Source organism: Pipistrellus hanaki (genome assembly GCF_964339955.1).
Source record: "Pipistrellus hanaki genome assembly, chromosome: 8".
Taxonomy (NCBI): domain Eukaryota; kingdom Metazoa; phylum Chordata; class Mammalia; order Chiroptera; family Vespertilionidae; genus Pipistrellus; species Pipistrellus hanaki.
In genome coordinates, this window is record NC_140510.1 from 67,587,587 (window position 1) to 67,657,842 (window position 70,256).

A 70,256-nucleotide genomic window follows, 5' to 3' on the forward strand; every position below is an offset into this window, starting at 1 on the left:
AGTGCTTATTTTAAAACAGGGCTACAGGTAGCATACTGATAGAGAAAACCCAGAAGACTGAGTGCCCTCCAGTCTCATTAGCCTCTTTGCTCCTTATTCTTCTCCTCCCAGGATCAAGACACCTTCGGGGGAAAGACAGAGATAGTAAAAGCCAGACAAAGGTAATGCATATGCTTCAGTAAGTCTCACTGGGAGCTTTCTAGTATATGCCAAGGATGGCCATGGAGGGCAGCACTCCTCTTCCAGGTGCCTTTGCTGAACAATGATTCTCTGCGCTCCCAGGGAAAGCCCTGGATCTCATTCAGGCTTATTCCTCATGCAGCCACCTCACATCTGTTGCCAGAGCTGGGAACCAGGCACTCTTCATTCCCCATGATGGCCACGGGGAGTCTACTCCATTGGCCTCCCATTTTCATGTCCCTCCTGTCTCTCCTCTGGTTTCTTCCCAGCTCCAGACTGGCAGGAACAACCGGCTTAGCCAGGAACTCTCTTTTCCCTTAGAAGTCTTTTCTTGTCGTGACCCCTAGGACTTTGTGCTTCATCGATATGTAGATGTTGATTACTTTTTGTAGCCCCAAGCCTCATCACAAGGACGAGGAACAGCAGGGATTATATCATGGCCTCCACATCATACCTGAGTACCAGCACAATGGCCATTCCTACAGTCACTGGCAGCAGTATTGCCACGAGTGCCTGCAGCAGCAGTAGCAATATCAGTGCCTATGCAAGCCCACATCCAGGGCAGGTGAGGCAGGGTACAACAGGGTGAGGGCTGATGGAAGGGTAGCAGGGGAGGGGTGGGTAGGAATCTGAAAGGACCTGACTCTCCTGTCTAAACCCAGATCTAGACCCTGTACAGATGCAACACCAAGTTTGCTGGCATGGTGGTAGCAGTGAGTGACTGTAGTGGGAGGGCTCTAGGGTGATGTGAGTTGGAGGCTGATAGAGTAGCCAGGAGCTCTCTTTTCCTTCAAAAGGCTCTTCTTGCCATGACCCCTAGAACTTTGTTTTTGACCAATACATATATGTTGATTACTTTTTGCAGCTTGTAGGGTTCTCTCTATGTGACAGAGCATGAGTGGGGAGTGGTGGTCTAACAGTGGGAGTACAGGGTATGGCTTTGTCTTTGAGGCAGCATGTGCCTGTGTTTGTGACTCCTTAGATATGGTGGTGGTTGCACTTGCCTCTCTGTGGTCAGGGTCATTTCACCCCTCCATCTGTGCCATTCCAGGCCTATTTGCCTGAAGATTCACTTACTACCCTTTCCTGTTCTACTCTGAGCTGGCAGGAGATTGGAAGGTGAGAGGAGGGGAGAAGCCAGAGTATTTCTCTTCTGCCCTCTCCACCCTCTCCATCTCCAATAGCAGTTGCATCTCCCTGTGACTCCAATGTATTCCAGTCGGGCCTGTGGTCTCAGAGAATCCCACCACCTCATCTAACCTAGGAGTAGTTGCAGCTTCTTTATATATATATACTAGAGGCCCTGTACATGAAAATTCAGGGGCAGGAGGTGACTCAGTGATCAGGGGAAAGTGCTGCCCCAATCATACCTCTGCTGCTGCCACTGTCGGCAGTGCAAGCCTCAGCTGGCCCTGGTTAACTGAGCTTCGGCAACCCTGGACAGCTGGGCAGCTGAGACTTGCCTGCACATTGGGCTGGCCCTGGGCAGCTGGGGGCTGAGGAGACTGGGGACTCTGAAGGCAGGCACATGGAGTGGTGGGGCCTGCCAGCCAGGCCTGGCCTTGCTGCATGCCTGACACCCCAGAGGAGCTGAGGGGACTGGGCGTGTCATCATGTGGCTATAGGCACCGCCATCTTTGAGGGGGTGACAGTAGATTAGCATATTCTCTCCTTATTGGCTGTGGGTGCCTCCATCTTTGAGGGTGGGGCAGTCAATTAGCATATTCCCTCTTTATTAGACAGGATATACTAGAGGCCCGGCACATAAAATTCATGTGTGGTTATGCCCTAGGCCTGGCCTGTGATCAGGGCCATCTTCCCCAGCTACCACAGCTGACCCTGACTCCCACAACTACCCACTCTTGGTTCCCCATTTGCCATCTGGTGATTGGTGCCTGACGGCCAGGGGAAGGGACCAAGAGGTGGTCAGTGTGCCTCAGAGTGACTGGTCCAGTGGTTATTCTGGAGACTCTGCTGTTAGGATTAATTTGCATATTACCTTTTTATTATATAGAATTTTTTTTTATTGATTTCAGAGAGGAAGAGATAGGGAGAGAGATAGAAACATCAATTTCCTGCATGCCCCTCTACTGTGGGATCGAGCCCACAACTCAGGCATGTGCACTTGATTGGAATCAAACCAGGGATCCTTTAGTCCCCAGGCTGATGCTCTACCCACTGAGCCAAACCAGCTAGGTCTGGTTGCAGTTTCTTGATGTTTCTAACTTTGGATTACTTTATTACCTTCTGGTTGTACATTTAATTTTTTATTTTAAATATCCAGAGTGGCTTTTGTTTTCCTGGTTGATTGATATACCAACTGATATTTATAATATATTACCCTCACTCACCCATGCCACCTTTTCTCCATGGAAAAATTGGGAAAGAAAATATGATGTTGGCCAGCTGACACTCTCTGCAAATATTGACATTGAGAGTATAACATCCAAGAGAGGAGGGTTTTGCCAGTTGTGTTCACTATTACTGTCCTGGCTCCTAGCTCAGTGTCTGGCTCATAATAGGTAGTCAACAAATATTTGTTGAACAGATGAATATTCCATATGCTATATAATAAAAGTGTAGTATGCAAATTGTACCCTTGACCAGGAATTGAATGGGAGTTTGACCAGAAGGCAGGGCTGGCCAGGGGAAGGAAGGGAATCCCTCGGCCAGTGGCAGCAGCAGTAGAAGGCATCTGGGGGAAGGGAGGGAGTTCCCGGCCAGCAGCTGGCAGCTGCTAAGGATCCTACCAGTGCACAAATTTCATACACTTGGCCTCTAGTAACAATATAAAAGTGATCCTTGGTCAAAGATAAAATGGCAATGAGCTGAACCTTCATAGCAATGACTGTGGCAGGAAGAGGCATCTGGTTCATCCTCCTTCCACTTGCCCCCCAGGGGCTTGCTCATCCCCCTCACTCCTCAAATATATAGGGATTAGAGACGGGAAGCATTGGCACATGGCACCTCTAGTGTCGTCAGGAGTAGTGCTTGGAGTGGCCCCAAAGTCAGGGCGTGGGGTGGTGGCTGGTTGCAGGGAAATTGGCTCCTTCCTCTATTCCACCAGCCAGTTGAGGGAGGAGAGGGAATGGTGGAGTATCACTGTGGTCTGGAAAGTGCCTGGGATATACCACTCCAGCTGGCAGAGGCTTCTGGGAGGAAGGAGAAGGAGGCAGCAACTGAGAGGAGTGGTATCTAAGGGTGCATTGAGGCACACAAAAGGCTAGCTAAGACCGCTAGGAGTGCCGATGGAAGGGCCAGATAAGAAGGGCCCAGGGGAGGCTTTAGGGGCAGGAATCTAGTTGGAAAACCATTCTGGTGATCTTGGTAGAGATATCTGTTTCCAGGGTCTGCCTGCCCCCTCGGGGCTGGGGTGTGATTTATTACTTTCTGGAGGTGGACAGATCTTTGCCTGTTCTCAGGATCTTTGAATCCTGCTCCAATAATTCGTCCTTTTGTCTCTGGCAACTGAACAGTCAACCAGGGACACTGAGGTGTGCTTCCTAAAGAGGCAGGACAAAATAAAGAAGAAGGTCGTCTGGGGCATTGAGGTGGCTGAGGAGCTGCTGTGGAAAGGCTGGGACCTAGGGAAGGAGATCACCAAGAAGCTGGCTCTGAAAAATCTATCCTTGAAAATCCAGAAGATGAAGTTCAGGTATGGGTATGAGTGGTCAGGGACCCAGCCCCTGATCTCTCAAGCCCCCAAAGCAGGCACTCTTTAAAAAACACACAAAAAACCCCACAAACTTTTACCAGTAAAATGTTAGGTGAATTAAGAAGAGTATAAAACACATGCAGTTTGAAGAATTATCGAAAGTAGAACCCCTGGGGCCAGATTAAATAATGGAATAACAGTGTCCAAAGCTCCCTCTATTACATCCCTCTCCATCAGAACACTAGCCCTACCTATAAAGGTCTGTAAGAAGAATATAAAACAAGGGAGGCAGGTCCTCCTGTGAGAGAGCCATGGGTTTTCCCCTTTATAGTCTCAAGGATTCAAGCTCTCTCAGCTTTCCACGGTCTTTCCTTATCAGGGTCTTGCCCGACCCTGAAGTGCTTCTCTTCTGGTTCTCTCCTCAGGTCCCCCAAGACCAAGTTCTTCTTCACGGCCATCCCTCAGACCATCTTCCTGAGCCCGGGCATAACCTTCACACTCCCCATCATCTTCCGGCCTCTGGAGGAGGTAAGGCTCACCGTGGTGAGCAGAGGGCAATGACGGAAGGAGCCCCTCCCCCGCACCATGCACACCCCTGCCAACTGCAGCAAAACTCCAGCTGGGAAGCCTTGGACAGGCTTAGACCCTAAACTCATTAGAGCCTAAACTCATTCCAGTTGGATGCAGGCTGCACTACTATACTGGTCATCAGAAAGCCCCAGGTTCCTTGGCCTCTTCCTGCTCTCAGGATGGTCCCCCAAACTACATTGTTCCCCACAAAAGAAGCCCCATATCTCTGAGATCAAGACAGTGGTAGAGCACAGACAACCAAATCTCTCCTCAGAGACTGAGATGGAGAGCCATAGCCTAGCCCACCCCTCAGTGGTTTGGGGGAATGACCATGGGTTGGGGAGGAATGTAAGGTCCCTGAGTATCACCCAGGTACGACTGATCAAGGACTGCCTCTGCCCCCCTCCCCCACACTGCAGAAGGAGTATGTGGACCAGCTGTGGTTTGAGAAAGAAGAGGGGGAATTCTTTGTGAACCTGAGAGCCACCCTGCCTTGCCACAATCTGATCTGCCCACCGTCCCTGCAGTTGCCCATGTGTGCCATGGGGGACACGACTGAGGCCTGGTTCTGCCTGGACAATGTAGGGTGAGGGGAGTGGCTGAGGCTCAGAAGTGGGGAGAGCAAGAGGGTACCTGGGAGAAGAGCGACTGGCCCATCTGGTGGGGAAAAGGGTAGGGGGAGTAAAGAGTGCTGCACAGCACCTCTGCCTTTCTAAAGCAGGGGCAGTGAGCATAAGGAGCCCAGTGGCTCTGACTTGCCCCACCCTCCAGGGACCTGCCTACCATCTTCACCTGGGAGTTCTCAAGCCCATTCCAGATGCTGCCCAGCACAGGCCTGCTGCAGCCAGGTCAGGGTTGCCAGATCAAGGTGACCTTTCAGCCTCTTATGGCTATCATCTATGAAGTCCAGGCCACGTGCTGGTATGGGGAGGGCAGCAAGCAGAAGACCAGCATCCAGCTGCAGGCTGCAGGTGAGGCTCAGCTCTCACCTGTCTCCATAGCCCCCCTGCTGCACTGCCCTGGGTCTTAAAGCCTCCATGTGCCCCCCCTTAGCCCACCTTCTGCGCTGGCCTGGCCCCCACGGGACCTCCACCAGCTTCCTGCCCACCCCCAGCCTTGCAGGCTTTGCCTTTTCTTTGCCTTCCTTGATGTCATAGACCAGTGTTTCTCTGGGTTCACCTACCTTCTTCAGGGGGATGTTCAGCTGGGGCCACAAAGACCCTGGTCAGTTTTTCCCCAAGAGCTCCCCTCCCCCCACTCTGCCTCAGGCAAATGTGCCCAGCTGCTTGTGAGCATAAAGGGACCAGAGGAGAAGGACGTCAAGGGCTTCCAGAAAGTGCTGCACTTCGGCTCTGTGGCTGTGGGCTGCACCGCCGAGAGGCAAATCAAGCTGTATAACCCATCAGTGGTATACATCCTGTGCAGGGGGGTGGGAATGGGGGCAGGACTCAGGACCACAGGGCTGGGTGCTCCTGACACCAGCCCCTATACAGAATCTCCCCCTTTCCACACCTTTGGCTCCAAGCCTCATGTCACCCATGTCTATTGATACACATATGTGTCAACCTATGTCCTCCTCTCCTCTCAGCTGGGGGACTGGGCTTTGGTATTCCCTGAGCCTCCAGATCAATCCCCAGATCAACCCCAGAACCACAGCTAGCCTTTATGGTACCTTTGGCCGGAGGAGGCACCCCTCTGATCAGTCCTAGTACAGAGCAACAGGGAGCCTCCCCCACCTTACTGAAGGGCCCCTTCCTTATTCCTGGTGAAGGTAGGGTCATCATGCCCAAAGTTGACAAGTGAGGCATAGGCTGGGTGCCAGCTGCCCTGACCCCCTTGGCTAGGCACCTTGGTAATGACAGACTGCCCCACCCCGTGACCTGACTCCTCTTGCTCTAACCTGGCCCACAGGTGTGTGCCCCCTTCAGAATTGAATTGGCCCAAGACATACTGCCCAAAGACCAGGCCTTCTCATGTCCCACGTCCTATGGCATCGTGCACCCAGGAAAGAAGAAATACGTGTCATTGTTTTACCACCCCAAGACCTTGGACGTCAGAACTATAGACTACGTGACTGTTATGCCCTCTGGTTGTGCCTCCCAAACCCTGCTCAAAGTCGTTGGTTTCTGTAGAGGTACTGGCAATCCCTGTATGCTGCAATTCTCTGGGGACAGGATCAGCCCATGCTTAGGATTGGGAAATGCTCCTTGCTTGCTAAGAGCCGGCTACCTCCTTGCCCATCAGCCTCTGTGTCTGCTGCCCCCTGGTGGACTCAATGAGGAATCAATTGAGGACACCTGAAGATCATGTGCCTGCCCTCACTCCTGGGGATCTGGAGGTTTGCTCAGGCTGCTGGGCTCCCAGCCTTACCAGCCTGGCCTTCTGTCTCCAGGCACCACCACCTCCCATCAATGGGACCCTATCTGAGACACCCTTGGGGAGGCTGATAGTCCAGCCCCACCCAGGCGGCAGTGCCCACTCACAGGGACCCCATCTCCTATGCTCAGGTCCCGATGTGTCCCTGCAGCACTACTGCATTGATTTCAGCTGGCTCCACCTCGGAGAGCGCTCAGAGCAGCCCCTGTGGATTGAGAACAAATCGGACTGCACGGCCCACTTCCAGTTTGCCATTGACTGCCAAGAAAGTGTCTTCAGCATCAGGCCCACCTTCGGGACCCTGGTGGGCAAGACACGCATGCCCCTGCTCTGTGCCTTCCAGCCCACTCACCCCATCATCTACTTTCGGCGGGTGGCCTGTCTCATCCACCACCAGGTGAGTGAGGAGGGAGGGCTCAAGGAGGGGCTTCCCTGGGAGCTGGAGGGACCAATCTGAGGCCCCATTATAAAGACAACGCTTGGTGCTCACCTCTGCTGTCTTGAACTTCTGAGGCTGTCTGCCTGGATCATCTCCTCCAGAGCCACAGCATGGCCAGAGGCACCCGAAGTTTACTAAGTCATGTGGGTGTGCCCACTTTGTTCTGACTGCTCCAGGCCAGGGTCTTTTCTGATGCTGTTGCTAGGGAGAGGGGGGTTGGACCTTACCCCACATTGCACGTGCAGGGCCAATAACCTTGAAGTGAGCATCCCAACCCACACCTCTGGGCAAGCTCATTCAAACTGTGCCCTGACCAGCGGGTGGTAAGTGGGGGGCTGAAATCCAGCTTCACATGGACAAATGCCACAGGACCCCCTGTTCCTGGACCTGATCGGGACCTGCCACTCAGACAGCACCAAGCCGGCCATCCTGAAGCCTCAGCACCTCATTTGGTACCGCACACACCTGGCTCGGGGCCTGACGTGCTACCCCCCTGACATCCTGGGCCAGATGCTGAGTGAGAAGAAGCTGGAACAGGATAAGAATGGGGCCCTCATGATTCCCATGGAGGTTCGATGCACTTTACTGGGCCCTGGGGGCAGGCTACCGCCCAGATTCATGCCCCCTTCTCTAGCAATTCTTGGGCAGCCCTGTGCCCCATAGCGTGGTGGAGGTGACCTGTGCAGAGTTCTGGCAGCTTTTTCCAGAAAGAACCATACAGGTGAGGGGCATACAAGAGGAATGTATTGGGCCTCCACCTGCTTGTCTCTCCCACCAGGACCTGGAGGACGTGCCACCACTGCAGTATCCCATCATCCCACCCATGACTGAGTACTTCTTCGATGGCACCAAGGACTTGACCATCTTCCCTCCACCCGTGACCCTGGAGCCGGTCGAGGTGGATTTTGGTGCCTGCACCGGACCTGAGGATCCCAACCCCGTCCCACTGTGCCTGGTGAACCACACCAGGGGCAAGGTCACTGTGGTCTGGACACACAGGCCTAACTGCCCCTTCTGGGTGACCCCAGAAACCTGCGATGTGCCCCCGCTCAAGTCCACAGCCATGCGCCTACACTTCCACCCGCCTCACCCAAACTCTCTCTGTGTCGCGGAGCTCGAAGCCTTCACCATCTATAAGGTGTGTGCAGGCACACAGGATGGGGAAGGCGGGTTCTCTGGCCCAGAGTGAGTGGCAGGGAGGGGTCTGAGGGGGTAACAGAGGGGTCCTATGGGATTTATCCTCTTGTCTCCTTGCCAGGCTCTTCTCCTTGGCTTCTTGGCTGGAAAGTAGCCTTACTGGGTTGTTTTCTCCTAGGCTCAGGGCCTGCCTTGGCTGAGGGCCTTCTTGTCTTGTGTGATTATGTCTCAGTCATGTGTGGCCTCCCACCCCCTCCAGAGGGAGAGCTCAACTGGGTCCAGCCCAGGGGACATTCTAGTGTAGGAGGAGTTGCTCCTGGCTTCTCTTCTAGTCCTTGAAGTAGGAAGAAGTCCCTCTAACGGAGCTGGGGACAGGAACCAGGGCCTGGGGACAGGGTGCCAGGTAATTAGGTGTGTGTAGGGGGGGAGGGGCTGCTAGTACAGCACAGCTTCCCTTGGCCAGGAAACTCCGTGCATAAGCTGACCTCAGCCCAGCCTCAGTCCCAGGCACACATGACTCCCTCCTCATCTCCAGTCAGTCCTGCCCTTTCTCTCCCTTCCCCTCTCAGCTCTGCCCACCGCACTGTCTTTCCCAGTGGCCTGGGTGGTGGGGCCCAGAGAAGACTTGAGCAGTGCAGTCAATGTTAGAGTCCTTTACCAGCCATGTGACCCTGGGCAAGTCCCTTGATGTCTCTGAGCCCTGGTCTTTCCATCTATAAACGAGGTCATATCCAAACTTCCGAGAAGTCTTTCTAAAATTGAGTCTTTAATTATCTCCATTCTAATAACTTGGCAGTGGAATGTGGAAGTCTATAGGAATGAGGCTGTAGAATGTGGACACCTGCCTTGGCCAAGGCTGAGCCTGTCAGATTTTTTTTTCCTTTATTGATTTTTAGAGAGAGAGGAAGGGAGAGAGATAGAAACAGCAATGATGAAAGGAAATCATTGATTGGTTGCCTTCTGCATGCCCCCTACTGGGGATTGAACCTGCAAGCCAGGCATGTGCCCTGACTGAGAATCAAACCAGTAACCTCTTGGTTCCTGGGTTGATGCTCAACTGCTGAGCCACACCAGCCGGACAGCACATCAGATTTTAAGTTGCATGCCTAGCCCTGTGCTGCCCGATACGGCAGCCAGCAGCCACAGGGGGCCACCAAGCACTTGAAATGTGGCCAGCCCAAGTTGAAGTGTGTTTTAAGGATAGAAGACACTCTGGATGTCAAAGACTTAGCATGAAAAGAATGTAAAATACTTCGCAAATCACATATACTGATTATATGTTGAAATAAGATTTTATTGGGTTAAATAAAACATCACAGAAATTAATTTCATGTGTTTTACTTTATTAATGTGGGTGAGGACAGAAGGGCGGCTGCTGAGTACTCTGGGTAGGGAGCCAGGTGTGCAGCAGGAGGGGCCCGATGAGGATCCTGCAGTGCAGGGGGGCAGGCTGAGGTGCCACACAGGGTTGGACACAGGACTCTGAGCTTGTCCGTGGATCTGGCCCCCCTGCAGGTGCTGCAGAGCTTCAATAATATCGAGGAGGACTGCACTGTGTGCCCCTCCTGGTGCCTGACACTCCGGGCGCAAGGCCACAGCTACTCTGCTTCCTTGGAGCACCACATCCCCCAGTATTCCTTGGACGCCCCCGTGGTGAGCATGGCCCAGCAGTAGTGGGCAGTGGACAGGGAGTCTGGCTTCTGCCATGGCTTTCAGATCCCTCCCCCCTCTCTGATGGTCTGAGAAACGCATCCCAACACCCTCCCTAGCTGTCCCAACCTCCTCACCACCAGCCCCAGGGGACTTTCTTCCGGACCACGGGCCATGGCCCTGGAACTGAGGAGAGCCTGGGGCTTAGATAGCTGGTCCCTGCCTGCTCCATCTGAAACACACCCCTGTCCTCTCACTCAGGTTTAAAATGCTCCAGCTCCTTCCTTCATTTGTCTGTGCCCCGTTTACTGAACACCTGTCAGGGGTAGGACACCACAGAATGGGCCCCTGCTGGGATTGCTGGGGCTTTCACTTTCTTAAAGTGGAGTTCCCCTCAGCCACCTGCAGGAGAATCATCTAGAAGAAGCTGTTCATCCCAGAGCTCCTGAACCAGGACCTCTGAAAACAGGTTCTTCGAAAAGATGGTTTGAGGGTGCCCTAACATGAAAGAACGCCTCCTTAACCTGAGGTGGGGTCTTGGAGGCCTGTTTCCTGGGGCCAGTTCCTATGGTCACTCCATCTCCCTGTAGGACTGAAGCATTTTTATTTTTATTTAAAAAAAATTTTTTTTGGTGCCAAGCTGTGGCCTCCCTCCATTCCCTGAGTGTGTGTGTTAGGGGTGGGAAGGCCTGTAGATCTGAGCATGGGTCCCTCTTCTCTCGCACCCCAGCTGTTTCCTGCAGTGTCTCCTGGTGAGGCCTCCTACCGCAGTCTGCTCCTCACCAACAAAGGCTTCCTGCTGCTGACCTTCAACCTGGCCCTCAAGAGCAGCCAAGACATCTCCCTGCGGCCTAGCTCGGGCCTCCTGGCCCCTGGGGCACACCAGATCTTCCTCATCTGTACCTACCCCAAGGGCAATACCTGGAAGCAGCATGTTTTTTACTTCCAGTTCAATTTTTGCCCTCAATATCTCAAGGTAGGAGGCAGGGGTAGGGGCCTGGGTCCTTGGGAGTGAGCCATAGTCTGGGGTTGCTCCTTTTTCAAAGCCACGTGCTGGAGTTGGCCTCTAAAGTTCACTTACAGTAGCCAAGGGACTGCTGCTCCTTCAGGAAGTACATGGCAGGGAGGTGAGAAGCTCTCTCACCACTCCAGGCCCCTTATGGGGTCTGGATCAAGAAAAGGGGTTTATAGGTACAACAGGAAGCAGCAAGGCAACATAAGACGTATATCTGAGGTGGTACAAAGGGCCAGGCCAGAGAAAGGGTCTGAGTTGGTAGAACCATCAGTCCCTGAGCTCTTTCCAAGAATCATCTGGGTCAGTCCCTATCCACTCTGCCTTCAACAGAAGCTACCCAGGCCCTGATTGGCAGAGGGCCTTTGCAGCCCTTTGGAGCTACCAACCCATGGTTTCCTGGACATTCACAGGATCCAGGGCTGTGGGGTGAAGTCAGGGTACTGACCTCCTCCCTTGGCCCCAGGAGGTGAGCATGCAGAGCCGGGAGGAGCCATTGCAGCTGAAGCTGGACACCTCCAAAAGCATCTTCTTTAAGCCCACCCGGGTGGGCTGCTCCTCCACCAGCCTCTTCACCTTCCGCAACCCCTCGCGTCTGCCCGTGGAGTTTGAGTGGAGGGTCTCCCAGCAGTACCGAAAGCTGCTGACCGCCCAGCCCGCCAGGGGGCTTATCCAACCAAATGAGACCCTCGTGAGTTCCCTGCCCCACTGCCCAAGGCCAGAGGAAAGGGTACCCGCCACCCTCACCTCAACCATCATCTCTTACTCATGCCTATCAGAGGCCAGGCTTACGATGTGCACTCCCCACTTGATCCATAGTCACCTCCTATTGAATCCATAGTCACCTCCCCCAGCCTTACAAGTATCAATAGATGTGGTTGTTACCATTATCATTACTTCCCATTTTATAAAGAAGAATTAGGACTCAAAGAAGAAAATCCATTTTAAATTAGGAGGTTCAGAGCAGGGACTTAAGCCAGGGTTTCTGACGCCACTGCCCAGGTATGAGTCCACCCTCCACCCATGTTCACCCCAAACTGTGAGATCACCGGGAAGTGGTTTGGAGCAGCTGGATTTGGGCCAGGAGCGAGGAAAGGGACTGTCTGGAGGGGAGCACAGGCTGGGACCCAAGCTAGCATCCTGATCTAGGGCCTTGTAGACTAGTTGGGAGGCCAAAACAGGCAATAAACCACTAACAAATGGTAGGGGTAGTAACAGGCAAGGCAAGAGACAGACTCCGGAGTCAGCCTTGAGCGTTCACACCCAGCTCCCATCAAGTGGCTTCACCACTGTGTGACCTTGGGCAAGCTACCCCAATTCTCTGAATCTCCAGCTTCTCATCAGAAAACAAGGCACTAAAATAATACCACTCCCTTGATGGGGACAGAGGATTGAGGGGCTTTGGGAAATAACATATAGTGTGTGTGTAAGGTAAACACTCAGGAAGAGTTATCATCACTTGATGTCCTGCAATGGGACTTCAGACAGCCTGGGCAGAGGGGGAGGGGGTGTTCCCCGAAGTTCCCACACAGGGAGAATCTCTGTGACATAGGAGCTGATATGGACCTTCAGCCCTCTGGAGGAGACCAAGTACCTGTTCCGAGTGGGAGTGTGGATCTGGGAAGCTGGCCTGCCCTCAAACACTAAGCCCCACACCACCACCCACTACATTATCCGGCTGGTGGGCATGGGCATCACCAGTACCATTTCTGTGAGTGAGAGAATCCCAGTGGGTTGGGGGGGAGTGCTGGGGTCAGTGTATCCCAGGGGACCCAACTCTGAGAGGGCAGATGATGGGAGCCCTCTGGCCCCTGGCCCGTACCCCTGGAACTGCCCTTCCTTGGGGACTCAGGAGTGGGAAAGCCAGGGCTGGGGGCCTGGGGGTGCTGGCTAACTCTGGCTCTCAGGCAAAGGAGAAGGAGCTGGACTTTGGGAACGTGCTGGTGGACAACCAGCAGTCCAGGTTGCTGGTGCTCCACAACGAAGGCAACTGCGCCCTCAATTATCGCCTGTTTCTGGAGCAGCACAGCCCTGAGAGTATTGGCGACGACCCCCTTGGTACTGGCCTGGGCTGGGGCTGAGGCTGGGGCTGGGGCTGGGGCTGGGGCTGGGGCTGGGGCCAGGGAGGTTAAGACTGGGTAATCAGACCATGGTTGTGGGCAGGCAAAGTAGAGCTTAAAACTTGGTGCTTCTACTTTCTAGATGTATGGCACTGGGCTGGCCCTCTCTGAGCCTCAGCTTCCTCATCTGTAAAGCGGGGCTAATGGCAGCACCTACCCCACAGGCTGTTAGGTGGACCAAAGTGCTTAGCAGGGTGCCAATGACACAAAGACAGACGCCCTCTGTCTTGGTCTGGGAGGAGGGACTCTGCTCCCCATTTTATGGCTCAGAGCCTGTTCTGCAGCCAGTGCTCTGCCAGCCCCGGGAGGATATCTGGAAAGGAGCAGGCGAGGCAGGGCCTCTCTGACCTGCACTGAAGGCCTTCTGCCCTTGACTCCCCGTTCCCCCCCCTCCCCCCGCGGTCATCCCTGAGCAGCTCTTCAGCTGGACCGCACAGAGGGGAGCATGCCACCCTGGTCCGAGGACACCATCTGCCTGACTGCCTGTCCCAAACACCGATCCCAGTTCCTCTGGACCATCAGTTACTCTCTCCTCTCGAGTGGAGGTACCTGGGCCACCTGACACGGATTCAGGGCTTGGAGGAAAGGGGGAGGGCTCTGTGAGCAGGACTTGGGTGGGGAGATGCGGAGGGTCCAGGCAGAGCTAGCTGACTAAGTATGAGTGTCCTAGGGCAGTAGTCAGCAAACTGTGGCCCGCGAGCTGCTTGCCGCTCTGTTTACTACTGAGTTTGCCAACCACTGGTAGGGGCTTAATCACAAGGAACAACAGCCTGTAATTAATTATTGGAATCGAGAGTCTAGAACAGTGGTCGGCAAACTCATTAGTCAACAGAGTGGCAAACCGTGGCTCACGAGCCACAGTTTGCCGACCACTGTCCTAGGGCACACTTTTGGGTGTCTGATGTGTGTATCTCATACCAACTACCTCTGTCTGAGTATGCCACGCCTGTGTAGGCTCAGTGAAGAGTTTAGAGTTGTCTGATTTACTGAGGCATCTCAGGCAAACACTCAGCTGCCCTGGGCCTCAGCTTCCTCCTCAGTGAAAGGGAGCTGTTCCCAGCCTGTCCGGGGGCACGGGACAGCATCCAGGGCAGCAAGAAGAGTGGCTCAGAGTGTGGACTTGAGCCAGACTGCCTGGGACTGGATCTGGCCCCTGCACTTATTAGCTATGTAATCTTAGCAGGTTGTTTAACCTGCCTGTGCCTCATTTTCCACATCTGTAAAATGGGGATGATAACAGTGCATAGGCAAGAAACAGGAAAGCAGAACTGATACAGGTTACCACACGGAAGAACCTTGAAAACATGTCGAGTGAAAGAATCCACTCACAAAAAGCCACATGGTATATGGTTCCATGTATGTGAAACATCCGGAATGGGCAAATCTATAGAAACAGAGTAGATAGGGCCATCAGAGGTGGAGGGAGGGGAGAATGGGAATGACAGCTACTGGGTTTCTTTTTGGGGTGATGGAAGTGTTCTAAAATTAGGCAGTGGGGATGGTTGCACGGGTCTGAATGTACGAGAGAACACTGAATTGTATGCGGTAAAGGGTTAACTTTATGGCATACAAATTATGTCCAATAAAACTGATAGTAAGAATTAGTTCGAACACAGGTAAGGTGCACCTTAAACACCGTGGTGTGTGTGGGAAGCACTTAGGACCCTGCCTGGTACATGCACGCATCAGACAAGGGATGGCTGTCGCTGGAAACGTCCCACAGCCTGGGAGGCATCTGCTGCTCCTCACCAGGGTCCCAGGGGTCCCGCAGGCCCCACCCCAGGGGAGCCGGGAGGTGAGCCCACTCCTCTCATCCACATCCCTCTTCCCCAGAGAACAACGTTGGGGAGAAGCGGGAGCTGTGCCGCGTCTTCCTGACAGCCGTGTACCCCGTACTCTCCGTCCTGGACATCTGCTCCTTGGGCAGCGCTGAGGGCATCACCCGCAGGCACCTGTGGTATCTCTTCTCCCTGGACTTGCTCAACAGTTACCTGGAGCGTGACCCCACCCCCGGGGAACTCATGTACAAGGTGCCCACCCGGCACAGGTGAGCCGAGCCTGGGAGGGGGTCAGCGCCTGTTGGGGATATTCTTGGAGCTCTCTGTCCACACCCTCAGCACCAGGCCTGTCCAAGAAGTGGCTCCCTAATTCCCCCCAAATCCTTGCTCATCCCTAGAGGGGCCTTGACAAGGCAGGGATCGGCTTGGCATCCTATGTGCTGCCTAAGTCCCAGAGTCCCTGATTCCACCTGTAGGGCGATGAGTGCCAAGCCCCTGGGAGGCCCCCCTCTTCTTGTTCCTGTCTCTGAGCCCATTTCTCTGCTCCACACAGCACAAGTCCGACCCCCCCCATCTACACCCCTCTGAAGCTCGACTTCAATTTTGGGGTAGCGCCCATAGAGGCCCCACCCTCTGTGGTGCTCCTGTCCCTGAAGAACAGCGGATTGGTGCCCCTGGACTGGTAGGGCTGGCATGGGGGGGTGGCTAGGTGCCTGGGGGGGGGCAGGTGCTAGAGGCCCTCCCTTGCTGCTGGTAGATGTGGCTGCCTGGCATCTGTGAAAGTGGGCACCCCATCGATGGGCTGTGGCAGCCAGGGTGGGACTGTGGCTGCCCAGCAGGATGCAGGGCCTGTCACTGGCTGAGACATGACCACAGGCTGGGAAGAGGTGGCATCACCTGCTGGAGATGGCACTGTCATCTCGGTATTTAATGAATGAGAAGCGTCCACTGAGCATCTGTTTCATGCCAGGCTCTGCTTCACAAGCCTTCTTCCTCCAAGCATCACACCAACCATGTGGGAAGTCTTCCTTTGCTGGCTGGTTCACAGACAGGAGGCTAAGCACTCAGCACAGCCAGGTTTAACCCCAGATTTGTCCAACTCCAAGGCCCCTGCCCACACCACTTAGCCAGCAAGGCTTAGAGCTGCTCTTGTGTGCCAGGCACTGTGCTGGGCACTGGGGCACCCATGACAGGGCCCCAGTCCAGTGAGGACAGGGCCTGCATGGGGGTGAGTTGAGGGTCTCAGGAGGGGTGGGGGGATGGGGGAGAAAGACAGGGATCTGCTGCTACCATAGGGTCAGGAGGAAGGTCTGATGGAGCGAAGCCCCGTGGGGCTGTGGGAGGTGGAGGCTGGCCCGGGGCAGGCTGCACTTCTCCAGTCACCTGGGGCCCAGGCCGGAGACCCAAGCCGCACGCTTGGCCCTTCCTGTGCTTGGCTTTCCTCCCACGGGGCCCAAGCTTGTGCCCAGTAAACATCCTGTTTCCACGCCAGGGCTTTTTCTTGCTCTTCCTCCCTGTCTCTGCCACGCGCCTTGATTTCCTAGTAAACTTCCTTTTGATGACTTCCAACTTTCCTTGGCTAAATGGAGGTGAGAGAGAAGCGTCCCATCTGGGTCAGGCTGGGGAAAGAGCCAGGAGTCCAGCCTGGGCGTGACAGTGGGTGGATGAGGTGGAAAATACTGAGGCAGAGGCATCTGGGACCTCAGGAACCTTCCTGCCTGAGCAGAGTCTTGGGGGTGTAATGCCCCTTACTCTGGGTTACCCTGGCCCTCCCTGTGGAGGTTGCTGGGGACACTGGCTCCCCATGCGGCTCTTGCTGAGGAGGGCTGGGCTCTGAGTAACTGAGGGCTCTGGCCCTGAATGACTAAGGAAGCTTGGCAGGCAGGGCTGCCGGCCAATGGGGAAGGCCTAGGGCCCAGTTGGAGCTCTGGACCCACCATTCACTGGCTCTTTAGTGGCCAGGAGCCAGAGGGGGGTGTGCAGGAAAAGCGGCGCTGGCCTGTGTCCTGGCATGGAGCAGGGTATTTTGGTGGATTGTGTGTGCATGTGTGTTTGTGAAGGAGCAAGCCAGCACCCACTCTCTGTGGAGAGGATCCAGGTGGCTGGAAACCGAGGCGAGAGGAAGCCCAGGCAGAGTGCCCATGCACGGGGCCCGTCCGTCGGGAGATCACTGGAGGTTCAGGAAGCAGTCTGTGCTTCTTCCAGGAGCCCAGGCACAGAGAACCTTCCTTGGATGGCTGGACTCTTCCAGGCTTCTTGTGTGTTGTGTTTCCCTTACCTTCCTTAGAAGGCTATTTTTGAAAATTCTAGCTGGTCTCGGCTGAGTTTATAAAGAACAAACTGAAGGTTTTATCCTTGCCAAGACCAGCAAGAAACGGGGCGTGTGGACTTGGCCTGGAGGCAGCAGCCGGCAGGGCAGATGGCGTAAGAATCCCAAGGATGAGGAGAGCGTGGGGGGAACAGGGAGCCACACCGCTGCCCACTCCCCTCGATGCCTCCCCTGACACCTCTCCTCTGACGCCTCTGCCCTGGGTGCAGAGAATACCAGGGGCCTAGTATTTAAGGGGAGATTCCATACAGGGGCTGGCTAACCTCATTTGTTTCTTGGTGCACTCAGAGGGCCATTGGCTAAATTTTCCCTGGGGCTTCCTAGGCACAGGGTCCAGGCTGGCTCTCAGATAGAAATGCAGGCGAACCGAAGCCCTGCAGCATGGCTCTCTGGGCAGACCGGCCTGTGGGGCAGGGTGATGTGTGCTGTGAAAGGGGTGTGCACCACAGGAAGCCGCCTCACTCTGTGTTGGACGTGAGAAAGGCTTCCTGGAGGAAGCTACAACTAAGCTGGGCCTGCAGCATCCGCAGAAGTGCAGGGAGAGGCACAGAACCTTCCAACAGAGCCCCTGGCTTGTACATGGGTAAGAGGAAAGGGCCCAGCATGACTGGAGCATTGATGGGGAGGCAGGGTAGGACCTCAGATGTGGCCCGGGGGATCTAGGAGTGGCCAAGTTTGGACTTCTTCCCAAGAGCATCGATGGGATGAAAACTGGGATGAAGAGCAAAGACATCATCTACTTACCAGGCCTGTCACTCTGGTCTGGGCTGAGGAGAGAGATGCGGATTAGCAGTTTGAGGCAGGGGGGCAGATGGGGAGGCTGCTGCAGTCCCCAGATGGGGAAGCCCACCCCAAAGGATCAGCAGGGAAAAGGGGTTCAGGGTTTTTGGAGGGAGACTGGGTGAAGGCAGTGAGAGAAATGGAAGTGTTGAAATTATTTAGACAACCCCCAAAACAACAAGATCTCCACTGGTCAATATCCCCCAGATAAAAATGACAAAAGCCGTTTATTCACCTGTAACAAGTCAACCGATACAAGGGGATGGGAGAAAAGTAAGAACTTCCCCTGTCCCCTTCAAAGTCCACCCTACTGAAGTGAGAGCTTCCTCCACAGCATACAGGCCCAGTGAAAGCTCTCTCTCTCTCTCTCTATTTCTCTCTCTCTCTCTCACAGTAATAGCACATTTTACATATTACTTTCTGCTTAGCATTATGTCAATAATGTTCCCTTTAGATAAATACAGATCAATATATAGATCTAGCTCATTCTTTTTAGTAGTTGCATAATATCCCATTACATGGCCATAAATTATTAAACCACTCCTTTATTGGATGACATTAGTTGTCCCCCGCGCTTTTTATTTTGCCACTACAAAGGAGGTTGTAATAAACATTTTTTTGTGTGTGCATTTATTTCTGCAGGTTACTTTCCCAAAATATAATTTCTGTTCAGAGGGCATATACATTCTTTATTCCGAATTCCTACCAAAAAATGTGGCAGCAGATTCTTCTCTCCTTACCTACTTTTGAGGGTATCTCTTCTTCCTAGACATAAAAGCACTGGATGCAACTCTTCACATTTCTGATGTGAAAATATTTCAGATCAACTGGAGGGAGTTTTGATTTGCTTTTTCCAACTCCCATTAAGCCTTTTCACATTTGTTGACCATTTTCTCTTTCCCTCTGACTTCTCCCTGTTCACAGCCTCTGCCAGTTTGGGGCCATCTCTGTGCCAGATCTCAGGTTGTGATCTTGGGCCCCCTTTGTCACTTGTTTTGTCAGCAGGTGCAGTGTCTACTTTACTACAGCACCAGGCTTTTCTGGGGCATTAATCCAGGCCCACCTTTCTTCAGATTCCAGAACAGAAGTCCTGCTGGGACCTCTGTTCTATGCCCTGTGCCCAAGCTGGACACGGTCCCTCTTGGGGGCCCGGATTGGTACTGCTGGCATTCTTAGGAGCCTCAAATGGACCTTCCTAGGAGTTTTGTCACAGAAAACCTTCCAGGATTAATGGGCAGTTCTAAGTGACCCACATATATATGCGACCCCCTTGAACCCCTGAACCCACAATAGGAGCCTGCCCGGCCTTCAATTCCTATTTAGTTATTGTGCAATGAATTCTACAGCAGCCACATTTGCCCAGCCGTGCATGGGACAGCTTGCCAGATGGGGTGAAGCAGGGAGGCATGGAGGAGGCTGCCCCTCCTGGGGTTCAGAACCCCCTCCTCTCTATTCTGACTAAGAGGCTTCACCCCTCCTGCTTTGTACCCCCTCCCAGGGCCTTTCTCTTTCCAAGTGACCAGCAGATCGACCTGGAGCTGTGGGCAGAGGAAACAGAGTTTGACAGCACCGAGCTGCACCACATGCGCGTGGAGGACAATTGCATATTCTCTATCAGCCCCAAGACTGGGAGCCTGAATCCTGGGCAGGAGCAGGTGGTGGAACTCAAATACAGGTGCTCCCCCCACTCCCCCACCCTCCTGTACTTCCAGTCCTGGAGATCCCTCCTTTCCCCTGGCTTCTAGAGAATCCAGGCCTTGGACTGTGTGATTCCAGGGTACCCTGAGCAGCTACCCCCATGGGAGGACCCTGCCTTACCACCTACAGGGGAGGTTTAATTCCCTTCTTGTCCCTTCCCAACTCAGGGGTTTCCACATGCTCCCAGGAGCAAGCCAGGTCAAAGCCACTGGTGTGCTGTGATCATGTGTTTCCCCACTAGTATCAGGGCTCCCTAACTCATCTTGGACTTGTGTCCTCCCTTCCAGCCACCTGTTCATCAGCACTGATCGCCTGCCAGTGCTCTTCAAGGTGTCCCATGGCCGAGAGATCCTGGTGAGGCCCCAGCCCTGACTATCATTGGACAGTCAAGAGAGGAGCAGGGACTTATACCCCCGAGGAGCTGGGCTCTTGATATCCCTGCTGGGGGATTCACTTCCTCCCTGGGAGGGATGCTACACATGAGCTGTCTTTCTCCAGATAAATTTTGTAGGTGTGACAGTGAACCTGGAGCAGAAGTACGTGCACTTCACCTCCACCACCCACCAGTTCATCCCTGTCCGGCTCGGTGACACACTGCCCCCGCGCCAGGTCAGTGGTCTACATTGTCCTGCTCACCAAGAGGCCTACTTGTTGATCTATGTGTATCTGCAAAAGTTCAAGGGTGACCAAGACACTGCCTTCCAGAAGCCCTCACTCTAAGAGGTGGGCCTGCAGGTTGGACCCCAAGAAACCCAAGGCAAGCGGCTTCAGCTTCCTGGTGCCTGGTGCCCAGCCCTCTGCCAGGCCCTGTTCCCATGCAGAAGAAAGGTTATTATATTTGCTCCTTTAGCGCAGGGTTCTTCAAACCACACTGATAACCCAGTACTTATGTAACACATCCCAATCACAAATCAGTACATACATGTGAAGTACTCTGATGGTTTGTTTTATTATATTCTGTTCCTTTTTTAAAAAAGTGCTGGACATACCCACTAAATTGGTTTCATAACCTGTTCATTAATAGATCTCAGCCACAATTTAAAAGTCACTGCTTTGAAAGGGACATTTTTTTTTGCATTGTGAATTCTCCCAAAGCTATAAGATTTTCTTTATTAGTTGGAGGGAATTGGGTTCCTTTGCTGTGAAATCATACATTGGAAATCTTCAAGAGGGGGGCATAGTATTTTCCTAAATATTTTATAGCTCTGAAATTTCCAACTGTTTAGAAGCCCTTGTGTTTCTGGGCAGGGGCCTCTGGCCATTTAGCCCAAAGGTAGAGAAATGACAACCTGAGATGGAGTCACCAGCCCCACCCTCTGTTCACTTCCCTACATCACCCTCTACCCGACTGGCTTCCCAGAAGCCCCACCCTAGGCTTCTTGGTGTGCCCAAGCTGGCAGAGATCCAGACTCTCAAAAAGGAAGTCAAAGGCTCATGTGCCTCAGAAGAGCTTTCCAGAGCAACCAGACCACTCTCCTGTGGCCCTGAATGCAGACAATGGAAAATGCCCTCAGACATGGAGCCAACAGACCCAGCTGTGCCTCCAACCAAGCTCCACAACTGTGGCCAAGCTTTCTCTTTTGTTCATGATGACAGATGATGGCCTGAACCTGCGAGGGGAAAGTGGAAAGAGAGAGAAATGAACAGATTTAAGTTACATTTTGGAGGTAGAATCATTGGGACTTGCTGGGGATTGGATCTGGGAAGTAAGAAAGGGAGGGAGCCTGGCTGGTGTGGCTCAGTGGTTAAGTGTCAGACCTATGAACCAGGAGGTCACAGTTCAATTCCCAGTTAGGGACCAGGCCCAGGTTGTGGGCTCAATCCCCAGTGTGGGGTGGAGAGGAGGAGCAGATTAATAATTCTCTCTCATCATTGATGTTTCTATCCCTTCCCCCCTCTCTCCCTCTCTGAAGTCAGTTTAAAAAAATTTTTTTTTTTTTTTTAAGAGAGAGAAAGGGAGGGATGGAGGGTGTATTGCTCTCCTAGTTTGAGTTACTGGGAGTATGTAGTGCCATACTTACTGAAAGGACATACACTGCAGGGAGGAACGGGTTTTAGAGTGAAGAGGCCGGTTTTGGCCAAATTTGAGATGCCTGTGAGACAACCAAGAGGGGTTGTCCGGTAGAAGATGGTACAGGTCTGACGCTCAGAGGATGGTCCAGGCTAGAGAAATAAAGTCAGCATATTCAGTAGTGGGTACTAAACAAGATGAGAGGACTGGGCCTTAGTCCAGATGAACACTTTATTCTTTCTGGCTTCCATTTGCTCATCTCTAAAATGAATGATTGAACCAAAATATCTCTGGTTTCTTCCAGGACATTCTGTGATTCCCAAACTTTGAAGTTATTCCTGGGGTGGGGGTGGGGGGGGGAGGCATGCCTTCTTTCTACTCTCCTTTGTCTGCCTTTAAGCAGAAATGCCTCTGATGGCTGATATGGAAAGTGGCAGTCACATAGGTGACTAGAACCAGAGCCTAGAAAATGATGAAGAATCAGGATGGTGCTTTCTTGGACAATTTCCCTAAATTCCAATACTAAGGACACAAGCTAAGTGTCCCCTTAAACCTTGACAAAGGTAAGATGAGAACAAATAAACTGAAGATTACAGATTATCTTAAAATGTCACAGGCTGAAAATACAGTATAGACTTCTTGGATGATGAAGCCAGAAGGGAAATCAGAGGTACTTAGGGGAGCTCTGAGACTGTAAGTGTGACTTATGGAGATCCACCTGCCCTCCCGCAGTGGACACAGAATCCCAGGCTCTCTGCATTGCAGCCCTGAGCCCATATGGAGGTTTCCTCATCTCCACCCCATGCAGATATATGAGCTGTATAATGGTGGCTCAGTGCCTGTGACATATGAGATCCAGACCGACGTCCTGTCGCATGTTCAGACAAAAAATTTTGACCACCCCATCTTCTGCTGCCTCAACCCTGAAGGGGAGATCCAGCCAGGCACCACTGCTCAGATCTTATGGATTTTCTCACCTATTGAGGCTAAGACCTACACAGTGAGTAGCAGCCTGGGCTAACATGGGACGGGGCTTGGAACTGGCCTCCTCAGTAGGACTTGCTCTGACCAGTCCCTTCCCGCACCCTCCTAACTTTCCAGGTGGAGGTGTCCATCCACATCCTGGGTTGGCATTCGGCCAAAATCCAATTCCAGGGAGTGGGCTATGACCCCCATGCCTTGGGGGATACAGCCCCTTTCCACAAAATCTCCTCCTGGGACAACAGCTTCACACATTCAAGGCTGATGGTTCCCGGACAGGTAGGAGTAAGGGAGTTGGGAAGGTCTGAGACCTAGGAGGAGCTTGAGGGGCCAGGATGGCCAGTATATAGGGATGGGGAGGCTGAGAAGAAAACTGCATGATGTTGAGAATAGAGAGATACAGAGGTGAAGCCTGGAACCAGACTTCCTCCAGATTTAGGAGACAGCGCCAGCTCCATGAGAGGCTTACCCTGCCACCTAGTGACCACAGGTATTCCTGCTCAAGCCACTCCACCCTCTTCTCAGCATTAGGGTGAAGTTACTAGAAGGCGTAGAAAGAAGGGCTCTAAGGTATTATTTTCAAACAGAACAGCCCATCCCTGGACCTAGATGGATTTGCTGAAAGATATTTAGAGTCATTAACACTACCTTTAGTTCACATACTCCTCACTGTTGGGAGGTCTGACCCATCTATCCATCTCCTCCCTGACCTGTATGCCAGTTTCCACCTGTATCCACCCATCCATGCAGTTCTCCACCCATCCTTCCATGCACCATCTAGTTACTACCCGCTCCTACACCTGCCTGTCTGCCCTTCCACCACTGCCCTTTTGGACTTTTACTGCAGGATGTGGAGGCCCTGAGGACACAGAGAAGAGTCCGACAAAGTCCCAGCCCTGGAGGCACTCAGTTTGGACAGAGAGAAAGTGCTCCTTTCATGTGGCCTCAGTCTTCCCAGACACCCCTAAAACACAGCTACTGTTCTGTGCCCAGTGACAATAACAACAGCTGGTCACCCGTTAATTAATAACCATCCTTCAAGGCCTCAAACTATACTGGCTTTAGTTCTGTCTTCTCTAAGCGAATTCTAACTTCTCAGCCTTTCCAAGCCCATTTTAATGGTCAAAACCATAGGATTCAGAGTAAAACTGGGTTTACCCAAGCTTCACCTGTGAAACACCTTTGGAGAAAATATTCATGCTGTCTGAACCCTAGCAGCATATCTGTAAAATGGGAATAACAGTAGAACCTGTATCCTTAGGGCTATTGGAAGGATCAAATGCATGTAAATTGCCTACCATGGTACCTGGACTGTTGAAAGCACTCTGTAATTGGCAGAAGTCGCTCTGATTATTATTTTTCCACCTTCCAAAGTTGTGTTTTCTCCACCAACAGAATGTCTTCCTGTCCCAGCCTCACATCTCCCTGGGAAACATTCCTGTGCAGGGCAAGTGCAGCCGCCTGCTGTTCCTCAACAACAGCTCCAAAAATGAGACAATTGTCTTTGCCTGGCAGCTGAAGCCTCTAGACTTCGGGGAGGTGAGAGTCTTTTGTTTCTACAGATTCTGAACCTCCGGAAGAGCTCAAGACCTACCCTCCTCTCACCTTGTCCCATCTCATCTCACCCCATCCTATATTCCCTTCATTCATATATCCCATCCCACTTCATCCCATACCATATCATACCACTCCATCCCATACCACCTTATCTTGTCCCATTCCATCTCTATGAAGCTCCAGAGACTTCTTAACCCAAATCAACAGGTGTCCGTGAGCCCCATGAAAGGGAAGGTGGCTCCGGAAGAGACGATCCCAATTGTGGTGACTCTGAAGGCCTCAGTGCATGCCAGTTTCTATAGCATGGACCTGGTATGCAAGGTAGGATCATCCCTAGAAAGAATCTGAATTAGAGCACAATTCCCAGCCCTATTAGATCCCCAGGTCCCCAAGGTAAACCAGCTCCTGGAAGGACAGGGGGTCTAAAGCAAGCTGCCAGACCTTGGTCTTCTTTTTCCTTGTCCTGGGCCACAGGTGTACCGGCAGGAACTCCTGAAGGAGTTCCATAAGGAACTGCAGGAGTGGAAGGACGAGAAGGCACGGCAGGAAGTGGAGTTCACTATCACAGATAGGAAAGTGAAGGTAAGGAGGGCAGAGTGGACCCTAAACACCAGAAATGACAGATGTAGTGATCTAAGGGGGTCTTACATACAAAACTGGCCAGCCTGCCTTAAAAGGGTAGATTTCTTTCATTAAACTAATCATAACATCTCCCCAAGAGACTCTTTGGATACATAAGGCTGGCTGACCATCCTGTTTTATGTAGCTAGTACTTAACACATACCATTGAAGTGCTGGGTACTAGGGACCAGAGGATTGGCTTCAAAATAATTCAGAAGTGGAGCGGAGATGAGATAAGATTGGCTGTGAGTTGCTAGTTGTTGAAGGTGGATGGTGGGTAATGGAAGATTCTTTGTATATAATTTTATATGTGTTTGAAATTTCCCAAGATTAAAATGAGAAGTTTTAAAAATATTTTAAGGTGAGTAAAATATTATCTGCTTTTAGCACTCTTGGGGGGGATCAAAGGAGTTAATACATGTAAAGTGCCTGTCCCCCAGTAAGCATTTGTTAAACATGCTATGAGCATTTGTCGGGGGAGACCAATGATAAACATAAGACAAAACATATCTTGGGCCGAAACCTGTTTGGCTCAGTGGATAGAGCTTCGGTCTGCAGAGTGAAGGGTCCCAGGTTTGATTCCGGTCAAGGGCATGTACATTGGTTGCGGGCACATCCCCAGTTGGGGGGGGGGGGGGATGTGCAGGAGGCAGCTGGTCGATGTTTCTCTCTCATCAGTGTTTCTAGCTCTCTATCTCTCTTCCTTCCTCTCTGGAAAAAATCAATAAAATATATCTTTAAAAACAAAACAAAACAAAACAAAACATATCTTGGTTCCTCCTCCAATCTCATAGATTTCCCATGGATTCATGTTCCTTGATAACCTTTGTGTCCACCACACAACTTCAAAGGAGGGACTGCTCCCCTCTAAAGATCTGGCCCAACTGTGGATGCAAATAATATCTTAAGGCCACAGAAGAAGGGATTTCTGAATTAAACCTTTTTTTTCCTGCATTAAATCTTAATAAGAGAGGCTATTTCCTTATCAAACCAAACCACAAAGCTCCAGGGCACAAGGACAAGTTATTTTGGGGCAGCCTACACACATTTGGCAGCACCTCCTCTTTCCTTCAGTTGAATAGCTAGATTTTCCTTGTCTTTAGGTTGCACTTCCCTAGGGAAGGTTCTGGAAGATGGTGTTTCTTGGGCAATTCCAAGAGGGCAGCAGGTCCAGGCATTGGCTTCAGGCCTCTAGGCCTCCTGTATCCTAAACAGGAGTCTCTTTGTTTCCACAGGAAAGGACATATTACACAACCTATGGACCTGTGAGGAGGTACAAGGTAATGCAATGAGCCCAAGGGCCATCCCCTTGGATAACTTGAGAGAGAGAGTCCTTGCTTGCTCTCAAAGATAACGCCAACCCCTGGTCCAGCCTCCTAGAAGGGTAGAGTCAAACCCCTGCATGGCCCAAAAGACCTGGTTGGTGGGCTGGGGACCCATTGGTGATGGAAGTACAGTCCTGAAACCCTGCCATCATGCCTCCCCCTTCCCAAAGACGCTGCCACCCATCAAGAAACAGCAGTCTTTCGACCCACCCACCAGCTGGAATATTAAGAACCCTAAGGAGGAGACATCCTGGCCATGTCCCCAGCCGCCCTCGCCAAGCCTGCTCTACTTGGGCCTCACTGCCCGCGCCCATGCCATCGATTACTACCTGGTCAACTTCTTCTCTGACTTTCCCCGACACTTCTTGTACCGGTGAACTCTCAGGGAGTGAGGGGTCTCCTTCCTCTACTCTCTACCCCCTCTCCCTCTCCAGAATAGGGGCTGCCCAGACCCAACCCTTACTGAGGGCTTGGAACAGGTGCAGTGCCAGGGGTGGGGGAGATTGGGGCTAATAGGGCATTACTGCTAAAGCCCATATGAGGAGGAGGCAAAGAGCCAGAGACCCCATAGGGAACCCACCGAGGCCTCCCCATCCTTCCTTCTTTTCCAACTTGGAGCCTCTCCAGGTTTTGCATCAATTCTGAGGGTCAGGTTTAGTTACCCAAATGCAGTAGCACCATATTTGGGTTAAGGATGGGCCCACCCCAACTCATCCATGTCCTCTTGATTGGGAGGCCACCACCACTGCTTATGCCCCCTGTCCCAGCATGGTGGCTTGTGCAGACCGCTCAGTGTCATGGCTCACCCCAGGATGCTGCCAAAGAGGAAGTACACCACGGAGGAGTCGGAGACGTCTGAGAAAGAATCCCTTGACACATGGGCCCCTATTTCCAAGCAGAAGAAGCAGCTTTTGGTTGACTGTCTCACCACCATCATCAGGTGACTGTCCACCCGGTGGATCCTAGCCCCCCTTTCTCCAACGCATTCAGTCAATTCTGGGTCCACTCACAGCTGCTGAAGTCCTAGCCTTTCCTTTCCTGAAAAATAAAACTTCCTTACAAGATCATTCCATATGTGGTCCTGGGCTCTCCAGGGTGGTATAGCTCCAATAGAGCTGGCTGGACGGATTATCAGGGCTGGGTCCTGAGTTCTGCTCTGTCCACAGCTAGTAGATGATGTCTAGAGCCAGTTCACATTCTCCTCAGGGTTCCTGTTCCTCATCTGTGTAACTCAGACTTCCTGGCTCTCTCTCTACCATATAATCTTCACCTCTAAGACTCCATAGGTCCAGAGATGTTGTCCTCTAAAGAAGGATGGGGGTGGGAGAAATGGACCAAGGGCTTCCCTCCCCCACTTAGCTCCTGTTTGTGGGCACAGTAAGCAAGAACCACTACTTGGGGAACGCTGAAACCAAAACCTCACAGGGAGCCTCAAGGCCTCTCAGTGAGAACCTTCTCTTCCTTCCTGCCACTCAGGGGCCTGCTGGAAGATAAGACCTTCCATGAAGCCATGGATAAAAACCTAGTGGAACAGATTCCTTACTTTTCCCAGTTCTGGAGTGAGCAGTCAGCCAGGTTCATGGCCCACTCCAGCAGCCTGCACGTAGAATCAGCCCTGTTTCTGTCCTCCAATAGCTGGGATGACAGGGAAGGAAAGGAGCAGGAGGAGGACAAATGGGGGCTGGGAGAGGAAGATGGGGATGAGGAGGAGAAGGAAGAAGAGGAAGAGGAAGAGGAGGAGGAAGAAGAGGAGGAAGAGGAGGAAGAAGAGAAGAAAAAGGAGGAGGACACAGGCAAGGAGGAGCTGAAGGAGGATGAAGAGATGACGAAGGAGGCTGAAGAGATGACGAAAGAGAAGTTGACCTGGACAGGGACTGAATCCTCACAGCAGCTTTCATCCCAGGAGTCCCTGAAATGGTGGTGGCAGCAGCAGCTGAAGATCATGATGAAGGAGGAGCGAGAGCAGGATGAGAAGGAGGCCATCAGCAGGTGAGCAGACAAACCCAGGTGTGGGTTTGGAGGAGGTCTGTGTGCAGCAGGATCCTTCTTGCAGGGCTGTGGTATACGGGGGTGGCCTCCTATATGCATCTCTCCCAACTCAGTGTTTAACCGTTGGAAAGGTAAGGCCTGGATGGGAGTATTTACAGAATGGAAATCTGAGCTTTAATTTTCTCTCCAAGTCCTGCCTATTAACATTCGCCATCACCCCACTTCAAGGAGAGTAGTTATAGTCTTCAAGATCTCTTAAATGGGTTTCTAGAACCAGGAGAGAAGTACCACCTCTTCTTGTACCACCTTCCCCGAGACTGCTCTGTGGTTGCTTTCTTTTGTGGTTGGGATTTCCTAGGCCCTATATAGTCCCTCCTGTACACTCTCATTATCGGATGCCTTTCCCCAAAACGTGGCTGAGAGATGGGGACTACAATTGCCAAGGTTTGAATTCCACTACTGTGCCAACAACATGACATTTGGTAACGTGGGCTCTTGAAGTGTCAGCAAACTTGGACCGAGGATGCCGCCTAGTGTTGGGAGGGTGGGGAAGTATTATAAATGAGAATCCAGGCAGAGCGCGAGGCACACGGTACAGCACAGAGGAGGTCGGCAGAGAATGTGACTGAGGTGGGTGACAGCGCTGACACCGACTCTCTGGTCCCCTGCAGGCTCCCGGCTTTCGCCAACCTGCAGGAGGCGCTGCTGGAGAACATGATCCAGAACATCCTAGTGGAGGCGAGCCGAGGGGAGGTGGTGCTCACCTCGCGGCCCCGCGTCATCGCCCTGCCGCGGATCCGCAGGTGGGGGCACCCCGGCCAGCGCCGCGTGGACGGCAACGCAGGGGTGTGAGGGGTGGTAGGGACGGGCAGGCTTGGTCCCAAACCTCGCCCTCACCCAGACCTGGGCTTTCTATCTTCCAGGATTCCGATTACGGACATGCTGCAGAAGACGTCCCAAACAGCGGGGACTCGGCCGGTGGCGCCGCTCCCTATGGACTCTCTGCGGACGCCAGCGTCCAGCCCCTTCGATTTGCTTCGCTAGGTTTTAACCCGTCCCCTCCCCACTACCCCACCAGTAAAGCATCTAGCTTTTTTTCTTTTTTCTTTCTATATATTGTCTTTATTTCTCCAACGCGGAAGCACCTACGAAACAGATGGTGGGAGCGGCGACTCGGGGGCTGGCTGGAAGGTTGCCCTCTCCGCTCCACACCGAGCGAGGCTAGGTGAGGGTGCCCGCGGCTGACTGCCGGGCGCTGGACCTGGTCAGGCCCGGGGAGGGCGCTTTGGTTGGGGCCGATGGGCCTTCAATCCAGAGTAGCCTGGGGGACAGAAACTGAGCGCCAGGCCTGGTGAGTGCAGCAGGTGGCCTCGGGTCGAGTGACCTCTCCGAGGCCTGTCCACTGCGCTGTTAGCGGTTTTTTTTTCTTTTTTCTTTTTTCTTCCCCCCCCCCCCCCAGCAGCTGCGGGGCTCCTGGGCTCTGCTAATAGACTGGAAAGGAAGGGAAACTGAAGCGTGTCGAGGAGGGCCAAGAACTAGACGCTGGGGCGCCCGTGTAGGTCACTACTAGACAGAGGGCCACGGTCTCTACCAGCGACTCCCTACGTGACTCTGAGTCTGAGTCCCCTCAGGGATGTCCCGCCTTCCCTGAGATACCCACCTCCGCTCCCCCTAACCTCCGCCAGGCAGCTCTTCAGCTCTTGGGCTCCTCCCATCCTCTCTCCCCACCCCCCCTCTAGAGGCAAGTGGGTGGAAAAGTGACATCTGGTGTTGTTCCAGAGGCGCCCAGGTCCTAGACCCCCCCCCCCCCCCCCCAACACACCCCGCCGCCAAGGCCTGGAGGAGCTCTGGCCCTGCAGCCCCAGCCGGGGCGGGAGGGGGTTGGGGCGCTCCGCCTCCTCTGAGTCAATATTTGCCCCGAGCAAACGAGCGCCCGGACAGGTGTGAGTGTGCGTGTGTGTCTGTGTGTCCGGGGGCGGGGACTGCAGAGGCCGTATAAGAGGGCGCTGAGCCCGGGCTTTGGCACAAGCTCCGAGGCGTGCGCTGGGGACGTAGCCAAACGGGCCGGAGAGGGCGGAGAGTGGCCGGGAAGGGAGGGGCAGGCCAGGTGCGCACCTGCGGTGGCCTCCCGGGCCGCCGACGTGTCCGCCGCGGGTGCGCGCAGGTGAGGCGGCGGCGGGCGGAGTGAATGCGGCGCTGCGCTCGCTCGCTGAAGACCAGGATCGGATCACCAAGGGCCACGTCCAGGCCCCGGGCCCTCCGCTCCCGCCCCGCGACGAGCCCCTCGCACAAACCGGACCTGAGCGTTTTGTTCGTTCGGCTCGCGTGAGGCAGGGGCGGCCTGTCAGCATCCGCCCGGAGGCCCAGCCCCATCGCCACGCAGGCACCTGCCGCCGCCGCCGCCGCTGCCGCCAGACGGGTCCAGGCGAGATCCGGCTCCCATCCGGCCTCACCCGCTTTGCCTTGTCCTGCCCTGGCCCGAAACACCTAGGCTGCCGGGCTCGATTGGGGTAATCTGGCCACAGGGCAGGCTCCACCGGGTAGCTTTGGGGGGCTGTGACCTAGAACAGGAGCCTTTCAGAGGTAGAAACCAGGTTCTGGTCCGACTCTGTCCCCAGCGACTTCTGTGGCCGTGGGCAAGTCATTTTTGGCCTCTCTTGGGGCTTTCACATTTGCCAAATGAGGATAATGGTCTGGCCTCCCATGAGTCTCCATATTCTGGTTCCTGGGGAAGTTGGAGGCCCTCAAAGGGATTGAAGCAGTAGTGGTGAGATGGGAAGCTGTATGGGGTAGACTAGAACCGAGATGGAGATAAGTCTCTCCTCCAGATCCCTATGGTACTGCCAGCCTGAGAGTTCCCTCACTGCCATCTCCCTGGCCCCTCTTTCAGTCTTCTCATGTCTGAGACAGACAGACAGACTGACTGACTGACTGGAAATGACAAACACAGGGTTCAGTAGCCCTTGCCCAATGGGGTCCCAAGGCACAGCAGCTCACTACCTTCCCCAAACACCATAGTTCCAAAGCCTCTTGTTTCAGGATGGGGGTGGGGTTTGTGTGGAACCTCAGCACAGCTGGGAGTCCATGAGTCATTAGCTACAACCCAAACCTGGGACAGACCATCTCCCTTTTTAGGGACTCAAAGTGCTAAGATCAGACATAGAGGAGGGGGACAGAGATTGCTCAAGACCCTGGCCTCCTGCTAAGAGACTGTAGAAGTGAGGGCTCCACACAAGGCCTTTGGTCAGTCTGAGTCCTTAGCTGAGTCTGTCCTTGACTCCAGGTATCCTCCATTCTGCTTTCCAAAATTAATGGTGATGCTGAGCCAGGCCTGGATGGAGGGCCTAGTTGTAGATTGAGGTGGAAGTAAGGCTCCTTGGACAGCAATATGCAGCCCTAGTTCCTTCTTAAGGTGAGGAAGCCACACGGGGAGGGAATGTATCCCACACACCCAGGCCCAGGCAGTCCGCAGGGATATGAGAACAAGGGTCAGAAGTCACTGGTCCCTTCCAGCTTGAATCTGGCTGTTGCTGGAGGTGCTTGCTGCCTTGTTCCCCTCTCTCACTACCCCCTCCCCCTTCACTGCTGCCTTTCACCCAATCACCCTCAGGCCCCATGGGGATCTCCGTGTCCTTGTTGCAGAGAAAGAAAGGGAATGGAGATGAGATGGTTCTGACAGATCCCTGGCAGGTCTGGGGAGAGGGAGGCATTACAGATGGGATCTGTGGGCACAACAGCTGCGGATGGGGAGGGGGGATGCATGGGTCCCAGGCTGGGGTGTGTGCAGTCCCCATTCTGGCCTCACTGACCAGGCTTAGGTCCTGGGCCTAGCCCTCTGCTCCTTGCCTGGCACTGAATGATGTGCCTCTTAGAGACTAGGCCACCAGCTGGCAAGTCCTCCCGAGGTGTTGGAGGGCTTCCTCTCCCTTCCCCCAATCACAGAGAGGGCTAGAGCTCTTCTCCTCTGGCTGGGATTCCAGATCCTGGGGCTGCACAACAAAGGTTTCCCCTAGAATGATCCGTAAGGAACATTATAGAGCAGTCCTTTGTGTGTGTGTGGAGGTGGGGGTGGTGTTGAGAAAATGAGGCCACCAGTGGTCTGGGACATGCCCTTGTTCTTCTTCTCCCCCCATCCCAGAGCCTAATTTCCCTGGGCCTCCATCCCCCACCCATCATGAAGGCCTGAATTTCCTGGCCCTGGCCAGGGATCCGGCCCCTTATCCAGGTCCCTCCTCCCTTGCCTGGCCAGGGGCGGAGTCTCCAGGCGCCAGGCAGGCTTGCAGGTGCCAGGCTGCCTGGGCTGCCTCCTGTAAGGGGGGGAGGGTGTGTGCACAGCAGCTGGTGTTTGAGGGGGCCCATCCCCCCTCGCCTGTCCAGCTCCCAGCCAAAGCCTGCTTCCTGTCTTCCCCGTCAGCACCCTGGGCAGGGGAGGGAGCAGAAAAAGGGTCTGAGCTTGGAGTTCAGGCAGTGGTGGGACTAGGAAACTGCTGCCTGAAAATGAATGGCATTGGGAAGAAGGATCAGCGCGGGCCAAGAACACAACCAGGAGACAGATGGACAGATAGAGGGTGCTGCCCAAAGGTGTGTGAGAACCACAGGGCAAGTTTCAAGGCCAAAGAGACTGCAGACACTCCCCCCCCGGCCCTCCCCCCCACACACATATACATCCACAATGAAACCAAGAGCTACAGAGAGACCTGAGAGAGAGGCAGAGACCACCTGAGAAAAACCAAAGAGGAACAGATGTGAGATAACAGAGATGTACACTTAAGAGAGATGGAGGGATTTAGAGACAGAGTCAGAGGTCAGGTAACCAGAGGTGGAAGGCACAGTATATGTAGAAGGGGGAGGTGATGTGGAAACAGCTTCCATCCCATCCCACATTGGCAAGAGGAAATTGCCTCTAAAAGAGGAGAAAGAGCGGCTTCTATGTGGGCTGCAAACGGGACAGCCAGGGCTGGAGGTGGAAGTGACACCCTCTTTTGGGGGACCAATCTCTCCTCATTAAGAAGCAGAAACCAAAGAGGGGCAAGACTCAGGCCATGAGTGGGGCATGATCTGACTCCATCTCTCCCCCTTTCTCTCTTGGCCACGGCTGGACAGAAAGACAACTACAGCAGCTGCCGTACCTCCACTGTCCACCTGCTGATCCTGACCCAGCCTTGGAACTTCTGGGTGTGGAGGCTGCCCAGGGTCTAAAAGAGAGTGGGGGGACCTGGGCATGGAAGCAAGGGGGGGTGGTTTTCATACCCAGGTACTAATCCCCATCAGGCCAAGGCAGAAGCGGAGGCTCAATGACCTTCTTAGAGATTAGTCCCCATGGTGACAGCAGGCAACTCACCCCCTCACTCTGCCTAGGCCTGGTGGGGGTGGGGGTGGGGGTGGGGGTAGAGAAGGAGGGGGAGGCTGTGTAGGAAGAGTGGGGAAGCTTCCAGAGGCGTCACAGGATCACAGAAGTCATGGCTGGAGGCCCTGCCAGGATCAGCAGTTAGCTTAGTTTACAGGTACAAAACTGAGGCCCCAAGCGGGGAGGTAACCTGCTCAAGAACACACATAGAGCCAGAAAAGGTGTGGGGACCAGAAGTCAGATCTCCAGTTTCACTGACAAGCATTCTTTCCAGAACAGCAGTGGCCTGAACAAGAACAAAGGATTGGGATACTCCCCTCTGACCTTCCCAGTCCTCCCAAACCGAGTTCATCAGCAGAGCGACTGGAATGGGGTGAGGCAGAAGGGCTCCTCATCCTGAGTGCTAAGCTGGCTCCCACAGGCAAGTGTAAGAAAAAGATGGAGATCCCGGACTTACGCTTGCTGCCCTGGCTCCTCTCCTCTCCTCTCCTCCACCCAGCCCCACGGGGTGGGCAGAACCATGCAGCAAAGCCAGTTACAAACACAACAGGAACAGCTAACATTTATTGGGTGCATACAGCAGGCTATGTTTTACATGGATGTAAATTTTCATAACAGTTTTTAAGATGATTATTCCCATTTTACAGAGGGAAAAGCTGAGAAATAGTGTACACGTTCATCTAACTTATAAGCAGCGGAGCTTGGATTTGAACCCAGGCAGCAGTGTGACTCCAGGGCCCATCTTCAGTGTCTGCATGATGACGGGTGGGTGGCTGAGATGATCTTCTCTATGTGACCGTGAGCGGGATATGTGCATGTGAAAGTGTATACTCACATGTCACTCCAACACTCAGCACAGTGCCTGGCACATTGTACATCTTATTAAATATTTGAGAAATGGGTCAGCAGTGTCTGCCCATCAATGAGTGTGACTTTGAGGTGTTTATTAAATGCTAGGATGTTTACCTGTGGTGCATGTGGGACCCATCCATGTGCCTGTACTGTGTGGATGTGTGTATGCGTGCACTCTCTCTGTCGCCCTGTGCCAGCCTGTGCCTTTGTGTCTGGGTGAGTAGGTAGTGGTAAGAGCTGCCTTCCATTTCCCTGGATGGTGGCCAGCTCTCTCCCCACTACTGAGGGGCTCTGTCTATAACAGGATAAGACAATGGGTCTGTGTGGGTGGGACTCCCAACCCCTCAAAGACCCACCTCTTTGGGGCCCAGCTGTTGGACCCTGCTGGGGCTGAGCTGGTCTCTCACTGTTATCTCTGTCTCCCAGGAGACCAGACCTCACAGCCCCAGGGAAAGTGCTCATCTGCCTGTTCCTGGCTCCAGACCTGGAGTGGGGGCAGGGAGTGGAGGAGCAGAGCTGCAAAGGAGGGGCTGGTGATGGTACAAGGGTGCAAGAGGGCACCATTCACAGAATTTGCATCTTCAGTCACCAAAGCCCTGGCTGATTTCCCAGTGAAATGAGAGGTAAGGGTGGGAGCAGGTTGACTTGATAGGATAGGACATGGGCTACCAGGCACTTCTCAGCTGCCCATAGTACTGAGAAGTTGGGCCTTTTATGGGATGGGGCTCTATATGAAGGAGACATCACTTCTCTAGGGATTCTCAGGGCCTTTAACTGGGATGGGGACCTGGGTAAGAGGCCAGGATTAGGTCTGAGGGTTTATTTGTTGGATCTACATGCCCCCATATAGGATGGGGGTATGAGTGGGATCTACAGGAAACAGAACTCCTTCCAAGGCTTTCTCTGTAAGTTCTTAGGGTGCCTTAATGAGATGGGTGTTTGGGCAGAATCTTGGGGGGGGATGGTCCTGAGGATTTCTCTGTGGAACTTTGGTCCATATAAGAGAGGAAGAACTGGATGGGTTCCCTGAGGTGATGAGACCTCTGCGAGATCTTGAGGTCTCTTGGAGGCGTGGATGTGGGGACACTGCTTTTTGTTTGTTTGTTTTGTCTTCCTAACGCTCCCTCTCCACACCTAAAGGCCAAGGCTGTGGCTGTGGAGGAGGCAGCAGTGAGGGTGCTGAGCTGGCAAACAAAGCCACCTGTGCATCCACCCTCAGGAAGCTCTGGGCAAAACTGATCTGGGAAAACAAACAGGACCAGCTGCCGGGAGGTTGGGAGGGGGATAGGAGAGGGTTGGGTGAAGGGAGACTGGGGGACTGGAGCTGGACCAACCTAATGGACAAAGAAAGAAAGCTGGGAGGGGGTCCATAGTACAGGGAAGGGACAGAAACCCAGAGTCCCATTCTGGCACTCCAGGCAGGTCTCCCTGACAGCCCCTTTCTTGCTCCTTCCCCTCAGTGGTTTGTTCCTTTCTCCCTCAACTTTGAGGTCCAGAGTCAGGGAGGGGGCTGGGGAGACCTTGAGAGACGTCTAGAGGTCTTCTGGGCAACTAGCTATTGGCAGTGTTTGGTGGATGTGCAGACAGCTAGAATGAAAAGCTGTGGACTGTAGGGTGGGGGCAGTGGTACCTATACACCATTTTCCTGATGAGGAAGCTGAGGTACAGGGGAGGGGAGAGGCTGGCTTGTGCCACACAGCTTCATAGTGCAAGCCAAGATGGGAATTTAGGATTAGAAGAGGAGCAGTGGCCCTGCTCACACACAGGGTCGCCACCCCAAATCTCAGCCGTACTCCTAATTCTAATTGGAGCTCAGCTGTACTACTACCAGCACTTCCCCCAAGCCTTTGACACACACACACACACACACACACACACACACACACACACACACACACACACCCTCCTGCGGAATACAGTCTTTTGAGCTAACCAACACTTGGACTGGAAACAGCCCTACCAGACAGAGCCCCAACCTCAGGGGCATGCCCAGACCCTGGGCCCCAGCTCCTGTAAACACGGCGTCCCCGGGCCTCGGACCTAACACCGGGGCCCGCGTCACGGACCAGCGAAGACGCACAGCCTGACGCACTCACCACGGGTGCCGGCCGCCCCTCCCAACCAGCTGCCTCTTCCACCAGCCTGGTGGCCTCGCTTCCCTCCCAGAGCGGCCCGCCCGCGCCTCCTGGTGGCTGAATCTAGAATTCTCCAATAGAGATAGGGGAGAAAGGCAGAAGGGAGGGAAAGAAAAATTGTGTTCCTCACCTCGCACTGCTGCCATATGTGTTCCTCACCTCGCACTGCTGCCATAGTGCCAACTTGGGAAGCCAAGGCGAAAGGCCAGGACACAGAGTCCAGGATTGGTTCTTGCCTCCCTTGATAGTTTGTCTCTCTCCCTTAAGGTTTTGGAGAAATTATGGTCTATTTGTGTCTCTCCAAACCTCCTCTAGGGCAGGGAGTCAGGGGACTGGGCATGGTTCTGACCCATCCCCAACCAAACCTGGCTGTGATGTCCCTGCTCTGACTTACACCCTCCTAACTTGGACTTTATTCCCCCTGTTGTAGGACATTTCACCTTCACATACACTATGATCCTCAAGAGCAATTCCTCACCAGTAAAAGAGAGACACAGGCGTGGGGAGACATTGGCTGCCCACAACACCCATTCTTGGAACCCCAGAACTTCAGGGTGGGGAACTTGGTAGGATGGGCAAACCATTAATCTTGCACTCTCATTGTACGGTAGAATTTCCTTGACAACCCATCCCCATTGGACATTTGACCCAACCTAACCACCTTATTCATTCACTCAAGTTTTACTCAGCATCTATTTTGTGTCCAGCATGGTGCTAAGGTTTGAAAATAACAAAACTGACACAGCCTGCTTAAATGGAGATTACATTTGTCTAAAAGAAGATACTTAGCATACCCATAAACACTCATAAACCAAAAAATGAAAAAGACAAATTTACAGAGTGAGAAATGCTACAAAGAAAACAGGGGGATGTGATGGACAGTAAATGTCAGGAGCAGGGTCACCCAGGCCAAGAAAGTCAGCCATGCCAAGACTGTGTGACTAAGACACTCGAGGTAAATGGGGAACAGCAAATGCAAAGGCACAGAGGTGGGAATGAATTCAGCTGTGTGGGTAGAAATCCTGCTGCAAGTTGGGAGGAAATGTCTTCCTTGGGGCCCCAAGCCTTTCATCTCCTTTCCTCTCCCACTCTCCCCTCTCTTCTCTCACCCCAACTGGCAAGGGGTTGGTGGTGAGGGCCTAGGACCTTCAGTCAAAACAGAAACCCAGGTTCATCACACTTCAGCTGGGACACCTCCTCCACCTTCCTAAGCTGCTGCTTCTGTGAAGTGTGGGGCAAGAACAGCTCCTACCTCTGGGATATGGTGTGAGAATCAGCTGAGATCACGCATGCAAAGCTCCGAGGAGAGTGCCTGGCCTGAACTAGGCCATCAGTGATCAGCTGCTGGCTCTCAGGGAGACGAGGGGACCCCAGCCCAGTCCCAGGCAGCTGGTAACCACTCTCTCCACTTTCTTAGTTACTATTATTCTAGGCGCTTTGGGAATCCGAGCCCTCCCTTGGGCGGGTCAAATTTCCTGCGCTCAGCACTGCCTTGCGCCCCTCTCTGCCCATCAGCTCAAGGAAATCCAGGAACACAGCGCGGATCTGGGAGCTCAATCTGGGAGGAAAGAGGCTGCGATGGGGCGATCTTACAGGGAAAAGAAGACTGAAGGATGTGAAGTCGTTTTCGGGGAGCCTGTCTACCTCTACCCTAGCGTCGCCCAAAAGAGAGGCCTATATCTAGGGCCAAAGACCTTGGAAAGAGCTTTCCTGCCTCCAGTCAGAAATGCGCAGTTAAGGACAGCCCTCTAGTTCTGGGAAGTAATGCCACTACACCCATCTAAGAGAGATGTGTTTACACATCCCCCAGTGAGTAGTTATCCTTTTGGAGGCAGCATGGTGGGACCAGGGACTGGATCCAGGATCTAGGAGACAGAAGAAGAGGGGGAGGGCCGTGCTCACCCCTCAGAACACAGACCGGAAAGAGAGCAGCTAGTCGCTGTGGTGGCCGCCACTGTTGTTCCAGCCTCTCCAGTGAGAATGGTCACCCTTCTCTAGAATGAATTGCTGTCCCTGGAAATTGAGGTATTCATAGGCCATCCTTGTTGCTGTGATTGAAAAGGTTGAGAAACAGATCTTTTCCTCTAATCTCGGGCCCTTTTCCTGAGGTATCCAAACCAGCTCCTTGTGCTAAAAACCTTGAACAGGGTTTGAGGGGTCCAGACTTCCAGCCCCTGGATAGCCTGCTCTCTAGTCCCGAGGGTCTGGGCCAAGGAGGGCGTGTTCTGCTCAAGGTCGCATGCATGTTGCCTAGCTCTGGCCCCCCAGAAAGAAAAAGCGGAGTCACCCTTGGTTGCAGGGTGCGCGGGACGTGTGCCTGTGCACTTCCTCGTGTGATCTCCGAGGACCGGGGCCAGATCCGGGGCTGCAGCAAAGGCCTCGGCTCCACAGGGGACAGCAGAGCTGCCCGCAGGCTGCCCGCTGACTCAGCTCTCCCCAGCCCAGCAGGAGGGCGTGCGGAGGGAGCCGTGGCCCAGTATAAAGCCCAGCACGCCGGGCCCTGGCGTAGCCTCTCCATTTCTGTCAGCACCGCGCCACCTGCCTGGTGAATATTCCGTCTAGGGCAGGGTCTTTTCAGGGCGGGGGAGGGCGACATGACACGGAAAGCCAATAGCAACCCGGGTCCAGACCCCGGGGCCTTCATCCTTAACCCGGTTTGGATGGGCCTGGGCCTGACTCCAGAGGGGGTTCGCGAGATGCTGGGCGCCTGGTCCTATCCTTCTTACCACAGCGGCACGAGCTGCACCCCTGCGCCAGGCTGGCCGGAGTCCATCAGTCTCATACTCCGAGAGGAGGAGGGAGAGGAGGAGGACTCCAGGGTCGCCCCGGTCTGCTACTGAGTGACTTTGAACACCTGCGAGTGCGGAGACCTGCGAAGGGTGTGCTCATCAAGGTGAAATGCACATGTGAGTGATCACACAGACGTGGCTGGGCTGGGGTGGGGGGCTCTGGGCTCCCTTAATCCACGCACTGAGCCTGAGACACCATCTCTCAGCTCTCCGTTCCCCAGTCTGTAAGGCATGCCTGATAAAGACCCACCCACACAAGAAACCCTCTGGTCTCCCCCAAATCCCCAGCTGCCTCAAGACCAGTCATAAGACAGAGTGCCAGCTAAAAGGATAAAGGTGAAAAGGTAGCTGAAACCAGTTTGGCTCAATAGAGCATCAGCCTGCGGACTGAAAGGGCCTGGGTTCGATTCTGGTCAAGGGCATGCATCCTGGTTGTGGGCACATCCCCGGTAGGGGATGTGCAAGAGGCAGCTGATTGATGTTTCTAACTCTCCATCCTTCTCTCTCTCTCTTTCCCTCTGTAAAAAATCAATTATATATATATATATATATATATATATATATATATATATATATATATATATATGAAAAAAATATATATTTTTTAAAGTGAAAAGTTAACCTTTGCTCCAGAGGCGGGGGAGCTGTGGGGCCAGTTTGAACAATGAAGAGGTTCCCAGTTTAATCTCCCTCCAAAGTTTTTTTCTACAAAGTTAGATGGCTCTGTGCTTCCTTTAACAAAATAAGCCAAATCTCTTCCACTGGCTCCACATTGATCTCCTAGAGCCCGGAGCCCTCAGGCGAGCTGACTTGTTATCATAGGTTGCTATGCAGGTTGGGGTGCAGTAGGGTTCCTACACCTACTTTTGCAGACATCTAAATTCTTGATGTAGAAGCACTTGGTTGGGTGATCTTTGTAAACTGGAAAATTCTGTTCACCCTAAGGACACTGAGCTGGAAGTCTGGACCCCTCAAACCCTGTTCAGGGTTTTTAGCATGAGGAGCTGGTTTGGATACCTCAGGAAAAGGGTCCGAGATTTGAGGAAAAGATCTGTTTCTCAACCTTTTCAATCACAGCAACAAGGATGGCCTATGAATACCTCAATTTCCAGGGACAGCAATTCATTCTAGAGAAGGGTGACCATTCTCACTGGAGCGGCTGGAACAACAGTGGCGGCCACCACAGCGACTAGCTGCTCTCTTTCCGGTCTGTGTTCTGAGGGGTGAGCACGGCCCTCCCCCTCTTCTTCTGTCTCCTAGATCCTGGATCCAGTCCCTGGTCCCACCATGCTGCCTCCAAAAGGATAACCACTCACTGGGGGATGTGTAAACACATCTCTCTTAGATGGGTGTAGTGGCATTATTTCCCAGAACTAGAGGGCTGTCCTTAAGTTTGTATTCTGGGCCTAAACCAGATGCTGAAAATCAGCACCACAGACAGCGCCGAGTCCATGCCATCTTGAGAAGCATGGGGTTTCTCACACCCAGTTGTGGGCAACAGTGAGAGAGGGCCTCTGTCATCACGCAGCTCTGTGAGGTCTGGGTGGCTGCTATTAGTGTGGAAATGGGGATCATGTGAGACTTAGAACTCAACCCAGGAATGAGGGCATAGAAAGGTCAGTGTGTGTGTGTGTTGTGGTGAAAGGGTTGGTATAAATTAAATATACTAAATATATTAAATAAATTAAATATACAAAAGGGGAGGATCTCACTTCCTATTTGTTCTGACTTAGGTACCCTACTGATGAGGCCAGGGACTGGGAGGTGGAGGGCAGAGAGAAGGTGCTGACTTTGCCAAGCTTTTCTATTCCAGGAGACCAAGGAGCATTTCAGGGGGAAGAACATGGGACTATGGAAGCCCAGACCAAACCAACACTGATGTCCTGGCCTATCTGTTCTGACTCTGCCATCCAACCCATTAGTTGGGCTGCTGTACTCTTTGAATGGACTGCAGCTGCCCAGTATGGATGTATGGACCTTCACACGTCTCCTGAGGACCTTTAATAAAGCCCCCTGAACCTGCCTGCCCTCTTGCCTCTTTTTTTGGTGTCTTGCTTTGTGATTTCTATCCTCATCTTTCTGAGGGTCCTTCCCTGCCAACCTGACTCTCCCTTAGGGCTTGAGGACCCTTGATTATGGAGCATAACTGAATTAAGATGTGTGTGGCTAGTCTAGCCGCTACTCATGGGGCTGAAAGGAAACTGCTGGTAAGAGCCTTGGGTGTCCTGTTAACTACAACTAGTGCCACATCACTCCTTGGTAAAGACCCATCAGCTTGGGATGGGCACTGTGGACAAATGGCACTGTTGCCATCCCCTGGTTGGAGTGTACACAGCTCCACAGCGGGGTTTAATGCTGCATTTCAGTCCTGGGCCAGGCACCACCATGCAGGGCAGGACCCCGGTAGAGGAGTTCTGTTGGGTTCTTCTTTAACCCCTAAGGCATTTCCAGTCTTTATTGTCACCTCCCTCCCTTTTTGTCTAGAGAAGCCTGCATCCTTTTCCCAGCCTTATAAAATTTCTGCCTTACAGAAGAGCAAGAGTGTGAGAGGAGGAATTAGTGGGAGGGTTCACTGGCTACCAGGACCTTCTAAGGGTCCTCTCTCTGAGCAGAGCCTCCAGAACCTTTGTCTAAATAATAACAATCCCTCACATTGTTTGAACTCCAGCATTTATAAAGCATTTTCATACCCCTCCTTTCTACTGTTCCAAACAACTCACTCTTCATTCCCACTCTTAGGAGAACTGGTGAGCTGGAGAGGCAACCTCTCAGTCCTTGACTACAGTGAGCCATGGAGCAGGCAGCAGAAGTCCACACACATGGCAGGACTGAGTGTGGCAGCAGCCACCAGAGCCCCTGCCACCAATGTAGTTTCTTCCTAGTTTCCTCTATTGTCCAGGTAACAACACCCTCAGACCTACATCAGCAGGACCTCCAATGCTCTGGGGACTCCTCTCATGATGTCCCTTCCTCAGGAATGCTGTTTTCCAGCCCCTAGTGGGTTTATCAATGCAGAGCGGTGGCTCAGATCATTGCCCCAGCCGAGGGGAGGCAGGCGATGTTGAAAAACAGTCAGACTTGGACCTGGGAGCCCCCACGAGTCCAGCTGTGCAAAGCCAGGCATCTGCTCCCTGGAGGAAGAGCCCTGAACTAGAAGTCAGAACACCAGAAGTCAGACTCAATCACACATCACCCCTGAGCTTCCATTCCCTCTTTTATAAACTGGGGCTAGTGATCCCTGCCTTATCTGTGTCACAGGGATGTTTGGAGGATTCAATGAGAACCCCCTGAAAATGCTTGTGGTGTTATGGAAAAGCCTCCTTCCTTCCCCATGGATCCCAGAGTTAGGTCCAGAAACCAAGGCACAGAGTTCTAGGTGGGGTCTATTGCAGATGATTCTCCTAACACACTCCGTGCTTCATCCCTTTCACCAATGAAGAAACTGGAACTCCTCTGAAGGGAGAAGCCTCAATGAGGCTACCAACTTAATTGGTGACTTGAACAAGGGCTCTTGACCCCAATCCATGCTAAGTGAAGGCTGACCTGAGCTGAGGCTTAAAGCCTCAGGCCTCAGAAAAGCTCCAAACCTTTCTGGGCCCCAAAGGAGCCTGGGGTTCCTGCCTAGACAGACAGGCTTCTGTCTCTTTGGGGGATAGTAGCAGTAACAATAGCTAAATGATTAGAGAGAGCCTTGTCTGAGCAGTCAGCATGTGTTGAATAAGCCTTATAATTTTGTGTAATAGGTACTATAATCCCCATTTTAGAGATGAAGAGACGGAGGCGGAGAGGTTATGTAACTTTTCCCAAAATCACACTAGGAAATGAGGCCCAGAGTTGAACCCAGACAAACTGGCCCCAGAGCCCAGCAGTCCATCTCCCCACTCCCTGTTTTGGGAAGCAGACAATGGGCAAAGGGAGATCTGGTCTCTACCATCAACTGAACTGTTCTCTCTCTGGGAATGTCTGTGGCTGCTGGAAAGAGCAAGATGGCTTCAGAAATTGGCAGTGTGACCCTGAACAGGGCACTATCTGTCTCTACGTATCAGTGTCCTCACCTGTACAACAGGGAGCTGGGGAAGCTAATATTTGTAGCAACTTTTGTTCTTCCAGACCTGGGGTCGGACTCTGCTCCCCACACTGACAACAAAGGTGTGGGGGCTGCAGAGGCCCATTCCAGGCAGACTGATGGTTTGCAGAACCCTGTGGGACCTGCACCCTGCGTGGAACTTGCTCATTGGCTGCACTCAGCCAAAGGCCAAAGGGGGTGGAGGAGGACAATTCCTTACTGGTGCAGCCAAGATCCAGATGGGGTTAAAGGACAACTCTCATCTGCCACCCCACACACACTTGCCCACCCTCTACCCTCCCACTTACCCCTCATCCCACACCCGCACAACTCCTTCCTGCATCCCACCTACCCTTTTAACACCTGAGTCCTCAGTGAGGCAGGGGCTTAGAACCTGAGATGTTGACCCATCACCAGTTTAGAGTTGGGATGTCTGGATAGACTGCTCACTCTGGGAAGCCTCTCAGATGAGAGCATTGAGTGACTGAACCTTGGTGTCTCCCAGCTCTGACCACCTGCTCCTTATTTTCTATCCGGGGAAGTGATAAGAAAACAAGCAGAAGAGGGACTGTGCCCCACTGATTTGGCTCAGGGGATGGAGCATCAACCCTCAGACTGAAGGGGGAGGGTGTTTGATTTCAATCAAGGGCACATTCTCAGCTGCAGACTCTATCCCCAGCCTGGTGGCCCTGGTCATGGTGCATGTGAGAGGCAACCATTTGATGTGTCTCTCTCACATTGATACTTCTCTCTCTCTGTCTCTGCCCACCCCTTCCACTCTCTCTAAAAAAGCAATGGAAAAAATATCCTCCAGTGAGGATTATCAAAAGAAGGTGGAGGAGGAGAAGGAGGAAGAGGAAGAGGAAGAGAGGGAGGAGAGAGAGGGGGACGATTGGGCCTTAGGCTGTACCCTTAAGCCCCTTTGTTCCTGCGAAGCCCTGAGTTTGGTTCCTAAAGAGCATCCCAACCTCTCATCTTTGCTCCCACCGGATTCCACATCCCTATACTGAAGCCCCCATCCTTGTCCCTCTGGAATCCTCTGGGGTCCTGGGACCCCCCCATTCCTCCCTAGTCTTTGACTCCCACACTCCTCCATGGCTCCTTTGGATCTTTACACCCTCCACCAGTAAAGACAAACACTCTGGCAGTAACACAAGAACCCACCACATTAGGCTTTCCAGCCATTCTCAGCCAGGCACCCCAGAACCAGGATCCTGCAGAAAACTTGCCCATTCTAATCCATGTGCCCTGGAGTCCCAGGCCTCATCACCTCCTGCCCTCAAGTAGTGGGAGAAAAAGGCCTCAAGAGTACCAATTCCAACAGTAGCCACCAGGTGATTCATGGCTGCAAGTGGCTCCTGGCCCAGAACCTTTAGCCAGCAGCCCTTTTTGGAGCCTATCCAGTTAGGAAGACCCACAGGTGCCCAGAGCCTCCAAGCCACCTGGGAACCACATCGGCTTGGCGAATACACAATGAGCATCTTTGCCGCTTTTCCAGAGTGGATTTCAGCCTCCACTCCCCCTGAGTTGGTGGCCTTGTACAGTTCACAACCCTGTGTTAGCCCCCCTACTCTTGTAAGAGCAAGGTGCCAATTCCCAACTGATTTAGGGATAGCCAGGATGGCAGCAGTTGTGAGGGTGGATGTAGGCTGGGATAATACGGAATGGGAAGACTGGGAGAGCAGTCATTATGGTGGAAGTGGAAGGGTGCTCTGAGCTTACTGTATGCCACAAATAAGGGGGGACACATTAGTGAGAAAATGAGGAGAGAGACAGGAGGGAGAGAAAGAGTGGAGGCAGGAGGAGAGCTGGGTGTAGGGGAGACTAAACGGAAGAGGAGACCTAGAAACGGGGAGGGGCAGCCCAGTAGCAGTTGTGGGGAAGACGCCCAGCGATGGCCCAGAGGCCTGGGAGCCCTGGAAAGGCAGACAGGGGAGGGGATCAGGTCTCCAGGGAAGAGCAGAGAGTGGGAGAGGAGGAGGAGGGAGAAGGCTTGGGGAGGAGGGATTCGGAGATAAAAGGAGCTACGGCTGCCCGGCCCGGGAGCGCAGCGACAGGAGAGAGGGAGGGAAGCGGAAATTTAAAAGTGAAGATGCAGATAACGCAGCCTGGAGACGGGAACCCGGGTGGGGGTGGGAGGAGGAAGGGGGAGGAGAGTGAAGCGGTGAGTGGGGCGGGAATGGTCCAGTAGCAGGAACTGTGGCCCTGGAGGTCCGAGGTGGGGCCGAGTACTCCACCCCACCGATGTTTGCTGAGAGTCAGAGAGGCGGAAAAGAAACGCTCTCCTGACCCCTGCCAGAGTGCGAGGCCCAGGCCCATCCCCCTCGCGTCTCCGGGCTGCGGGGCGCGGGGGGCTGCCGGGTGCGCTTGGCTGCAGCACGGCGCGTTGGAGACTTTATTGCGATGGGGCGATAAGAGGGGCGGGGGCGGGGTCCTGGGGGCCGAGGCGACAGCGCTTTAATTAAAACGGAAATTGCGGCCCCTGCCCGCGCCTGAGGCCGAGGGTTCCAAGCTGCCTGGTAGCTGGGAGCGTGGCTCCAGGACCCCCTCCATCCCCGCCTCACCCGGCCAGCCCCCTCCCGCCAGGCCCTGCCAGACCTGGCGCTGCCTTCATCTCCCAAGTACCCGCGGTCGCGTCGGGCGGGGATCAGTACCCCAGAGCGCAAAGCCTGACGCGTCCCCCCTTTTTTATCCCCCCCCCCCCAACCTCCCACCACCCAGCCTCGGGCGGCGATGAGACAGAGCGGCGCCTCCCAGCCCCTGCTGATCAACATGTACCTGCCAGGTACCAGGGACCAGCTGGGGGCTGGAGGCACAGGGACCCGGGGCTGGAAGTCTACTCTGGGGCGTGGGAAACGGATTGTTGGGGTCCAAGGGAAGGGGCGCAGTCCAGAGATTCGGATCGTTGGAAGGACTGAGCAATCTAGGGCACCGGAGGACGACGGTAAAGACAGATGGGGAGCTTTGGAGCTTTCATGGGAGGTCTAGAAGACTCGAAGTGAGCAGATGGGGAGACTGGGAGGCCGAGGGCTCCCGCTCGGGGGGCTGAAAGGACCTGGAGGGGGAACGGCGGTCTTCGATGTGGTGGGGACTGGGCGCGGGCGGCTCTGGGAGGCGGTAGTCCGCCGGGCGCCGCCCCTGCACCCTCGTGGCTCCTCACCTCCGTGTTCCCAGGGTTCCCACCGGCCCAGCCTTCCGCCCTGCTCTTCTCTCCGAGGGGCTCCCGGCGCTCCGGCTCGACAGGCGCAGTCGCGGCCCCGCTTTATAAGGCTCCCGCCGGCCCGTTCGGAAAGCGGATTTCCTTTTTCCTGGACGCGTTTCCTGACTTGGGCGTTATGGAGGGGCTCCGCGCGGCGCGCGCCCCGGCCAGGCTCCGGGAGGAGGAGCCGGGCAGCTTGGGCCCCCAACCTCACGCCCCGGGAACCAAGGCCCCCCTTCTGGAGCCTTGGCCCTACGGCCCTTTGGGACAAGCTCACAGCCTCCGCCTGGGTCCCTCTGACCGTTTTCTTCTGCTGCCACAGATCCGGTCGGAGAAGGTCTCTTCAAGGAGGGGAAGAGCCCGGGGTGGGGGCCGCTGAGCCCTGCGGTACAAAAAGGTGAGCTGACTGGTGCACTGGGTAGGCGGGGGCGAGGTCAGAGGACGGGAGCCAGGGCATCCACCGCTATCAGAACAGAGGGTGGGAGGGATGTGCACTGCAGGGCTCTAGGAATCGGAGGGTCCGGGCATTATTGTGGGAAGGATGGGGCGGGGGCGGCATTTGCTTGGCCTGAGCTCCTGCATCTTCTAAGTCTCAGCGCTGGACTTGAAGGCCAGGGCGGAGGGAGAGGGTCCTGGCCCCCACTCACTCCTTGGGGGACAGGGCTGAGGCGCTTGGCATCCTTTCCTTGCTGGCAACAGGAGCACAAAGCCCCAGCACTGCTGGGCAAAGAGATGGAAGATTTACGTACTCCCTGACCACTAGCACCACTAGCACCTGGGCCAGCGCCTACCTGACTCCCTGAGCCCCAGCGGCCAGGCTTTTCCCACCAAGTCCCCTGGGTCATTGCTGTGGATTCCTAAGTTCAAGGCCAGCGCTCCGCAGGTGGCTGCATTACCTTCTGCTTTGCCTTGCTGGTGGGACCTGACTGGCCTTCCAGGCAAAGCCTCCGGACAGCTCCCCATCCAGCCGGTACCCTAAATCTCATGGTTACCCTGATCATACAAACAAGGCTGGCAACAGCTTTATTCAAAAGGGAACAGGACTTCCATCAGGAATATGTTTCTAGGCCTCTGACGGCGCTCTGCATCTGTATGAGCTGCACATTTTAACCCCAAACCCTCCTTTGTTTCTGACCTAAAACCCAATGCTCCCCACCTGGAGCCAGGCAGCTCCTCTCTGGACTCCTGTGGAGGGATTGGGGTTGAAATTACAGGGGAGCAGAGTCTGGGTTCCGAGCGAGTCATTGAAAAAGAAAAGGAGATTTCATTGATAGGATGAAATCGGACTTTGAGGAAAATCCATTTTATTCTAAAAGGGAGTGGGGGTGGGTGTATATCAAGATTTGTCTCCGCTTGTCTAATTGAGGCTCCAAGACAGGGGAGAGGGAGTACTGGGCATTGGACTGTCCTCACACTAATGTCTGGGGGAAAACCTCCTTGTCGATTCCAACAACCCCAGAATAGGGAGAGGGCAGAAGAGCCTGGAGGCGAACCAAAGATGAGAGAAGGCGGGGAGCTAACTGTGGCAGTTTCGGGTCTCAGTCCCTCTCCTCAGAGCTGTGCACCTCCCCGGGGAAGTATGGCAACTTTGCAGGCCAGGAATCCCGCCTGTTCCGAAAAAGAGAAAAAGAGGCCCAGCCTGTTCAGCGCCAGCGCCGTGCTCTGCGCACCAGACCGCGGGAGGAGGAGGAGAGGAGTGGGGAGAGCCTTCAGAGGCTGCCCCTTCTCTCATGCCCAGGCGGCCCTGTCCTCATTTGTGTCTGAGTGGTCCGGCAAAGAAACCAGCTACCACCTCTTTCCTACCCCAGGCGGCCAGCGGAGCGACTGTATGCTTTTAGGGCTGGGCGTTGTCCAGTGGCCCCGTGGTACCCTTGCTCGGTGGTCTCCTCTCTCTGGCTCTCGGAATGTAGTCCCGCTGGGATGGGGCCGTTTAAACGCCGGTGGTTGTGTAGGCTCTGCTCCAATTAGGACTCTGGCCCATGTGGCCACAGGGGCTGGTGTCCTGTCCTCTCTCACTTCACGGAGCCCACTGTCTTGCTGCACCGCTGCCTCCATGCAGGGGCGGCGATGCTTCGCCCTGGCTCCCAGTTCTCACAAAGCCAGGCTTCGTCCTCCTAAGCGGGGGCTGTGTTTCCATTGTGGAAAAGCGTGGTCACCACTAGGACAGCTTTGCTGATCAGCCCCTCCCTGGCCAGCCGCCCCAGCTGGGTCGGTCTCCCATCTCCTCTCACCCCTTCCCCACCTTCAGCCCCCCATCCCTCCTGTGGCTGACGACCCCCTCCCCGCAGGCAGTGGGCAGATCCAGCTGTGGCAGTTTCTGCTGGAGCTGCTGGCGGACCGTGCCAACGCAGGCTGCATCGCGTGGGAGGGTGGCCACGGCGAGTTCAAGCTCACGGACCCAGACGAGGTGGCGCGACGCTGGGGCGAGCGCAAGAGCAAGCCCAACATGAACTACGACAAGCTGAGCCGCGCGCTGCGCTACTACTACGACAAGAACATCATGAGCAAGGTGCATGGCAAGCGCTACGCCTACCGCTTCGATTTCCAGGGCCTGGCGCAGGCCTGCCAGCCGCCCCCGACGCACGCCCAGGCCGCCGCCGCCGCCGCCGCCGCGGCCGCCGCAGCCCAGGACGGCGCGCTCTACAAGCTGCCGGCCGGCCTGGCGCCGCTGCCCTTCCCCGGCCTCTCCAAACTCAACCTCATGGCCGCCTCTGCCGGCGTCGCGCCCACCGGCTTCTCCTACTGGCCGGGCCCGGGCCCCGCCGCCACCGCCGCCGCCACCGCCGCGCTCTACCCCAGCCCGGGCTTGCAGCCCCAGCCCGGGCCCTTCGGCGCCGTAGCCGCCGCCTCGCACTTGGGGGGCCATTACCACTAGGCAGGCGGCGACCCAGTCCCGCGCTCAATCCCATCCGCGTCCTGGGAGGAGTCCACAGTTCCTTCGACTTCAGATCGGACTCCGTGGGCCGCACCCAGCCCCGGGGGAAGGGATCTGAAACCGTCTCAATCTTCCTTTCACAGCTGATTCCCCTCACCCCACCTCCTAGGGGAGGGTGACTGTGTCCCCTCACTTGCTCTAACTCCCATCTTCTTCTAGACCTCAGATCCCTGAAGGGAGGTTTGGTTTTCCGGCTTTCCCTGTCATTTCCTTCCCTCCACCTGCGCTTAGGCCTGGCTCCTGGAAGCCCCCTCCATGATGAACCCTCTCTTTGGAATTCCAAATCTTTTCTCATTTTTCCCCCTCTTCCCCATGGAGCTGCCCGGACCCCATTATGGTGGAGGCCTCTCACAGTCCACCTTCTCCTCCTGGCCACTTCAGCAGGCTTGGTCAGGGCCACTGCCCCCATGACTTACCTAGCGCTTTGGGGCCCTCCCTCCCACCTCTATTCTCTCCGCTGTGTGTTTCTATTTCCTTCCAGACCATTAAAGCTCCCAAGCTCCCTGCTGCCTCCTCTCTCAATTCCTTGCTTCACCAGAACCTTGTTTCAGGGAGAAACGAAGTGGGATGCCCAGCGAAGGCCTGAGCAGAGGCCTGCCACAGAAGAGCTGGAGAGAGTGAGGGCAGAGAGGCTGGGGTGCTTGCTACTGGAGGGGAGGGAGGAGCCCATGTGATGGGCCCAGCCAAGAGGGAGGTGCCATGTTCCAGACACCCCCACCACCAACAACAACACACACACTCTCACCTTGCAGTCGACCTCAGTCTGCCTTCCACCCACACCTTCACCTTACTTTATCCCAATTTCATCCCAACACACATGGTCATCTCACCCATCCTTCACCTGCCCCTCATCTCATCCCGACCTCCATCTAACTTCGTCTCATCTCCACACAACACGAATTGAACCTTTCCTCAGTCTCTCCCATTTCATCCACTTCTAACCCTTACTCAGACTCTCTCTCTCACTCTCATTTACAAGCCCGGCCCTGCCCACACATCTCTGTCCGTTCTCTCTGAATCTGCCGCCTCATTTTCAGGAGGGACCCCTCCGCCGGCCACTTCCAGCCAGGGCTTGTGTACCCGCCTTCTTGCAAGTGGCGCGCGCCCTCTGCTGGTTGGAGGAGGGTAAGTCCGGGCCATGTTTTGCAGCTAAACCTTGGAAAGCTTTGCTCTGGGCGAGGTGTGTTGGAGCCTCAGGTGTGTGTCCCCCCTGACCCCTCCGCATTGCCCCCCACCCCACCGAGAGCTGGAGGACGCCAACACTTCAGAAAGGAGGGAGAAAAAGAGGGAACCCCAGGCCTGCATTCCAGATTCGACCTCAGGAAGTCCGAGAAGTGAGTCAAGTGGGTCCTTCTGGCTGGGTCCTTTCCCTCACCATCTAGAGACCTTTCTGAATGCTGCTCCCAAGGGGACCATAGCTCTTACGTTCTCTTTGTGCCTTTTACAAAACGTATTGGCAGGAAAACTGCCTTAAACATGTCCCCATAGATGGAAACAATACCGGGGAAGGTACCTGAAGTGATAGCCAGGACCTCAAGCTGCACAGCTAGGCAGCCTCCTTGCTCCTCCTTCGTCTTGGTTCTGGTGTTTCTTTCCCAAGGGCACATCTCTTCCTGGACCAAAGGCTCCTCACTGGTTGGTGGGAGAATGCCTTGGCTCCCACAAGGCAGCTAAGGAGATTTCCCTAAGCCTGTGGGAAGGAAAGAGGAATGCGGGTGGAAGGCTGGACAGTTAGTACAGCCAGAGCCTGAATGCCCCTTCCCAGAGGGCTGATAAAACCAGCCAGGTCCATGGGGAGTCTTGCTTTCTTTTCATTTTATTTTTCTGGCTTTCCAAATCACACACACACGGCATAGAAACGTTGGAAAACACACACATAAGGCCCCATTAAACATTAGTTGATGAGAGTGTAATGAAGAATGGGAAAAAGTCACCTACAGTCCCATTATACAGAGGCTACTATTCATATCTCTTTGTTATAATTTCCTGCCTTTTAAAATGTAATGGTAGTCTGCTCTAGTTGCCTAGCATTTGGGGTGGTATGTTCCACATCATGTAGACATCATGGGTGGGAGGGTGGGCTCATGTATTCCAGGGAGCAGATGAGCCAGGGAAGGAGTCCTTAGTGACTTGTTCTGATTGGTTTCTCCATAGTCCTCAGTGGCCTTTGGTAGCCTTGCTTGTAATGTCAAACCCTCTCCCAACCCCTAGAATTTCATAAACCCATGTCTCCTCCAGTAATGCATGCTCCATTCAGCCAAGCTCCACTTGTGCAGATGGAATCAAAAGCCCAACTAGCCTTAGCCGGTTTTGCTCAGTGGATAGAGTGTCAGCCTGTGGACTGAAGGGTCCTCTGTTTGATTCTGGTCAAGGGCATATGCCCGGGTTAACAGCTGGATCCCCAGTAAAAGGCATGCAGGAGTCAGCCAATCAATGATTCTCTCTCATCATTGATGTTTCTATCTCTCTCACCCTCTTCCTCTCTGAAATCAATAATAATAATAATAATAATAATAATAATAATAAACATGTTGATTATATTCACTTCGTTTGATTGGTTTGCTGCTAGGGAACAGCATGTGTCTAAAGAATCCATCACGAAAGCCTGCCCCATAATTGTTATTCCCCTCAGCATCGACCAGCCCAGAACAGATACCTGCCCTGTGAGTGCAAACCATCTCTCACCAGTGTAACCTTCCAACTCTGTAACCCAGTTCTCCTTCTATGAGTCAGAGAAATTCCTTCAGTTTCTGTGAGGTTGGGGGAGAAGAAAGTAGGTAAAAGCTAAAAAGCCAGACCCTGAACATTGGATTCCTTTTTCTGGAAGAGGAGGCCAAGTTGCTTAGCAATACAGCAGGAATTTGTCAGGAAGGCTCTAGGCAGTCCTGTCCTTTTGCATCCTGCTGCAGGGAGAAATCTGGGGTAACACTAAGTGAAGAAATGAATGCGAAAAGTGGGGAAGGGTCACAGGCTCAGATGGTAATCTTTGGGCCTCATCCTCCATTCCTGTGATCACCTTCCCAATCCCCTAACTCTTTCACTTTGGTTTTCTACCCTTAACACACAGAGGCAGAGAGGCAAGTTCTAGGGTCTGTCTTGTATACACATCTGTGCAATGGTCACACTTGTGACCAAGTACCTAAGGGCCAGACTCAGGACCACCTTATAATGTGTACCGTGCTTTACAGCTGACAAAGCACATCCATATGATTTCACCTGATACAACAGCCTCTTTAATTCTATGTGACAGATGAGGGGGAAAGTCTCAAGGTTCCAAGGATCCAGATTTTCTACAAATCTCAGCATATTTCCATTACGTGTTGTAGCATGGATCTTAGTCCAGGCATTAGTACACACTATTCCATGTGCTCTCAGTTTGAAGTTTTGTTCATGCCTAGTGTCTCCAGATACCCCAAGGTACCTCTTCCCTCCCACCAGTCACAAAGCAGGTAAGTTGTGATGGCAGAGGTCAGCTGTTCTTCCCTGCTGGCCACAACCAGCCTGGGGCAGGGGTATCCCTGGGATGGAGAGTACAAAGAGGGGCCTGGCCTTCTAGCCCAAAGGCCTACAGTCTGTGCTAGGCCAGGCTGACACAAATATCTACACACTAGCAGCTGAAGCAAGTCTCCTGGCTGGCATTCCAGAGAGAGGCATGTGGGTCCTATTGGGACCAAGTCCTGGCAGCAAGGAGTAAGCACAAGTCACCCAGTCACAGATAGCTCATGTGAGGCCCAAGCCTCCTTAGCTCCGTGCTGCCTCAGGGGCCAGCAGAGCTGGTCAGAGCAGCCCCAGGCTCCATTCTGGACTCTGTAGTGGTCCCTTAGCCCCTTTGTCTATATTTATTAGAAGTGCTGACTACCATAGCAATGGTTGTTACCCTAGCAACAGTTACATTGTCATTCCTATCATAGTCATTAGATACAACAAATCCGAGATCCTTGTTTCCATCTGATAGATGAGAAAATGAAATTCAGAGAGGTTGGATAACTGTTCTAGGTCAACAGTTAGTAAATGATAGATTAAGGACTCAAACCTCTGACTCATAATCTTCTGTTCATCACATCAATATCTTTACATGTCAGAGGGGAGAAAGGCGTCCCAGGGAGACATTCAGCCACTCTGTCCTCTATTCCCAAATTACACACACCAGGTGCATGTAGTTCAGTTGGTGTTCTGAGTATTTTTAAAAAATATATATTTTATTGATTTTTTTTTTTTACAGAGAGGATGGGAGAGTGAGTTAGAAACATCGAAGGGAGAGAAATATTGACCAGCTGCCTCCTGCACACACCCCAGGAGAGAAACATCAACCAGCTGCCTCCTGCACAGCCCCCACTGGGGATGTGCCCGCAACCAAGGTACACGTCCTTGACCGGAATCGAATCAGTCCCCAGGCCAACGCTCTATCCACTGGGATACCAGTTACGGCCTTTCTTGCACTTTGGCCACCATGACCCCCGCACCCCGCTGTGCCGTGCCCAGGGCTCCGATGGCGATGGCGGGATCTCCAGGGTACACAATGCAGTGAGCTGTTCCCGCCAAAAGGGTGCCCCGGGGACCCTTCGACAACGATGGCTGGTGGCTGCGGCCAGAGAGACACCAGGAGGCCTGCACCCGCCCTCGGCGCCCTCAGGCCTGCAGCCCCATCTCTCTCTTCATGTCCGCACGCCTCCCGGTGCTCCCCGCAGATTGGGGTGTTCTGAGTATTTTGATCTAAGTTTTATTGACATCCAAAAAATGGTTATGTGTATGTATATATAGCAAGATACACAAAACAGAGTATTCCGTTTTAAAAGAAATAAGAAAGCAGCTGGCAAAATATGAGAAGAATTTCCATAAGTTGTGAACAAGGCAAGGATGTCCTTTTCCCCCCTTCTGACCAGTCTTATTGCTTCCACTCAACACTCTACTAGAGTAATAAGATAAGATATATGCTGTATGCACATATTGGAAAGAAAGATATTAAAATAGACTTCTTTCAGACAATATGACAGCCTAGCTAGACAATTCAACTGGAAAACAATTAAGATCAAATGAGATGAGTATATCCAGTAAGATATAAGATTAACACAATTTAAACTTAAGGTTCTCCTATAACTCTGTAAAAATAATGGTTTTACAACAACAATTAAAAATATACTCTCAGATAAACATAATGGAAAACATTTATTTTTTTATTTTAAAATTTTTATATATTTTATTGATTTTTTACAGAGAGGAAGGGAGAGGGATAGAGAGTTAGAAACATCGATGAGAGAGAAAGATTCGTCAGCTGCCTCCTGCACACCTCCTACTGGGGATGTGCCCGCAACCAAGGTACATTCCCTTGACTGGAATTGAACCTGGGACCTTTTAGTCTGCAGGTCGATGCTCTATCCACTGAGCCAAACCAGTTAGGGCTAAATAAAAAAGCTATAAATCTTAACAATGGAATGTAAAAGAAGACCTGAATAAATGGAATAATTAGCATGTTCCTGGGTGGAATGATTCAGTATTGCAAAATGTCAAATCTGTTCAAATTGATCTATAAAAGTGATATATCTCAAAGAAATTTTATGGAAATTAATAGGCTTGGTTCTAAAGTTCTTCTGGGCTATGTTTAAGAATAGCCAATCCAATTTTAGCGAAAAAAATAATGACTACACTGCAAAACTACAGTTATTAAAGGTGTGGTTTGGCCCTGACCAGTTTGGCTCAGTAGATAGAGCGTAGGCCTGTGGACTGAAAGATCCCAAGTTCGATTCTAGTCAAGGGCAGCTGATCAATATTTCTAACTCTCTATCCCTCTCCTTTTCTCTCTGTAAAAAATCAATAAAATATATACATTTTTTAAAAGGTGTGGTTTGGCAGAAATAGTCAAGTAGACCAATGATGTCAAGGAACAGATACATGTATATGTGGGAATTTCATAAAAAATGAAGATGGCATTCTCTAGGGGGAACAGGAAAACTATTCAAACTTATTATCTATTTCTTGCTGCATACAAAAATAAATTTCAAAATAGATTAAAGAATAAAATAAAAATATTATAAAAGTACCAGAATAAAATAAAAAAAACAAAACCTAACCTCCAAATCCAGCAAAAAAACAAAAACAAACGAACAACAACAACAACAAAAAAACCCCCAAGTCATTCAAAAAGAGAAGATAAATATCAAACATCTAGGAGGAGTTAGTTATCATAGTTGTGTCCAAAAGATATATACACACATATTTAGTTGTATATTTATTGGCAACCAAAGATAAGCATAGAAACTGTCATCACTTACCTATTTCATATTTCTTTTTTGTTTTTAAATATATTTTTATTGATTTTTTTACAGAGAGGAAGGGAGAGAGATAGAGAGCTAGAAATGTCGAGGAGAGAGAAACATTGACCAGCTGCCTCTTGCACCCCCCCCACTGGGGATGTGTCCACAACCAATGTACATGCCCTTGACCGGAATCGAACCTGGGACCCTTCAGTCCGTAGACCAACACTCTACTACTGAGCCAAACCGGTTTCGGCCCATTTCATATTTCTGAGACCCTACTAGATTGTCAGGCAATGTGCTCATTGTTTAAATAAAAAAATAAGTGAATAAGTTAATGTGAAGAGAAAAATTTATTATTTGAATAAGGAAAAATGGGTCTTCTATGGCAGTTACATGTTCTTTAAATCATCTTGTATGGATCCTTGTAAGGGTGTATACATATGTGTGTCCATATTCTGTGTATGTGAATGTCCATACCTGTTCTGTGTGAGTACATACACATGCTTGCTGAGCTAAATAAATGCCAAACTGCTCTTGTCCAGCAAGGGACGTTCTTAAATCTGAGGAATTTGGTAACAGCTTGGGGTGGTGGTGGAAGCGAGTGAAGAGATTTTGAAGATGTGTCAGAGAGGAGTAGGGCAGGGCTCCTTTTATTTTTAATCCTCACCCAAGGATATTTTTCCATTGATAGTCAGAGAGTGGAAGAGAGAGGGAAAGACAGAGAGAAACATTGATGTGAGAGAGATACATTGATTGGTTGCCTCCTGCATGAGCCCCAACCAAGGTATGTGTCCTTGACTGGAATTGAACCCAGGACCCTTTGGTCCCCAGGCCGAAGTTCTATTCATTGAGACAGACCTGCTAGGGCTGTGTTTTTCTTTTTCCAGACACTGCTCAGCCTCACATTTTTCTTCCTTCCTTCCTTCCTTCCTTCCTTCCTTCCTTCCTTCCTTCCTTCCTTCTTTCCTTCCTTCTTTCATGTCTTTTTCTTTCATTCTTTAAAATAATTTTTTTTTATTGATTTCAGAGAGGAAGGGAGATGGAGAAAGAGATAGAAACATCAATGATAAGAGAGAATTATTGATCAGCTGCCTCATGCACACCCCCTACTGGGGATCAAGTCCACACCCCAGGCATTGCCCTAGACTGGAATGGAACTTGGGACCCTTCAGCCCGCAGGCACTAAGCTAAACCATCTGAGTCTCTTTCTCTTTCTTTATGATTTTTCTTTTCTTTTCTTTCTTTCTTTCTTTTTTTTTTTTCTTTTTTTTTTTCTTTTAGGTCGTCATCATCGTCACTTCTTTTTCATCATTGTCATTATCATCATTACCAACTAGAAAACTCAGGAAAGTACTAAAGGAGTAAAACTGATCATTTACAATTCCACCAAATAGAAAGTTGGGGGAGGTAAAAGAGGTAAAGTGGGTTAAATATATGGCGACAGAAGCAGACTTAATTTTGGGTGGTGAACACACATGCAATATACAGATTAAGTATTATAGAATTATACACTCGAAACTTATATAAACTTATTAACCAATGTCCCCCCAATAAAATTACTCTTAAAATTTTTACATTAAAATAAAACTCCACCACTTAGAACTACCAGTATTTTAACAAACATCCTGAAAGTTCCTACTGCTGCACATAGGTGCCCACTTGTGCACACATGCACACACACAATCGGTAATATACCTATTGACTGCCTACTGTGTGTCCAGCACTATGCTAGGTACAAGGCTCTAGCAGTGAACAAGATAGAAATTTATCAGGTGGTGACAAATGCTTTGAAGAAAAATCAGGAGTATGTGATGGAGGGTGACTGTGGGGCAGGCTGAGATGAATTCATCAGGAACAGGGACTATTAAGTACAGATTTGAATGACAAGAAGAGGACAGCTATTTAAAGGTGTCTCTCTCATATTATTTTTAACCTGTTATTTTCATGGTAACTTTTCATGCCAATAAATATAGACTGATGCATAATTTTCAATGATCCATAATATCCCAATGAATATTGATTTATCACAATTTACTTAATCTCCTATTGATATATCCATTTTTTTTTATCATTATAAATAATGTTATGGCCCCCGCTGGTTTGGCTCAGTGGATAGAGCATTGGCCCACAGACGGAAGGATCCCAGGTTCCATTCTGACCAAGGGCACATACCTCAGTTGCAGGCTTGATCCCCTGCCCTGGTTGAGGTGTAAGAAGGAGGCAACCAGTCGATGTCTCTCTCCAACATTGATGCTTCTCTTTCTGTCTTTCCCTCTCCCTTCCACTTCCTCTGTAATCAATGGAAAAATATCCTTGGGTGAGGATTAAAAATAAATAAATAAAGTTGTGATAAGCATCCTTATATCAGGTTTTTTCCCTACTAACCTTCTTAGGATAAATTTCTGAAAATGTGTTAACTGGTCAAATAGCCAAGTTGCTCTCCAAAAAGACTAAACAAACATGTGTGCCTATAAAGCAGGGTGAGGAAGTGTACATTTCCCTCAGTTTTTTCGTGGTTTCAAATGTTCCATTTTTATAACATTTGTCAGTATAAAAGATTCAATACCCCATACTGTTTTGATTTGAATTTCTTAGGTCAATAATGAAATTAAGTATATTTTTATGTATTTATTGATTGTTTACAGTTTTTGTATGACTTATCTCTTTACAGTTTTAAGTAAACATTGAAAATATATATATTGTGTTGTAAATACGTACTCTTGGCTTGTCATTTGTCTTTCAATCTTGCTTTGGCTGTTATTTTTCTTTCTCTATTTCTCTTACATTCAAAAGCTCAAATGGAGTCAGATGAATCAATCTTCTCCTTTAAGGTCTCTCTATCTCTAAAAATATATTCTCCATCCAACCCAAGATGCAATAATAACAATACAATAAATAACCCATATTTTATCCAAGCATTTTTATTTAATATTTGACTATATAGTCATATATTAATTACTATTTTCTAATTATGAAAACAACATACTCATGCATTTCTATTTTTAAAAATTAAACTCCTCATAGTGCCCATGTCAGAGCAAACTGTGGTCTTGAACCATTGTCTGGCCAATCTTCAGGCATTGAAGTGAGTTACACAGTGGGAACAAATATAAACTCCACAGATAAGGTGGAAGTCCTTTAGACATTAATCCCAGTTCATTCCCAGAAGTCATTTTTTAAGAGTGATGTACTAGCATATCTTTCTCAAGCTTTTATTGTGCACACACACACACACACACACACAGAAATTACAGTTTAGTTTGATTTGTTTGCTTTTGTATAAATAGTATTATACTGTATTTATTGTCATGCAACTATTAATAATACAATATGTTTTGGATATCTTTCACATCAGTACATACAGTCCAATCCACTCTTTTTAACTGAATATTACTAACCATAGTATTCAGTAATTTGGATATCTCAAATTTTATTTAACCCCTAACCTATGGACAGATATTTAGGTTGATTCCAAGCTGTCTCTCTTCAAATAATAATGCAATGTTAAAAATATTTGTTATGTCTCCTTGTGCACATGTATAAGTATTTCTCTAGGCTCAATACTAGAATTGGAATTGCTGAGTGAAAATGTATGTGCATTTGAATTTTAATAGATACTTTGAAATTTCTCCTCTTCTATGGCTTTTATTTAATTTTAAAAATTAATTTGAAATTTATTTTGGGGTAAAAATGAGGAAGAATTAACCTTTTCCTTCATAAAAGTGACTATCCAGTTGTAGCAAAACCATTTACTAACTAATCCATCTTTCCCCAATGGATTTGAAATGGTGCCTTTATCATATATTAAATTCCCACAATTGTTGAAGTTTAGCTTTGGGTTATGCCTTCGGTTCTATGGATTTGTCTATTCCTGTATCACTGCCATATATTTTAGCTACTTAGCTCTATAATACATTTTAATAGCTGGTATGACAAACTCTCCATCATTATACTTCCTTTTTGGGCTTTTCTCCATAGTCTGTGTTTTTCTGGGATAACAAATTATTTTTTTAAGGAGTAAAATGTAGAAAGATTGTAAAAAAAAAAAAAACAAAAAAAACCACACACCTCTTTTCATATTTATATTGTTTACTGGAGGCCAGATACATGAAATTCATGCAAGGGGCTTGGCCCTGGCAGCCCTGGCTTTGTCTGGAAGGTCATTGGCTATTCTATCTAATTAGCATATTAGCTCTTTATTATATAGGATTATTACCCCTCCTTCCTTCTAGGTTGCCACATATAAGAATGTACTCAGAGAGACTAATTGTATGGTTTAATGGGCTTAAAGCTAAACATTAATCTCAAGAGACCCTAACCAAGGGGTGGGCAATATCTCCAAGTAGAAAGAGAATTTGGGAGCAGCTAGTTGCTGAAGAAATAATGGGGGGGAAACCTGGGATGGGGGATCCTGAAAGCCCAAACTGAACTGGGAGCATTTTAAGCCAGAAACTAAGAAGTTAAACCGGTGGTGGGGGCCACTGGAATGAAAAGTCAGCTAGCTAGTCTGCAAGTGCATGAGATAAATTGACTCTGAAAACCTCATCCTTGTATTAATCTGCTCAAAGAAACTTATATCCTAAGACTATGCCCTGGGGTCTATTTTGTACCCAATCTTTTACCACACTGAACTAAAACCATTTTTTTCTATATACCATTTACATATCTAGCTTGTGTAGGTATAGATGATCCTCTTGTAGGGTATCTGGCAAATTGCTGAGAGGCAAAGTAATGGTCTTAATAAAGGTATTTAAATTGTTGAGCTCTGTGCTGTCTTGAAGCCACTCTCAGCAAATGTCATTTATGTACCACTTAAAGTAGGGCACATGATGAAGGTCAAGCCCCACACCTAGCTGCCAAACCAGCCCTTATTGTAAAAATCCTTTGGAAATGCCTATTTGAAAGCCTGAGGCAGAGTCCTCAGGTGGATAGAGGCCACAGGATGTCCCCTTGGATACTGCCAGATGCTCTGGTTGCTGGGCATCCTGCCTGGCAAGCAAAGCAGTTACCATGACAACCCCCCCCCCCCAACTCTGCAATTTTTTGTTTCTCCTTTCCCATTAAGTACTAAGGTATTCCAAGGGCAGGCAAGCACAACTCTCAGGACTGGATGTCCTCTGCACCAGGAAGTGGGGCAGGGAAGGTGGGAGTGGAGATGTGTATGTCACAGTTGAATAAATTTTCATCAGTATAAATGCATATGTACCTATTTCTGGGTTAGAATGTGTGCCCTTTGTTGTATATCAATGCATGTATTATGCAAATGGTCACTGTTTATATGCCCACTTGCTATCTTGCTCCCCTCCCCTCTCTGCTGCCCCTGTACTGGGAGAGTCACCCCCTCCCCCTCAACCAGAAGTGCTGAGTCATGGCTCCCGCTGGGTTTCTGTCTCCTATTCTTTATCTCCATTTTTTCCTCAGTCACTCCTCACCCCTGCTGGGCTCTCTCTCGAGCTCTGGGCCCTCTTCACAACCCCCTTCCTGAGCCTGGACTCATTTTCCCAAGTCATTTGCCACTTCACTTCTTGGCAGTAAAAAGGAGGCACTTCGCTCTGTTTCTAAGCTTATTTGCTTCTCATCTTGCCTTCTCAGAAGACAATTCTGAGCTCTTCACCTTAAAATTGCCTTCTCTCCCAGAAAACAGGACTCTGATCAAGTTGACCCAGAAGGCTAATTCTTCCATATATTCACGCTGATCCTCCTCCAGTCCTTCACCCCTAATCAGATTATGGCAAAGCCTCATGCCTTGGGGCACAGCAAGGAAAGTCAGATTTAATTTGACTCCACACACTGAAACTTTTTCTCATTTCAGGTCTCAAAGTGCCAAACCACAGGTTCCTGGAGGAACACGTGTGTGTGTGTGTGTGTGTGTGTGTGTGTGTGTGTGTGTAGTACAGGGAAGATGCTCTGTTAATAGGTTCACGGGCAATATCTAACGCAGTAACTCCAATCAAGCAGTCTTGCTAACTAGTTCCAAATAAGGAAGATTAGGACTGTTTCCCCCCCATAGAAGATGAGAGAAAGGAGAGGTGGCCCCGCCCATCCTCTCAGTCTGGTTACTATGGCGACAGCCGCGAGGTGACCCAAGTGCTCCTCCCTCCCTCCCTCCTTCCAAACTAAGAGATGACGGCACCGCGCTGACTGCGCCAAATTCCAGCCAATGGGCGGCAGCTCCCGCCTTCCCTTCCGCCAGTTCTCTCCCCCTTCCCCGGGGGAACTCGATTCACAAATCTGGACTGGGGATTTCCGGCTCCAGGCCAGGTCCAAGGGTGCTTGGCAGAGGCTTGGGGAGAGTCGAAGTCTGTCCTCTTAGGAGGGCAAGTGGAAGCCGTCATTCCTGGGTTTGGGGGCAGACTCCTGTAACTCACCGTAGAATAGATCGCACCCCACTTCCAAATTATCCGGAAGACCTAGTTGAGACCCAATCTGCCACTCCTCTTGCCGCTACAGGCCCCAACTCGGCTCTTCCGCCCCCTGCGGCAGGTCAGCACCACGGACAGCGAGCCTTGTTCTTGAGGTCTCCGGGTGACTTAGGGTCAGCGCTTTTACTGGAGACAGGCTTTCTTGGGCCAATGAAACAGTGAATGGAGAGCTTAGCCATGTGGCTAAGAAGGCAAGGGAGACCAAACAGGGATCTCAGGATAAATCGGTTATTTCTCTTTCAACCCCAATCAATGGATCCTGTCTCCCAGGGTGCCTGTGTCCTAACCTCTCTAGGGATAAGGAGCCAGGTCTGAATCTCAAGCAGGAATGGTACTCCCACGTCTGCTCTGGGTAGGCGTGTGACCGAAGCAGCATTGAAGCAGTCCAGTGGGTGAGGGGAAGCGTGTGGGGCTGGGTGTGGCAGTCAGGCCCCACCTAAGAGTGGTGAACACAGACTTAAGTCAGGTCTGCCTGGCCTCCTGACAGGATATATGGTGGGGAGAGATGGAGGAAGAGAAAAGTAGCCACAATAATTAGCTAGTTCTGCCTCAATGGACCACTCTGTAAAAGGGGGACAACTTCTGCTGTCCTCATCACTGAATCCAGAAATGGATCGGCCACTAATGAGGAGCTAGGTCAGACAAAATGGAGGTGGGGATGAGGATGGCAGTAAATGGGACCGAAAAAGTAGCAGTTCTCAGGGACCAGACCTTTCTTACTAGGCCCTTGGGGACCTCCTGCCCTGCTTGTGGCAGCTCCACCCCCGCTCCTGCCCCCTCCCTCCCGGGGCCCAAAGAAAGGCCGGCGCAAAACCATCTGCAGGCGCTACAAGCGCTTTATAGTTATCTTCCGGACAGACGGACAGACAGTGCGGCCCGCGCCATCGGCCCGCATCATTGGCACCTTGGATTCCGCACCAGGCCCAACCCAGTCCCTGGTACCCTCCGGAGAGGAGTCCAGTCCGGCCTCAGATCAGCACCTCAGACAGCTCCCTGCCCAACCCTCCCTCCCCCCACCCTCCAGAAACAACCGAATAAATTAAAAGAGGGGGGAAACAGAAAACACCTAAGGATAAGGAAGAGGGTGCCCCTCCCCCTAAGTAAGAAGAGTTTCTGTCTCTTCCCATCCTTCCGCTGAGGCACCGCTGCCGCCGGGGTGGCCTCCTAGGTTGAGTTTGCTCCCAAAGGTCAGCCTCTTGCAGTCCGGCATCCCTCTCCCCGCAACTCCCGGCATGCAACACGTTGGAAAGGTAGAGAGAGGCGTTGGGGGTGGGGTGAAGAACCATTCTGGTGGTTGTCTGAGCCTCTGGGAATACAGTTTCTCGCCGCACCTCAGTCCATCCAAATTAAGAACTAATGTTCCTTTTGGTCTGGGGAGAGAGGAATGGGGGCTCATTGAGTGGGGGGGGAATGAATGCAGGCTGACACAGGCGGGGGAGGCAGACAGGAAGGAAGGAAGGTGGTGACACATGCCAAGAGTGAGGAAAAAGAGAACAAGATGGGCGATGGGGACACAGGTGCAGAAAGGGAAACGGGGGCAAAGAGAAATAGGTATGGGGTGAGATGGAGACGTACATTCACACCCAAGGAACGTAAAATGGGAAGGCCGATAAGAGGAAAGAGGAAGATATAGGAAGAAAGTGAGGAAACGGACCAAACCCGAAGGAGCTGGGCTTATAGACACACACGGAAGGGAAAGGGGAGACCTGGGCAGAGTTGGAAGGGTGAGGACGCACACAGAAAGGTTGAGGTAGGGGGATCCCCTTCCCGCGTCCACCCCTCAGCCCCACCCTACGCCCAGCAAATCCAGACGCCTCGGCTTCCTGGCCTCCACCTTCCCCGGCCGGGCAGGGGCGGCTCCTCCTCCGGCGGGGTTGGGAGCGGCGGTAACAGAGGCGGCAGCTGGATGGTTCCAGGGCTCCGAGTGTGTGTGTCAGGGGCTGGGGCGGGGGCAGGGGCGGCCGTCGGGTATGCCTAGCGGTCCAGGTTCATAGTCCAGTGCTTGGCTCCGGTCGCGCAGCTGTCCCTGGCGGCCGAGGAGGAGACGGGGGTCGCGGGCGCTCCCCCACTGGGTGGACCCCCGGCGCCGGCGGCGGCGGCCTCGCCCTCATTCTTGAGGTCTTGAAAGACTTGCGTGAAGAAGTGGGGGTCGGCGTTGAGCCGCAGCATCTGCGGGCTGAGCCGCTGGATGAGGCGCAGGCAGCGTTGCCAGAAGCGCTCCTTGTCGGGCTCCACGAGGAAGGGCTTGAGCGGGTAGGAGATCTCGTTGCCCATGTAGGAGTAGGCGAGGTAGAGGCAAGTGAGGAAGGCGGCCTGCAGCTCGGCGGCCGACGCCAGCTCATCCCCGCGCAGCGACTCTCGGCACAGCAGGTACACGAACACCAGGTTGGCAGGCGTAATGAAGGCCTGGTCTTGCCAGCCCTGCAGTAGCAGCGAGCGGTCCACCCCGCGGAACCAGCCCACCAGCTCGCCGGGGCTCAGCTCCTTGAGGCGGTAGCAGCGTCGGCACACGAAGTCGCCCAGGCAGCGCAGCAGCTCGCCCGTGGACGCCTGCACGATGACCCGCCGCGGCGAGCCGCCGGGCACCGGTGGCGCCGCCTGAGGGGCCGGGGGCGGCGGCGGCGGCTTCCCCCCGCCCGAGCCTGGCGGCGGCGCGGCCCCGCTGCCCCCCGACGGCGGCTCGCAGGTGGCGGCGGCGGCCGCGGGCACTGTGGGCACCGGCACGGCCAGGGGCTTGGTGGCGCCGCCGCCGTCTGGGGGATCCCGACCCTTGCGGAGTAGGTTCTCGCGGTTGCGTTGCTGGACCAAGGGGTCCGCGCCAGCGGACGATGGCTTGGGCGTCACCTTCTTGCTGCCTTTCTTCTTCTTGGCAGACGCGGCCACCAGGCGCTTCCAGGTGAGCGCCGAGATGAGCACGGATGGCCGTTTGAGCCGGCTCTCGCCTTTGCCGCCTTTGCCTGCTGGCGGCGCTCCGTAGCCCCCCAGCGCTTCGTCCCCCGCAGGCGGTGCCTTCTTCTTCTCCTCGGGCAGCCCGCCGGGCCTCCGGCCCTTGGCCGAGGAGGCTGGGGAAAGAGACAGCACCGTGCCCATCCTGCAGAGAGGGGCCGGCGCCCGGGCCCCAGCGGGAACCACGGGCGGCGCCGCTGCTGCCGCCGCCGCCGCCGCTACTGCAGCCCCCGGGGACCCGGCGGGGGGAGGGGGGGGCCGAGCCCCGACCGGGGCGCGGGAACGGGAGGGGAAAGCTGGCTGCTTTGCTGCACGGCGACTGCTGCTCCGAGTCTGAGCTGCGCCAGCTGCAGCGTCAGCCCCACCCCTGGGGCCTCTTCTTTCGCTGCGCCGCGCCCCGCTTCACGCAGCCAATCCTCGCCCGAGCTGCCCTCCTAATCGGCAGCTCTTCTGACCAATAGAACCTCACATGCCCATCACATGTTCCGCCCACTTCCACCCTCTGTTGCAGATCCTTTCCCTACACCAGAAAGGGGTATGGAGGAGGATGTGGCGGTCGTTCTAGGACCCCGTAGGGTCTGAGCTGGGGAGGAGTGGCTGCTCCCACCTCCCTATACAGGCCTTAGAGACCTGGGTCAGCTTGTTTGGATGCACTGAATAGAGGCAGAAGAGAAGCCATGGACACAGCCTCCCCTTTTGATTATGTGTTGGTGGCAGCACAGGTAGCAGTGCTGCCATCTGGGGTCTTACTGCCCTGGCCCCTTCAATTGGGCTGTCTGAGCTGTTTCCTCTTAGATCTTCTCCCCTATCTTACCTCCTCACGAGGCCACCACAGAGAGCTGTAGTAGGCACATTTTTGCTCTGCCTGTGATGGGGTGCTGGCAGGGCCTGGGTTTTCCTGAAGGTCACAGTTCTCCTTGCGGGCCCTTGCTATAGGGACCACAAGACCCCCATATATGTCCCTGAGGCCGAGTTCTCTGGTCTGATTCTCTGTAACTGAGTTCTGTGGGGACCTTTCCTGGGGTTCTGGTCCCTGGATGGCTCTTCTTATGCTCTTCATCTTCACCAACACACCCCGACCCCACACTTGGGTGGATGATGGTCCATGGGGCAATGCTGGAGATGGAATAGGTTGGTCTCCACAGGCTCAGGCAGCAGACAGGGCCTTCTGAGTGGAGGGAGGCCCAAACGGGTTGGCACAACCTCCAGCCCAGTCCCAGGTTCAGGTTGAGGTGGGATTTCATTGTTAAATGATTGCTGCCATTCTATCCCCACTCCCAACTGCAAGCTATTACCGTTGTTTCCCCGAAAATAAGACATCCTCCAAAAATAAGACCTAGCGCATGGAAAGATAAGACATCCCCTGAAAATAAGACCTAGCGCAACTTTGGGAGAAAAAATTAATATAAGACACTGTCTTATTTTTGGGGAAACAGGGTAGGCTGAGTCACGCACATTTCCCTCCCTCCCTCCTTTCCTCCCTTATCCTTCCTTTCTCCCTCCTTCCCTCCTTCCCTCCCTCCCTCCTTCCCTCCCTTCTCCTTCCTCCCTCCCTCCCTCCCTCCCTCCCTCCCTCCCTCCCTCCCTCCTTCCCTTCCTTCTTTTTCTCTCCTCAGTGCCCACAAAGTCTTTGTATTTCTGACTCTCCAGGGCTTACTGCAGGTTCGGAGCCCAGCTGGTTCTAGGCTGTATGTGCCTTGTAGGATAGTGTCCACCCTTCTCCAGGCCTGCTTACTGGTTCCCCAACACAGGAGTCTTCTTTTTCTTTTTAAAAAACTTATCTTTATTGTTGAAAATATTACAGATGTCTCCCTGAGCCCCCCATTGTTCTCCTCCACCCCTCAACCCCCACCCCCTCCAAGCCTTCACCACACTATTGGCTGTGTCCATGGATTATGCATACTGGTATATACACATAAGTTCTCTGGTTAATCTCTTCCTGCTCCCCATCCCCCAAGTCTTCAGCTTCTTTTGTTTGTTTGTTTTTATTTTTTGTTAATCCTCACCCCAGGATATTTTTCCATTGATTTTTTTAGGGAGAGTGGAAGAGAGGGAAAGACAGAGAGAAACATCGATATGAAAGAAACACATTGATTGGTTGCCTCCTGCATGAGCCCTGACCAGGGCCTGGGCTGGGGAGAAGCCTGCAACCAAGGTATGTGCACTTGACCACAATCAAACCCAGGTCCCTTTGGTCTGTAGGACGATGCTCTACCAACAGAACCAAACTGGCTAGGGCCCAAGTCTTTAGCTTCTTAAGTGGGCCTTGATGGTGGGTATGTTGCCAAGAGAAGCCCCTACCTATGGATTCAGCAAAATCTTCCAAACCATCTCTGGAGTCACCTCCATGCTCCTCACATACCACCAACACAGCTCCAAGCATCCACTGGTGTCAGGGTTGGTGTGTATGCACATGAGCTTGTGGTTCATTCCAGATAGGCTGTTCCAGAATCCCCTTAGGCTGCAGCTCCTGCCACCAGCTTTTCTCAGCTGTCTCACAATCCTTGCTTGTTAGTACTCACTCCTGGAGGCCTGCGATCTACCTATCTTGATTCCCTATCTGATCCCACTGTACACATGCAGACTTGTACCCCTCCCTGACTCAGCGCCCATGAACATGGTCTCATCAGGGTCTCTTTTGCTCCCTTAGATCTGATCTTTAGTCTCTCACAGCCCAAGCTGACCTGCTCAATTCCCCCATTGTCCCTTTTTTTCAGCTCCTAGAACTGGTCCCACTTTTTCCTACAAAGCCTTCTGCGTCAGCCTTTATCAGGCCCCATAGAGACTGAGTTGCACTGGCAGAAACACCAGACATATGGATCTGAATGGCCTGTGGGTCCTCCCAGCTCTGCTCTCCAGAGTCCTTCATTGACGTAAACCTGATATTGTTTAGGAGATCTTCTATGCAGTACCCACAGATGTCACCACCACGGTACCCTCACTACAGGCCCAGCAGTGACCCCCTGTTGTCCTCTGAGTCAGAATCAAGAGTCTCTTCCTCTGTGTCCGGGTCCCCAGATCAGGTATCTTAAAAGATCACACTTTCCTTTCTCATTCTTCACCTTACCTTGCCTCATACCCACTCTCTGGCTCACCCACTCTCCACCTAGTGTGGTTATCTCCATTGAATCTCGAATTCCTACTACTGGGCCAGACACCCTCAAAAATAAACATTACTTTGCCTTCTCCTGTCAAGCCCTTGAAATTCTACCTCCTCCAAGAAGGTTGATTGGAAGGGACCTAATGCTCTTTCCGACATCAGTCTTTCTAACCTCTTCTCCTGAGCAACAGCTACTACCTCACAACTTGGTTAAGGGCTGGGCTTTGAGTCCCCAGTCCAAGATGTGCAGGATGGATATGGGTGGGATTTTTTTTAAAAAAGCAGACAAAATAGTCAAAACTAATCCTTAAAGAGGGACAGCATTTCTGTTATTAAAAAGCTAGAGATGCCGGGACTGGTTTGGCTCAGTGGATAGAGCGTCGGCCTGCGGACTGAAAGGTCCCGGTTCGATTCTGGTAAAGGGTATGTACCTTGGTTGCGGGCACATCCCCAGTGGGGGGTGTACAAGAGGCAGCTGGTCGATGTTTCTCTCTCATCGATGTTTCTAACTCTCTGTCCCTCTCAATCCCTCTTTGTGTAAAATCAATAAAATATATTTAAAAACAAAAAAAAAGCTAGAGATATTAAGGGAGGAGAGAGGGAGATTATGCCTCCAAAGGGTGGAGACCTCAAGGGCTAAGCGTAGTGAAACCAGAAAGACTTGATGAAAAGGCAGGCTTTATAGAAGGTCAATGATGTCCCAGCCACATCTACAAGTGTACTTTTCTGGTTTGGTTATATTTCAGGTCTATATTCTGTAACTGATGCATTTATATGTATGTTGGTTCTGGTCTGTCCATTTCCCATGCACATACACCAAACATGACAAACTTGCAGCCCACAACGAATATTTTTGCGGCCCAGCCAATATAACAATATGTAAGAAATGATTTTTAAAAAATATATATTTTATTGCCGAAGCCGGTTTGGCTCAGTTGGTAGAGCATATCGGTCGGCGGACTGAAAGGTCCCAGGTTCGATTCCGTGAAGGGCATGTACATTGATTGCGGGCACATCCCCGGTGGGGGGTGTGCAGGAGGCAGCTGGTCGCTTTCTCTCTCATCGATGTTTCTAGCTCTCTATCTCTCTCACTTCCTCTCTGTAAAAAAAAAATCAATAAAATATACTTATTAAAATACAATCAATATTTTATTGATTTTTTTACAGAGAGGAAGAGAGAGGGGATAGAGAGAAACATTGATGAGAGAGTATCATCTATCAGCTGCCTCTTGCACAGCTCCTACTGGGGATGTGCCCACAACCAATGTACATGCCCTTGACCGGAATCGAACCCGGGACCTTTCAGTCTGAAGGCCGACGCTCTATCCACTGAGCCAAATCGGTTTCGGCTGTAAGAAATGTTTTAATACAAATTTTGTAACTTAATTTTTAATATCCTGTTATACATAATCATTAATGAACTACAACATTCGCTAATGGCTGATTACTATAATCATGTTGCATTCATTTCCTTTACACTCATTATGCACAGGCTCACCATTTCTTTCCACTAATACTAGCAGCAAATATTTTAGCAGCCAACTGCCACATCATTAGTCTTGTTTGGTGTGCACAACAGGAAATATTTTGCTTTTGGAGAACAAGAAAAATAGGTTTATTTGCATTATGCTTATTAATTTGTGCAGTTATTCAGTGTCTGACAAGTTAATGTTAAAGAAAAAATATTTTTATTAAAATGTTCTATTATTTTATGCTAATGATGACTCATTTATTTCAGCCCTTCATATTCAGCATGTCTCTATTGAAATATACCTACGTTTCTAAGAAACTTGAATTTTTTTTTTTTTTTTTTTTTTTTTTGCAGCCCACATAAACTTAAACCTTGTTTATTTGGCCTGTGTTAGCCTTTGAGTTTTGACATGTTTGACATACACACTCCTCTGGGACAGTGCTGGCTGGATTAGACTCCTTTAGATGAGAAACCCCTTGTCTGTCTCCATCACTCTGGAGAACAATGCCTAGTCCAGATAAGCAGTTATTCC

The 70,256-nt window shown here is 52.0% G+C and overlaps 3 protein-coding genes across 3 annotated transcripts; 2 read left to right on the forward strand and 1 right to left on the reverse strand.

The window, feature by feature from the left end:
* Window positions 1-649: 649 nt before the first annotated feature.
* CFAP65 (cilia and flagella associated protein 65) lies at window positions 650-29,319 on the forward strand (the record flags this gene model as incomplete). The annotated part of the gene is made up of 32 exons (XM_084893349.1): window positions 650-745; window positions 3,657-3,835; window positions 4,261-4,363; window positions 4,825-4,991; window positions 5,177-5,376; window positions 5,674-5,813; window positions 6,317-6,539; window positions 6,913-7,178; window positions 7,590-7,790; window positions 7,999-8,358; window positions 9,873-10,010; window positions 10,738-10,983; window positions 11,486-11,710; window positions 12,572-12,730; window positions 12,927-13,077; window positions 13,556-13,684; window positions 14,973-15,186; window positions 15,471-15,599; window positions 19,525-19,701; window positions 20,012-20,078; window positions 20,223-20,333; window positions 22,544-22,735; window positions 22,837-22,995; window positions 24,112-24,255; window positions 24,481-24,594; window positions 24,748-24,855; window positions 26,130-26,174; window positions 26,390-26,592; window positions 27,031-27,159; window positions 27,696-28,208; window positions 28,880-29,011; window positions 29,132-29,319. 32 exons carry the CDS (start codon window positions 650-652, stop codon window positions 29,250-29,252), a joined length of 5,541 nt encoding a protein of 1,846 aa, XP_084749475.1. The 3' UTR covers window positions 29,253-29,319.
* Window positions 29,320-46,130: 16,811 nt separating this feature from the next.
* On the forward strand, window positions 46,131-49,471 carry FEV (FEV transcription factor, ETS family member; the record flags this gene model as incomplete). Its single annotated transcript, XM_084891411.1, has 3 exons — window positions 46,131-46,182; window positions 46,919-46,993; window positions 48,885-49,471. The coding sequence occupies 3 exons, from the start codon at window positions 46,131-46,133 to the stop codon at window positions 49,469-49,471; spliced, it is 714 nt and encodes a 237-aa protein (XP_084747537.1).
* Window positions 49,472-61,894: 12,423 nt separating this feature from the next.
* Window positions 61,895-65,508, reverse strand: CDK5R2 (cyclin dependent kinase 5 regulatory subunit 2). The gene has a single exon (XM_084893086.1). It carries the CDS (start codon window positions 65,295-65,297, stop codon window positions 64,182-64,184), a length of 1,116 nt encoding a protein of 371 aa, XP_084749212.1. The 5' UTR covers window positions 65,298-65,508; the 3' UTR covers window positions 61,895-64,181.
* Between the last annotated feature and the right edge of the window lie 4,748 nt (window positions 65,509-70,256).

Bases quoted from the DNA above. Each gene is read 5' to 3' on its own strand.
- CDK5R2 (XM_084893086.1), bottom strand. From the start codon at position 65,297: ATGGGCACGGTGCTGTCTCTTTCCCCAGCCTCCTCGGCCAAGGGCCGG.